The sequence below is a fragment of the Leucoraja erinacea genome, chromosome 14 (assembly GCF_028641065.1).
Source record: "Leucoraja erinacea ecotype New England chromosome 14, Leri_hhj_1, whole genome shotgun sequence".
NCBI classification, from domain to species: domain Eukaryota; kingdom Metazoa; phylum Chordata; class Chondrichthyes; order Rajiformes; family Rajidae; genus Leucoraja; species Leucoraja erinaceus.
In genome coordinates, this window is record NC_073390.1 from 54,594,305 (window position 1) to 54,666,393 (window position 72,089).

The 72,089-nt window shown below is 44.9% G+C and overlaps 4 protein-coding genes across 4 annotated transcripts; all 4 read right to left on the reverse strand.

Moving 5' to 3' along the window:
- Positions 1–8,355: 8,355 nt before the first annotated feature.
- LOC129703748 (G-protein coupled receptor 55-like) lies at positions 8,356–14,625 on the reverse strand. Its single transcript, XM_055646436.1, has one exon. The coding sequence runs from the start codon at positions 13,121–13,123 to the stop codon at positions 12,242–12,244; it is 882 nt and encodes a 293-aa protein (XP_055502411.1). The 5' UTR covers positions 13,124–14,625; the 3' UTR covers positions 8,356–12,241.
- Positions 14,626–25,674: 11,049 nt separating this feature from the next.
- Positions 25,675–27,035, reverse strand: LOC129703809 (lysophosphatidic acid receptor 5-like). Its single transcript, XM_055646513.1, has one exon. The coding sequence runs from the start codon at positions 26,997–26,999 to the stop codon at positions 26,034–26,036; it is 966 nt and encodes a 321-aa protein (XP_055502488.1). The 5' UTR covers positions 27,000–27,035; the 3' UTR covers positions 25,675–26,033.
- A 14,218-nt stretch (positions 27,036–41,253) lies between these two features.
- Positions 41,254–42,698, reverse strand: LOC129703810 (G-protein coupled receptor 55-like). Its single transcript, XM_055646514.1, has one exon. It carries the CDS (start codon positions 42,362–42,364, stop codon positions 41,459–41,461), a length of 906 nt encoding a protein of 301 aa, XP_055502489.1. The 5' UTR covers positions 42,365–42,698; the 3' UTR covers positions 41,254–41,458.
- Positions 42,699–47,412: 4,714 nt separating this feature from the next.
- LOC129703749 (G-protein coupled receptor 55-like) lies at positions 47,413–49,938 on the reverse strand. The gene has a single exon (XM_055646437.1). The coding sequence runs from the start codon at positions 49,006–49,008 to the stop codon at positions 48,139–48,141; it is 870 nt and encodes a 289-aa protein (XP_055502412.1). The 5' UTR covers positions 49,009–49,938; the 3' UTR covers positions 47,413–48,138.
- Between the last annotated feature and the right edge of the window lie 22,151 nt (positions 49,939–72,089).

Genomic DNA, 72,089 nt, shown 5'->3' on the forward strand with positions numbered 1-72,089 from the left:
TCTTTTCACATATCTATAAAAACTTTTGCAGTCAGTTTTTATGTTCCCTGCCAGTTTTCTTTCATAATCTATTTTTCCTTTCCTAATTAAGCCCTTTGTCCTCCTCTGCTGGTCTTTGAATTTCTCCCAGTCCTACGGTATGCTGCTTTTTCTGGCTAATTTGTACGCATCATCCTTCGCTTTGATACTATCCCTGATTTCCCTTGTTATCCATGGATGTACTACCTTCCCTGATTTATTCTTTTGCCAAACTGGGATGAACAATTTTTGTAGTTCATCCATGCAGTCTTTAAATGTCTTCCATTGCATATCCACCGTCAACCCTTTTAGAATTAATTGCCAGTCAATCTTGGCCAATTCACGTCTCATACCCTCAAAGTTACCTTTCTTTAAGTTCAGAACCATTGTTTCTGAATTAACAATGTCACTCTCCATCCTAATGAAGAACTCAACCATATTATGGTCACTCTTGCCCAAGGGGGCACGTACAACAAGATTGCTAACTAACCCTTCCTCATTACTCAATACCCAGTCTAAAATAGCCTGTTCTCTCGTTGGTTCCTCTACATGTTGATTTAGATAACTATCCCGTATACATTCCAAGAAATCCTCTTGCTCAGCACCCCTGCCAATTTGATTCACCCAATCTATATGTAGATTGAAGTCACCCATTATAACCGTTTAGCCTTTGTCGCACGCATTTCTAATTTCCTGTTTGATACCATCTCCAACTTCACTACTACTGTTAGGTGGCCTGTACACAACACCCACCAGCGTTTTCTGCCCCTTAGTGTTTTGCAGCTCTACCCATACCGATTCCACACCCTCCAAACTAATGTCCTTCCTTTCCATTGCATTAATCCCCTCTCTAATCAGTAACGCTACCCCACCTCCTTTTCCTTTCTGTCTATCCCTCCTGAATATTGAATATCCCTGGATGTTCAGCTCCCAGCCTTGGTCACCCTGGAGCCATGTCTCCGTGATCCCAACTATATCATAGTCATTAATAGCTATCTGCACATTCAACTCATCCACCTTATTACGAATGCTCCTTGCATTGAGACACAAAGCCTTCAGGCTTGTTTTTACAACACTCTTACCCCTTATACAATTATGTTGAAAAGTGGCCCTTTTTGATTTTTGCCCTGGTTTTGTCTGCCTGCCACTTTTACTTTTCACCTTGCTACCTATTTCTTCTACCCTCATTTTACACCCTTCGGTCTCTACGCTCACACATTTAAGAAACCCTTTCCCTTTAACTCCATCCTCCACTGTCCCATTCCTGAGAAGATTACGGAGAGTCGGTTTGTCAAGGAGGACTCTCTCTAACTTCTACAGGTGCACAGTAGAGAGCATGCTGACCGGTTGCATCGTGGCTTGGTTCGGCAACTTGAGCGCCCAGGAGCGGAAAAGACTACAAAAAGTAGTAAACACTGCCCAGTCCATCATCGGCTCTGACCTTCCTTCCATCGAGGGGATTTGTCGCAGTCGCTGCCTCAAAAAGGCTGGCAGTATCATCAAAGACCCACATCATCCTGGCCACACACTCATCTCCCTGCTACCTTCAGGGAGAAGGTACAGGAGCCTGAAGACTGCAACAACCAGGTTCAGGAATAGCTACTTCCCCACAGCCATCAGGCTATTAAACTCAACTCAAACAAAACTCTGAACATTAATAGCCCATTATCTGTTTATTTGCACTTTATCTGTTTATTTATCCATGTGTGTATTTACGTATATAATGGTATATGGACACACTGATCTGTTCTGTAGTCAATGCCTACTATGTTCTGTTGAGAAGGAGTTTCTTCCCAGAGGCAATTCGGACTGTAAACGCCTATCTCACCAGGGACTAACTCTACTGAACATTTTTCCTTCCATTATTTATTATGTAAAAGAATACGTGTGTTATGATTGTGTTTATAATTTGTTTGGTTGTTTTGTTGTTTGTCTTTTGCACAAAAGTCCGCGAACATTGCCACTTTCATTTCACTGCACATCTCGTATGTGTATGTGACAAATAAACTTGACTTGACGACTTGACTTGACATGACTTGACTTGTCCTGAAGCAAAGCAAGAATTTCACTGTCCTATCAGGGACACATGACAATAAACTCACTTGAATCTTGGTTCCTCGAATCTCTCTGTTCAGTCACTGAGCACGCACACCTCCCCCACATACACTGGGCACGCATACACTGGGCACGCACACCTCCCCCACATACACCCACATAGCTTTGCCCAAAACTCTGCAAAATTCTTCACGTTTTGCTTCCAACTTAGTTTTGAAATGTCAAGTCCAACCACAGACATGGCACAATGAACAGAATGAGAGGTGTGCTGGCATTTGCCTGTCATTTAATAATGGCTTGGTGATGTTACACCCACACATCAAGCCTCACGCACACAAGGTCTACTGTGCCAGTGCAGAAAAAGCTAATATCAATTTCAATGAGCAAACTGCACCAGCAATTCTGTTTTATTTTCATTCACAGATTGAGTCAGCGCTGTTGTACCAAAGCCGGAATACTTTTTTCTAAAACACTCCATGTGATATCAAGAAACAGATTAATTCACTGGACATGACAAAGGCTGTAGGCTATAACGTCTCACGGTGGTGCAGCGGTAGAGCTTCTGCCTTACCGTGCTGTCTGTACGGAGTTTGTACGTTCTCCCAGCGATCGTGTGGGATTATCCCAGGTGCTCCAGTTTCCTCCCACATTCCACGAAAGACATACAGGTTAATTGGCTTTGGTTAGAATTGTAAATTGTCCCCAGTGTGTAGGATAGTGTTGGTGTACAGGGATCGCTGGACGGCCTGGACTTGGTGGGCCCAAGGGCCTATTTCCACGCTGTATCTCGAAAGTAAATTAAAGGGGGACATATGCATCTCTTGCTTAAATGTTCATGTACACACCTACATTGACAATGTAGAGACTGCCCTAGCATAAGACAAGTTGATGGGTAGAAATAATCGAAGGCAGCGAAGGAGGAATCATTTCATTCAACCAGGCTTGACTGAACACCTCCACTCATCCTACCTGATCTCCCAGTTCCTCAACACTTTAACTCCCCCTCCCATTCACACACTGACCTTTCTGTCCTGGGCCTCCTCCATTGTCAGAGACAAGCCCAGCGCAAATTGGATGAACAGAACCTCATATTTTGCTTGGGTAGCTTACACCCCAGCGGTATGAACATTGACTTCTCTAACTTCAAGTAGCCCTTGCTTTCACTCTCTCTCTCTCCATCCCCTCCCCCTTCCCAGTTCTCCGACCAGTCTTACTGTCTCCGACTACATTCTATCTCTGTACCGCCCGCAGTCTGAAGAAGGGTCTCGACCCAAAACGTCACCCATTCCTTCTCTCCAGAAATGCTGCCCGTCCCGCTGAGTTACTCCAGCATTTTGTGTCTGCTCAACTAAAAGACTCTTCAATACCACTATTATATCTGATTCCACCACCACCCCTAACAGCATGTTCCAGGAACAACTCTCTGTGTAAAAACCTTGCCCTGCATGTCTCGTTTAAATTTTCCCCCTATGACCTTAATATTATGTCCTCAAGTCTTTGACATCTCTGCCTTGGGGAAAATGTTCTGATTGTCCACTCTATCTATGCCTCTCATAATGTTATATACTGTAGTTACATAGAAACATAGAAAATAGGTGCAGGAGTAGGCCATTTGGCCCTTCGAGCCTGCACCACCATTCAATATGATCATGGCTGATCATCCAACTCAGTATCCTGTACCTGCCTTCTCTCCATACCCCCTGATCCCTTTAGCCACAAGGGCCACATCTAACTCCCTCTTAAATATATCCAATGAACTGTGGCCTCAACTACCTTCTGTGGCAGAGAATTCCACAGATTCACCACTCTCTGTGTGAAAAATGATTTTCTCATCTCGGTCCTAAAAGACTTCCCCCTTATCATTAAACTGTGACCCCTTGTCCTGGACTTCCCCAACATCGGGAATAATCTTCCTGCATCTATCCTTAAGAATTTTGTAAGTTTTTATAAGATCCCCCTCAATCTTCTAAATTCTAGTGAGTACAAGCCGAGTCTATACACTACAACCTAGTTTTATCATGTCTCCCTTCTTTTTCTTGTGTATGGCGTGCACAGCCGAAAGTTGTAGCACAACTTGTTCTATTTGATCGTATTTGATTGTGCATGCCAGGTTGATTGCATTCGTTGAAACAGGGCGGACCACGTGAAGGTTGCAATCTCCCGCCCCATGTCTCCCTTCAACCTCCTATGCTCCAGAGAATAGACAATCCAAGTTTGTGCAATCTCTCCCTACAGCTAACACTCTTTGATACAGGCAGCATTCTGGTAAACCTGTTTTGCACCTTCTCCTAGGCATCCACATCCTTCCTGTAATCGGATGATCTGAATACAACCTAGTCAAAGCCTTATATCGCTACCACAGGACTTCCTGACTCTTGCACTCAATGCCCTGACTGATGAAACCAAACATACCAAATGCCTTCTTTACCTCTCCATCTACTCATGCTTCAGCTGCAAGATGAGGCGTTTTCTTAGGAGATTTGACACCCTCTTTTTAATTAAATGCACCATTTATGAATATTTGTTGGTAAATGGTAAACAATAGGATCCATACAACTGCTGATACTGGCCAAGCACATATTAACAGCAAGAACATGGAAACTTGCTGTCATTGAAAAATAATCAGCTTGATTTCAACGGATGATCTACAGTGAGATAGCACTCCGAACTTACTAACATCATCAGTAAAGGGCTTGTCAGAAAATTCAATGAAAATATTGTTTTAGATGCAGCGTAAACAAGAATCCCATAAATCCACCATGTCCTGTAGTTTCCAAGTAATAGAAACATAGAAAATAGGTGCAGGAGTAGGCCATTCGGTCCTTCGAGCCTGCACCGCCATTCAATATGATCATGGCTGATCATCCAACTCAGTATCCTGTACCTGCCTTCTCTCCATACCCCCTAATCCCTTTAGCCACAAGGGCCACATCTAACTCCCTCTCAAATATAGCCAATGAACTGTGGCCTCAACTACCTTCTGTGGCAGAGAATTCCAGAGATTCACCACTCTCTGTGTGGAAAATATATACTCTGAAAGGCAATAAGGGAATGAAGAGTCCTTAAATTGCCAGATTAGTCAAATAATTAACGGGAGCTGTTTGTAGCGTCAACTTTGAGCAGAATAGTCATTACAAAATGTTGTTCTGAGGTTTTCCCCTTTTTTCCACAAACTATTCTCAAATTGAACTGTTTTGATTGAATCTATGGAACCATTTTCCAATGTATTTCTTGCTGTTCATCAAGTAAAGAACTTTTTGATGAGCGTGAACCTTGAGCAGGCTCTCTTGTTTGATTTGTAACGGAGAAAGGAGGTATCAAATGTACGCCCTAGCATTAACCCACAGCTTCACTACAATGTGTGCGACAATAGTAAACAGTAACGCTCTCTGTTCTCTCATTGCCTTTCAGAGTAGATTACTGGGCAACTACATGGGGGGGTTTATGGAGATCTCATATACGCAGCTTCGGAAACAATATTTTAATTGAATTTTCTGACAGGCTCTTTCCTGATAATGTTAGCAAGTTTCACTGTAGATTATCCATTGAAATCAAGCAGATTATTTCTCAATGGCTGTAAATTGTAAATTACACAATGCTGGTAGATTTGGCGATGATAAAAATGATTACGTTTGATTATATAAGATGCATCGTTAATAATAAATTGTGCAGTATGTACCCAGTTCAGATACAGGCACATTGAATACCATCACTGGTATATTGTGGAATACATAGACAAAGGCCATCCAAAGATCAGATACACTATTCATGTACAATAGATAGGGCGATGATAGACTGCAGAATATAGGTCTCTGCATTGTAGCACAGTGTAGTGTATCATCACCATAAACAATGTATATCCAAGCTTATGAGACTATGTCTGAAAACATGATGTGAAATTGATCAAGGCTGCTTTTTATTATTAATAGAATTGTAGAACATACTTATTTATATAACCATACACATCTGACACGGGGAGCAAAGGAGTCTTACATTAATATTGCTGTCAAAAGACATCACTTTCTGCATGCATCGCATTACAACGGAGCGGTTCCCTAAATAATCTCCTCGCCTCTCTGCACGTCAGCACAAAAACCTCTGACTCTAATACAAAAATAATCAGCTAAGGGTTTGTTTGCTGACCTCTGCTCGAGTACTTCACAAAGCAACGTAACCACAAGTAATCAAACTAATCAAAGACTTGTCCCACCCTGGTCATTCCTTCCTTTCCCTGCTCCCATCCAGCAGAAGGCACAGAAGTTTGAAAGTGTGTGCCACCAGACTCAGGACCAGCTTCTTCCCCTCTATTATCAATAATACTATACAATAATACAATACAATACCATTTATTTGTCATTTGAACCTCACATCAGGTTCAAACGAAATGTGGTTTCTGCAGCCATACAAGAAAAGAACCAAAACACACACCAACACAATTTACACAAACAGCCATCACAGTGAATCTCGTCCTCACTGTGATGGAAGGCAAAGTCTTGTCTCTCCCCTGCTCCATTCCTCTCCCGATTTCAAAGTCAAAGCCCCCGGCGGGCGCTAGCAAGTCCCACGGCCATTTAAAGCCGCGCCGGGCGATGTGAGGCCCTGCCCCGGGTCTTGGTGTTGGAGCCCCCGGCGGGCACTAGCAAGTCCGCGGCAAATTAAAGCAGCACCGGGCATTGTAAGGCCCTGCTCCAGGTCATTCTCAACCCTGCAATTCGGGCGGGAGAAGTCACCATTGCCAGTGCTCCATGAAGCGGTCTCCCACCGGGGTCCCGCGGACTCCCGGTGTCACCATCCACCGGAGTTGGGTCGCAGCGGCGCGCCACCGCAGCTCTCCACGCTCCGAAGCCGGCCAGCTCCATGGAGGTAGCTCCGCAGCTCCGCAGGCTCCGTGACTCGAGCCCCCAGGTCGTTCCGGTTGGAGGCTGCTCCACGGTGCTAGGCCCCAACGGCAACGGAGACCCGACAGGGAAAAGGTCGGGTCCCTGTGCAGGGAAGAGATTTAAAAGTTTTCCCCCACCCACATATACACATTTAAAAGCCCACTACAAACTATACCCTCAACGGGACAAAAAAAAAAAGACAGACAGACTGCAGAGGCCGCTGCGAAGTCGCTCGCGCCGCCCAAGAATCGGAAGGGTCCTGAATGGTCCTTCCGTGAGCTAGGGTCCTGTCCAATTCGCCTTTACCCCACTGAGGACATTGGACTTTGTCTATGGAACTGAAGTGCTATAATGTGCGGCAATGCCGAGATCCATATTCTGCTCTGTATCTTCCTCATTTCTCTAACTATTGTACTAGAGCTTGACTTGAATGTATCAATGTGTTGTATATCGGATCTGTTTGGGATAGCATGCAATACGAAGCTTTTTGCTGTGGCCAGTACATGTGAGAGCTCGGAGGGCTCAAAGTGCTTCACTGACTCAAAACATTGCAGCATTTTTACCATTTGGTTGCTTGCAGATTTTACATTCTTCCAATAATTCACTAGACACCCGCTTTTCTTTATGGCCTTTGATACTAGTTTTCTCTCTCCTGGAGTTGTCTCTCTCTGACTGACAACTAGGACTTTTCTTGGTGTGCTTAGAAAACCATTCACCCATAAAGTGACATGATCAGTTTAACTGTTCTCAGCCCATGTTTATCTTTGGACCAGCTAGCTGTGCCTCTTAGTCTAAACACTTCCCTAATGTGGTTACCTCCCCTAACATGAACTTTGATATACATTCTCCATTTTGGTCTCATTCCCCATTCTGCTTTGCTGGTATGTAAGGTTCTGGGAATTACCCTTTTAACAAACAATGAATTTTCTTTGAATTTCCTGAACTTCCTACATCAGAGTTTAATTCAGGCAAGTATGAGGTTTTGTCCTTTGAGAGGTCAAATACAAGAGGAAAGTACATTGATAATCACAGGACCTTTAGCAACATGAATGTATAAAAGAGATCTTGTGGTCCAGGTCCATAGCTCCCTGAAAGCAGCACATGCACAGATAAACTGGTAAAGCTGGGGTAAGGTACACTTGCCTTCATCAATTGGGGTATAGAGTGTGGAATCAGGAAGTCAACTTGTAGCTTTATAGAGCTTTGGCTAAGCCCGTTTGGAGTATTGTGTGCAGCCCTGTTTACTCCAGCATAGGAAGGCTTTGGAGAGAGTGCAGAAGAGGTTTTGCAGGATGCTGCCTGAAGTAGTGGGCATTAGCCAGGTGACATTGAACAAACATGATTTGCTTTCTATGCAACGTCAGAGGTTGAGGGGAGACCTGATAGACATTTATAAGATTATTATGAGGGGCATAGATAGGGTAGACAGTCAGAACATCTTTCCCAAGGATGGAAATGTGAATAACCTCACATCCCCTCCTTTCAAATTTCCAGCATCATCAAAGATAAATGTGTACAAATTCTGTTAATTCCATGATATTACGAATTGCTGAATGCTTCAGACATTGCTACAGGTAGAGCCAAAACAGTATGCGGGGCACAGTGGCTCAATGGTAGAGTTGCTACCTTACAGTGCCACAAGCTTGTATGTTCACTCTGTGAGCATGTGGGTTTTCTCCGGGTGCTCCAGTTTCTGCCAATCCACTCCAAAGACAAAAAAGGTTTGTAGATCAATTCGTTTCTGTAAATTATAAATTGTCCTTAGTGTGTTGGATAATGCTGGTGTACGGGGCGATTGCTGGTGAAGGGCCTGTTTCCACGCTGTATCTCTAAAGACTAAAGTCTAACTGTTCTGGCTATAATTGGAAGACATGTACATTAGGGTAGACAAAAGTGCTGGAGAATCTCAGCGGGTGCAACAGCATCTATGGAGCAAAGGAAATGCAGGCAACGTTTCGGGCCGAAACCCTTCTTCAGACATTATGGTAATCCATTATTGTACATTAGGGTCATCCATTACTTGTGTAGGAAGGAACTGCAGAAGCTGGTTTATACCGAAGGTAGACACAAAATGCTAGGCTAACTTAGCGGGCCAGGCAGCATCTCTTTTTGCTTTCTCCAGAGATGTTGCCTGACCAATTGAGTTTAGTTCTTTAGTTTAGTTTAGAGATATAGTGCGGAAACAGGCTCTTCGGCTCGCCGAGTTCGCACTAACCAGAGATCTCCGCACGTTACTAGTTATGTGACAATAAATGCCCTTTGTCCTTTGTTATCCATTACTCGATTCCGTTGCCTCGACCAACTGTGAACAGCCTTAATGAGCACAAGTAACACATACATTAGAAAATGTACAAGAAACACAATCACTTTTAGCAGTTTGCCACTTTACAATTCTGTACACCATGCCTCCTTCTACAGAAGAGGAAGCAACTCTGTCAAAGAATATTTGAAGTTGGGGAACTATTAATTTTACAGATAGGAAACAGACCAGCCTCGGTTTAAAGTGAATCTCAAATACATTCTGAAATCGCACATTTATTTGCACTATCAGTTACAAACATTACATGACAGCATGCTGTTGGCGTAATTTTGTGACAATTCTTTGCTATAAATTCTTACATTCATTATTTACAATAGCTATATTGAAAATTGGCAGAAATGCACCAGTGGTGCACCAGACATTGCCATTGTCTCCACAAGTATTGTGCGAATGAATATCCCCTCAAGGAGGTTCAATCCAACCCACCTTTGTCAACAGTTATCATAGTTTATACAGGAACATGACACATATTTTGCAGTGCTTGTAAGAGCAAAGAACCAACAAGATAAGCACCATCATTCTGTGAATTTGCACTTGCTGTCTCATTTTATTTTGAATTATGGATTCTCAGAATTAAATAAAGCAGTAGAAAAAGATTGCCTTATCTCTGTGGTTTTTTTTTTAACTAATAAGTGGTTCCTCTGCAGTCCCATTGCACAATTTACATATTTAACAGTCCAAACACATGGACATACACTCAGCCATCTCTTTGACTTAATTCAACAGCCCAGCGTGTGTGCGTATCAATATAGCCCGGTAACTCAATAATTCCATTCCATTTCTACAGCTAGTCCTTCAGACCTCCATAATCTTTCATTGGAAGGCTATCTTATCAGTTTAAGCATCAGTTTTAGAATTGAAATCTCTATTAGACTTGCTTCTTATGATTGAGAAAACCATACCTAGCTTTAGCAATTCCTTTGAATGTTTTAAGTATCTACTGTTATATTATTTCCTTGTTTCATTTCATATTTTGCTTCATCCAATCTAGGTTGCCTTTTCTTCTGTTTAATATTCCTCGTGATTATTTGATGCACCGGCACACAAACTTTACCATTTGCCTCCCTCTTGACTTGAAATTTCTTTAGAAATTCCATTCAGGCTGGGAGCATTGCGGATTAAGAGCTCCATTGCCATGGAATATACCCGTGGCGAACAATACACTGAACAAAAGGATGTCTACTGATGTTCAGATGGATAGATACACCGAAAGGATTTGAGTATAGGAGCAGGGAGGTTCTGCTGCAGTTGTACAGGGTCTTGGTGAGACCACACTTGGAGTATTGCGTACAGTTTTGGTCTCCAAATCTGAGGAAGGACATTATTGCCATAGAGGGAGTGCAGAGAAGGTTCACCAGACTGATTCCTGGGATGTCAGGACTGTCTTATGAAGAAAGACTGCATAGACTTGGTTTATACTCTCTAGAATTTAGGAGATTGAGAGGGGATCTTATAGAAACTTACAAAATTCTTAAGGGTTTGGACAGGCTAGATGCAGGAAGATTGCTCCCGATGTTGGGGAAGTCCAGGACAAGGGGTCACAGCTTAAGGATAAGGGGGAAATCCTTTAAAACTGAGATGAGAAGAACGTTTTTCACACAGAGAGTGGTGAATCTCTGGAAATCTCTGCCACAGAGGGTAGTCGAGGCCAGTTCATTGGCTATATTTAAGAGGGAGTTAGATGTGGCCCTTGTGGCTAAGGGGATCAGAGGGTATGGAGAGAAGGCAGGTACGGGATACTGAGTTGGATGATCAGCCATGATCATATTGAATGGCGGTGCAGGCTCGAAGGGCCGAATGGCCTACTCCTGCGCCTAATTTCTATTTTTCTATGTTTCCAGACCACATTGCCTATCAATTGTATTATTGGTTAAACAAAACCAAATTTCTCACAAACAATTTGCAACTGCATCAATCGATTACAAATTTGTGAAGATATCAGGTGTGTAATGCAGGCTGTGACAGAAGAAAGTAGATTGTTTTAGGTGATAACTTATAGGAACAGATTTTACATGCATCATTATTAAGAAGTTGTTCACAAAAGACATTGATGAATGCAACTCCATTGCACCAATTGAACTAGATTTCTCATCATTGCTCAAGTGAGTCCCTCTGGATTTTGTGGGGGGTGAGTGCCTCTGATTGCTTGGATTCACTCTCCAGGTGTTATATTCTTCCCCAACCTCCAGTCCAGCATTGGGGCAGCACCCGTGTTCATGCCAGAACTCCCTGAACAGCTGACTCCAAACTCGGTGCCTCAATATCCCATCACTGGTCCATTGCATCCATTCCAGTCCGCTCTGTGCAGGTTTATTCACAAATCCTTAACTGATGCAAAGTCACCGTGCAAAGTAGCCATGTGAAAGAGAGCCATGAATCAAACTTAATCTGATGCAGTTATCAAACTAATTGAACCATGCTGAGCCTAATTTAGAGCACAATTTTCTGCAATGGTGGAAGCATGATGCTTCACTTTACTGAGTAAGACAGCAAGCTGCATCTTCCCGTTTGCTCCAAACCAATTTCCAACAGCACAAAGGAATCAGCGCAATCTGAAATTTCAAATATTGTTCTCTGAAACCAACTGGAAAGTCCCACAAGGATGTTGACCTGAAACATCACCTGTCCGTTCCTCCCACAGATGCTGCCTGACCCATTGAGTTCCTCCAACACTGCGTGGTTTGGAAAGACTGCTTTTCCAGCTGAGCTAGATTAAATATACAGAGGTGTAGAACTGGTCACAATACAGTCAAGCATTCGGGCCCTCTGTCTTTGGTCTGCCCTGTGGAACACAGTAACTTTTTTCAACAACAAAAGTATAGATGACAAAGCAATAGGGAGATACTTTGAATGTATGCGTTGGTACAGTTCCACCAGTCCACTCTCATCACAAATCATTTGATCCACTAACATGAGGGCTCGCTTCATTTTGGAAGTCATCTTATACTGATTGAAATAATGCAACAATTCACTGTATTATTCTGTGTTTTGATTTCCAGAATTCCTTAATGATTAAATAGTAATACATGGCATCCAGGCAACAGTTAGTGGTTGCCAGACACTGAGAAACCTGGAGAAACACACGCAGGGGCGCCTGGTATTCGACTGGCATGTAGCATTTCCTTGCCATAAAGTACAGTAACATGGCGACGTGATAGGGTGTGAAACAGAGAAGGAACATTACCAGATTGGAAGAAATTATTTTCATAGACGTGCTCATGTTTATTCCTTCTCTCTCCACGACCACCCGTCGTAATGTTCTTATAATCCGGACACTGCAGAATATCACAGCAGACGCAGCAATCGCAAACAGAACGAGCATGGCCAGGGGAATAACTCCGTTGTCCCAAAATTCACCAAAACCCATGAAACACTGGTGGGTAATGGGGCTTTCCTGCAAGTAATTGGGAATACTAGCAGACCAGACACAGAGCCACAGGACAGTGCAGGCAACGGCGGCTTTCTTTGGAGACCGGAGCGTCCTTGCCAGAATGGGATAGCCGATAGCGATGTAGCGATCCAGTGAGATCAGCATGATTAACAGGATGGTCCCGTAGGTGTTGACAAAGTACAGGGACTCCACAAACTCACAGAAGCGGGGACCCAGATGCCATTCTCCACTTTTCTGGAAGGCGTGCATTTTGAAAGGCAGCGAGAACAGCAGAAGCAGGTCGGAAAATATCAGGTTGGTCATGTAGATCATGGACTCTGTCCAATTCTTCAATCTGAAGCAGAGTATCCAGAGCGCTGTTGAGTTGATGACCAGTCCCAGGGCGAAGGTTGGGATGTGGACCACGTATTGGAAAGTCTTCACGAACTCGGAGTCGGTCGTGTTATTCCGGCTACACATGGTTGTGGAGAGAACAGCCGGAGTCAGTCTGATTTCACCAACTTCACCCGCGCTTCTAGCCTGTTGCTTTCACATTCAATTGCATCTCAAGCAGTAACGTTGGGCAGGTCCCGTTTGCCTAAGGCTGCGGTCACATCACTGTGATGATCTTTTGCGTGCTTATCAGCAATTAACCATTGCAGGCTGGCGACACGGCTCACTTGATCTTTATAAACGTTGCATGGAAGAGATACCAGGGGGACTTGAGGAAAAATAACACCGCACGGCTAAAGCACGGTTAAAAAACAAAATTGGCATTCGCAATCTCTCACGCAAGGGTTTTTGGAATAAGGCGGTGTATTGTGGAGCCTCTCAAACTGGCGACGCCAGTTTCAGTCTGCACCGCACAGGAGGAAGTAATTCGGCCCATTGGACACATGCCAGCTTCCTGCAGAACAATCAAACACATTCGCCCCATTTCCCTCCTGCACTTCACTCTCGGTCACATGCCCAAATGCCCAGAGGGTTATTTACAGGAGGCTAGCCATGTAGCAAGCAGCCAGACACGAAGAGACTGCAGATGCTGGATTCTTGAGCGAACAAGAAACAAAGTGCTGGAAGATCTCAAGGAGGGATGATCTCTCGGGTGGGGATCCTTCTTCAGACTAATGGACGGGGAGGAAGGGAGTGGAGAATCATTAGCGGATGGGTGGAGTAAATGACAAATGCTGGAGGTTTGGAGGATATAACAGGATGTCAGATAAGGAATGGAGCTGGGGAGTGAAATGCAAAGCCAGGGTTCATAAGTTCTCGAGCAGAATGGAGCCACACACACAAACTGAAACAAAGAGCATCTCACTTTCTGCTTGGGTAGCCTACAACCCAACAGTAGGAACATTGACTTCTCCAGTCCTCTTCCCTGATGTGCACACACACTGCCTCCACACATGCTGCCTGACCAGCTGAGTTCCTCCAGCACACTGTGTTTTGCTCAAGCTAACAGCCAGCAAGTCTTTGGTACATGTGGTCCCATGTGATCAACCCACAGAGGCCTCACAGAGAGCACCCAAGGCTAGTCATAGTCACACAGAGTGGAAACAGGCCCTTCAGCCCAACTTGCCCACACTGGCCAACATTTCCCATCTACATGTCCCACCTGCCTGCATTCGACTCGTATCTCTCTAAACTTGTCCTATCCATGTACCTGTCTAAATGTTTCTTCAACGTTACAATGGTACCTGCCTCAAACTATCTCCTCCGGCAGCTCGTTCCATACACCCGCCATCCTTTGTGTGAAAAAAGTACCCAGCAGGTTCCTATTAAATCTTTCCCTCCCCTCAGCTACAACCAGTGTCCTCTGGAGCATGATTACCCCTCTGCTGGGCAAGATTGGTTCTAACCAATCAATTCCTCTCATCATTTTGTGAGGATGAAATCCAGATCCTCAGAGCTGTAAGGCAGCAGCAGTGGTAAAGATCTGCCATTCTGTCCAACTTCCACCAGACTAGCTAATCACGCATGTGTTAAATACGACACTTTCAATCAGTGAGGTTCATAAACGGTGTAGACTTTGCCCTTTCTCTTCCAGTGAACTTCTGGGAAATATGTGTTCTCACGAAACACATCCCATGCCGACACTCGATTTAGAATTGTGGATGTGTGACATTTAACTTTTGGCAGTAATCCAGTTGACATCATTGCCTCCAGTCTGTTGTGTGCTGTCTCTGTGAATTGTAGATTGTTGATTCAGATCTTAGTCTGTGTTTGTCCCATTAAAGCAGGATGAAGGAGTGGGAGGTACCGACTTCCTGAAATTCATTAAGACCACACACTCCACCTATCCTGGGTCATCCGTGCCTGCTAGGATTTATTCAGTACCTTTTCATTACCTCTAGTTTCCCTCTCACATAATGCTCAGTCTGAAGAAGAGCTCTTGACCGAAACATCACCTATTCCTTTGCTCCAGAGATGCTGCCTGACCCGCTGAGTTACTCCAACATTCTGTGTCTATCTTCTGTGTAACCAGTCTCTGCAGTTCCTTCCTACACACAATCTACTATGGTAGGTGCATGCAACGGAAGCATGACACCTCCTGTGGTTTGAAGAATAGCAAATGGTTTCTTCTAAGTATTCAGCATTAAAAACATATACTCAGCTCAAAAAGGACACAGTTTAGTCCGAAATACACTTTGAAATTGAATTAAAGGAAGTTACATAGCGATGAGGAGCAACTTGCATTAATAGTTTAACAATGGGAACTAATATTGACTGGATGGCGGTATATCTATAATTGTGAGGTGATTAAGGATGATATTAGATTACAGGAAGCTTAAAACATTTACAGGAAAGGTGGAAAGTGCAAGGAATGGGACAGGTTTAGGAACCAGGGGCAGATGACTATGAAGTGAGAGGTCCTCCAATAAGATAGGGTGGTCCTCCAACCCAACTCATTGCCGACATTGGACTTTTTCTCTGAAACTCTGAAACTACAATGCTGCAAAACTATATTTTGCACACTGCTTTTGTTATCTTTGTTCTGCCTGTTCTACGCCTATGGTTCGATTGTACTAATGTAAGGTATTATCTGACTTAATTGGATAGCACACGAACAAAAGCTTTTCACTGGATCCCGGTAGACGTGACGATAATAAACCAATACCTTCTGCTACTGTGTAACTAGAGAGCAGAATATAAATAAACATGGGTCTCGTAGAGACGACAGCAAAACACATTATAACGGGGAACAAAGAAATGGCTAAAGTGTTGAGTAAATGTTTTCTACCTGTCTTACTGCAGGAGAAACAATAAACATGGCAGAACATGGAGGTTTCACTGACAAAAGGAAACTTAAACTTTTAATATAATTTATAAAACGAACAGGAAGATTTAACGGATCTTAAAATGAAGTGGATGGCCTGCAGTTGATAGATATCTCCAGAGATGTTCGACACATTATCGATGATCGTCCAAATATCACCATGTGGGGAAATCATCACATTGAACACCGACATTCACTAAAGGAACAAAGTGAAAGAAGGGAACTGGCCGTTTGTTAACCTGACATCATAAATGGCGGTTTTAAAATAAATCATGATATAAATCCTTTAATAAAATGGAAATAATCTCAGATTCGTGGACTGGAATTTCTTGAGTAAACTACCAGGCTACAGAAGAGGAAGTGGGTCATATAACAAATCTCCATTTCCAAAAGGCATTTTGACATGGCACCATGCATGGGTTGCTATGTGACACAGGATCACAGGGCTTGGGTTACATAGAAAATAGGTGCAGGAGTAGGCTATTTGGTCCTTCGAGCCAGCACCGCCATTCCATATCATTATGGCTGATCATCCAAAATCAGTACCATGTTCCTGCTTTCTCTCCATATCCCTTGATTCAGTTAGCCCTAAGAGCCATATCTAACTCTCTCTTGAAAACATCCAGTGAATTGGCCTCCACTGCCTTCAGTGGCAGAGAATTTCATAGATTTACAACTCTCTGGGTGAAAAAGTTTTTTCTCATCTCATCCCTAAATAGCCTACCGCTTATTCTTAAACTGTGACCCCTGGTTCTGGACTCCCCCAACATTGGGAACATCTTTCCTGTATCTAGCCTGTCCATTCCCTTCACAATCCCTGGTCCTGCATTAGCAGAATTCGGCCATTCAGGCCACTGCGAATGCTCCGCCATTCAATCATTTCTGATCTATTTTTCCATCTTCTCTATAATATATAACTCCCTCTTTATCATCTCTCTTAATTCATGCATTCATATTTTTTAGGCTGTCAAAATTCCTGACTGCCACTTTTTGTTATAGAGTTACACTGCATGGAAACAGGCCCTTCAGCCCAACGTGCCCACACCGGCCAACATGCCCCAGCTGCACTAGTCCCACCTGCCCAAGTCTGGTCCATATCCCTCGAAACCTGTTTTGGCCATGTACTTGTCTAACTGTTTCTTAAATGTTGGGATAGTCCCAGCCTCAACTACCTCCCCTGGCAGCTTGTTGCATACACCCTTTGTGTGAACAAGCTACCCCTTAGATTCCTATTAAATATTTTCCCCTTCACCTTAAACCTATGTCCTCTGGTCCTCGATTCACCAACTCTGGGCAAGAGACTCTGTGCATCTACTCAATCTATTCCTCTCATAATTTTATACACTCCTATAAGATCACCCCTCATCCTCCTGCGCTCCAAGGAATAGAGCCCCAGCCTGCTCAACGTCTCCCTATACGCAGACCCTCTAGTCCTGGCAACATCCTCGTGAATCTTTTCTGTACACTTTTCAGATTGACACCATATTTCTTATAACATAGTGCCCAGAACTGACCACAATACTCTAAATGCACCTTCACCAATGCCTTATACAACTGCAACATAACCTCCCAACTTCTAAATTATATTCTTCAATTAGTTAATACTTCTTCAATGTGTGCAAGACACGCTCTGATACAATTCAAGGTGGTTCAAAGAGCTCATATGTCAAAAGATAAGTTAGCTCGTTTCTATAGTCATATAAATCCTACCTGTGACAGATGTAATTCTGAAGTGGCCTCATTGACTCATATGTTTTGGTCCTGCCCACTTTTGGAAAAATATTGGAAATAAATTGTTGATACAATTTCTGTAGTTTTAGGTATTGGTTTACAACTTTACCCAATTACTGCAATTTTGGGGCTGCAAATGTTAGATTCTACTCATCTGTCCTGTTCTGCCCATCAGCTGATTGCTTTTACCACATTAATGGCCAGAAGATCTATTTGATTTAAATGCAAAGACTCTAATTCTCCAACCACACCCCATTGGTACTCTGAAACGATATCATGTTTAAATTCAGAAAAAATTAGGAGTGGCATTGTTGAACCCTTGGTTAAATTTGATAGGATTTGGGGAAGATTTATGCAACATTTTCACACGACATAAACTGTCCCCTCTACAACCGTTATAATAATTATTTTACCTTTATCCGGTGGAACGGACTTGACGACAAACAGGGTCTTAAATTGTTGAAATTCTTTGCAGCCCAGATTCTGTTTTGCTTTGTGTTTTCTGTAAGGTGTTTCTCTTTTTCTCTTTTTCTCTTTTCTCTTTTTCTTTTTCTTTTTTTGTTTTTATATATATGTTCTCTTTTAAACATTTAACGATATTTACATAGAGATCGGGAGGTCTATATTCATTGTGTATATTGACACTGGATTCATATTCAGGTTATACCTGTCATTAATGTAATATTGAGCCCTATGTATCAATATCATTGTTATGTTTATCATTATTTTTATTTTTTTGTTTTTGAAAAAAAAAATAATAAAAAGATTTTAAAAGAAAAAAAAAACTTCTATACTCAATACCTTGACTGATGAAGGAGAATGTGCCAAAAGCCTTTTTGATCACCCTAACTACCTGTGACTCCACCTTCAAGGAACTATGCACCTGTACTCCTAGATCTCCCAACACCTCACATTTCTCTGTATTAAATTCCATCAACCATTCCTCAGCCCACCTGGCCAATCAATCAGGTTCCTGCTGCAACTTTCACAACCATCTTCACTATCTACAAAACGACCCATTTTTGTGGCATCAGCAAACCTGCTCATCTTGCCATGCATGTTCTCATCCAAATCCTTGATTTAGTTGACAAACATTAGCAGACCCAGCATCAAACCCTGAGGCACACCATTAGTCACAGGCATACAGTCCAAGAAGCAACCTTTCACCTTCTGCTTCCTTCCATGAAGCTAATGTACTATTCATTCAGCTATCTCTCCTTGGACCCAATGCGATCTAACCTTCCAGAGCAGCCTACAATGCCGAACCATGTCTAATGCTTTACTGAAGTTCATATAAACAATATCTACAGCTCTGTTCTCATCAAACTTTTTGGTCACATCTTCAAAAACTCAGATTTGTGAGACATGACTTCCCACATACAAAACCATGCTGACTATCCCAATTCAGCCCTTGTCCACATAAATGCCTGTATATCCTATCCCTCAGAATACTCTAGTAACTTTCAGACTACAGACTGGCCTATAGTTTCCAGCATTTCCCCTGCAGCCCTTCTTGAATAGAGGCCCAACATTTGTCACCCTCCAGTCTACCCGAACCTCTCCCATGTTTAAAGTCAACTCAAATTTCAACTGGGCCCCCCGAAAATTCCTCTCTAGTTTCCCACAATGTCCTCGGAGATATCCGATCAGGCCATGGAGATTTGTCTACCTTCATTCACGATAGTACCTTACTCACCTTGTTTACATTTAAATTTCTACATTATTGAATATCAAGACAATTTGATGATGATAATGGCACATGGTAAATATATATATATAGCACCTGACCTCAATGTTCAATAACGCATTTCTTAATGCACTTAAAATGGACGCTAGGGGATACATCAGTATCAAATTAGATGCTCAGCAACGTGTGAACTGCTCATGCTTTGAAAAAATATAACTCGACTTTAATGTGTTTTTTTTGTTAATACATTTCCTGCCCAGTAAATCTTCCCACAAGTTTTAAGTCTTGAGATTTTAAGTTAATGTTTCCTTTTAATAATATGTTAAATGCCACTGACTGCCAATCTTTCTGGCCCAGCAAAGTATTTATTGTCAATGTCCCTTTGTCCCTGAATCCTTAAACAGACCATATTTTAAATTACTAATTTCTTTTTTTTTGGTTCTCCTGTCTTTCTTTTCTCTCTTATCCAATCTTTCTTTCCTTCTGTTTATTTCCCATACAGAATGAATCTACTGAAATTGCTGCATGTGACATGTTGACTGGGCAAAGTGCCTTGGGGCTAAAACTTCCCGAGCCAAATCTAAAGGCCGTACAAAGGTTCTTCATACATTGGGCACTTGGTCATTTGACCTTAACTTAAAGCGCATGGACCCAATTATCTCCTTAATAAATATTGATGAATTTATCTTAAAGAGTGCATTTCCTGTCAATTAGTTTTGGTTTGTTTATCTGATAATGGGCAATGGATGTTTCAGAGTCAGTGATGAAAACTGTTCACATGTGTTCAGGAAACAAGGTGAGTTATTGAAATCAACAGTTCCCTCTGTGTATAAATAGTGTGTGAGCGCGCACACTAGTGTGTATATGTACACAAAATATAAGTGTGTGTGTAGTGTATATTTTTAGTGTATATATTGTGTGTTTAGTTTAGAGAGACAGCACTGAATCAGGCCCTTCAGCCCACCGAGTCCATGCTGACAAACGATCACCCCATACACTAATTAACCCAATATAGCCAATTAACCCACAAACTTGCACGTCTTTGGAATGTGGGAGGAAACCAGAGCTCCCGGAGAAAACCCACGCATTCACAGGGAGAACGTACAAACTCTGTACCGGCAGCACCCGTAGTCAGGATTGAACTTGGGTGTCTAGTGCTGTAGGGCAGCAACTCTACTGCTGCGCTGCCCGTGTGTGTGTGTGTGTGTGTATATTGTATATACATAGAGCATGAGCATATGCGTATATTGCGTGTGCACATATACACATGCACATACACACATATATATATAATTGTGTATCTATGTTTGGATACTCAGATGATTTAATGCTATTTGAAGGCATTTAACATCCAAACATTCTGAATGATGTGAAGTAGTTTCACCAAACAATGTTTATTAAGTACGTAAGTAAGTTTATTGGCCAAGTATTCACATACAAGGAATTCTATCAGTCTTAAACACAAGAAGAATCATTCCATAGAAGGAACTGTATTGGGATTATTTGTTATAGTTCTCGTTGTTGGTCTGAATATTTTATTTCTGATCTACCGAACAGGAACTGGCACTTTTTGTATTGTCAATGAGGTTTCCTCTCAGCTTCTGACACTTTATTTTATTTCCATGTGTCCCAGATAGGACAATGAAATTCTTGCTTGCAGCAGCACCACAGAATATTGGAGGCATAAATACAGAACAGAGCAGTGTGTCCATATACCATATGTCTCTTTGAGGCAGCAACTGCGATAGATCCCCTCGATGGTAGGGAGGTCAGAGCCGATGATGGACTGGGCAGTGTTTACAACTTCTTGCAGCCTTTTCTGCTCCTGGACGCTCAAGTTGCTGAACCAAACCACGATGCAACCGGTCAGCATGCTTTCTACTCTGCACCTCTAGAAGTTCGAGAGAGTCCTCCTTGACATACCGACTCTCCGTAATCTTCTCAGGAAGTAGAGGCGCTGATGTGCTTTCTTTATAATTACATCAGTGTTCTGGGACCAGGAGATATGCATGCCCAGGAATTTGAAGCTCTTAACCTTTTCCACCGTCGACCCGTTGATATAAACAGGACTGTGGGTCCCCATCCTACCCCTTCCAAAGTCCACAATCAGTTCCTTGGTTTTGCTGGTGTGGAGAGCCAGGTTATTGTGCTGGCACCATTTGGTCAATCGGTCGATCTCACTTCTATTCTCTGACTCGTCCCCATCAGTGATACGTCCCACAACAGTGATGTCATCAGCGAACTTGATGATGGAGTTCACACTACGACCGGCTACGCAGAATATAGAGTGAGTACAGCAGGGGGCTGAGCACGCAGCCTTGAGGTGCTCCCGTGCTGATTGTTATCGAGGCTGACACATTTCCACTAATACGGACAGACTGTGGTCTGTGAATGAGGAAGTCGAGGATCCAATTGCAGAGGGATGCGCAGAGACCCAGATCTGAGAGCTTAGTAACCAGTTTGTAGAGGATGATGGTATTAAATGCCGAGCAGCTAAATGAAGAACAGCCTGACATATGAGTTTTTGTTGTCCAAGTGGTCCAGTGTGGAGTGGAGGGCCAGCGAGATCGCATCCACCGTTGATCTGTTGTGGCGGTTAGCAAACTGCAGTGGGTCCAGGTTTTTGTCGAGGTAGGAGTTGATTTGCGCCATGATCAACCTCTCAAAGCACTTCATCACCACCGGCGTTAGTGCCACTGGTCGATAGTCATTGAGGCACGTCACCTTACTCTTCTTGGGCACTGGTATAATTGATGCCCTTTTAAAGCAGGTGGGGACCTCAGCCCTCAGTAGCGACAGGTTGAAAATGTCCGTAAAAAATCCAGCCAGTTGGTCCGTACAGGTTTTTAGAACACGACCGGGTATACCATCAGGTCCAGGCGCTTTTCGGGGGTTCACCCCTCTGAAGGATCTTCTGACATCGGCCTCTGTGACTGTGACTGAAATGCCATCACAGCGAATGGGGGCTCGGGACGGCACATCAGTATTCTCCTTATCAAAGCGTGTGTAAAACGCATTGAGCTCGTCAGGGAGTGATGTTACACCAACATTCGAGCTGGCTCCTGACTTCGCCTTGTAGGAGGTGATGGCATTCAGGCCCCGCCACAGCTGCCGAACATCTGTCTCATCCTCCAGCTTGGAGCAGAAGTCCCTTTTGGCCATTTTGATGGCCTTACCAAGGTCGTATCTGGACTTCTCGTAGACCTCTGTATCTCCAGACCTGAATGTCCAGGATCTGGTCTTCAGAAGAATGTTGATCTCATGGTTCACCCAAGGCTTCTGGTGAGGAAGCACTCGGAAGGTTTTTAATGGGATGCAGTCCTCCACACATTTTTTTATGAAGTCTGTAACGACTGTGGTGTATCCATTCAGGTCCATTGCCGAGTCCCTGAACATTGCCCAGTCTACTCACTCCAAACAGTCCTGGAGTTGGTCCTCTGCCCCCCCTCCCCAACTCCCGACCAGCTCTGTACAGTCCTCACCTCTGGGGATGCGCTCTTCAATTGCTGCCTGTAGGCTGGAAGAGGCAGCACTGCAGTATGGTCGGATAGAACGATAGGCATTCTTGATGATGGTGTAGCAGCGGTCAAGGGTGTTTGATCCTCAATTTGGTTCATTCAATACAACAACTGCAGTAGGATTTGAGTTCATGTCTCCTGATCAGCAGGACCAAACTAGTACTGACAATCAACATGCCACCATATCTACATTGGTCCTCATATCTTGGGGTCTATAACATTTAACATAGTAATAGTGGTAGAGCTGCTGCCTTATAGCCCCAGAGATCTGGGTTTTGAACCTGATTATGGGTGCTGTCTATACAGAGTTTGCACGTTCTCCCTATGACCACGTGGGTTTTCTCCAGCTTCTCTGGTTTCCTCCCACAATCCAAAAACATGCAGGTTTGTAGGTTTATTGGCTTGAGTAAAGGAAAAAAATAATTAGTCCTTAATAATATATTAAAATAATTAGTACGATCGAGCTGGTGTACAGATGATTGCTGGTCGGCGGGGACTCGGTGAGCCGAAGTTCCCACTCTATATCCCTAAAAACTAAAACTAAAGCAACCATTTTAAAAATTAACAATATTCAGCCAAGCTGGAGGTGCTGGAGGAACTAAATGGGTTGGGCAGCGGTGGAGAAGGCACACGGGTCGATGAGAGTGTGGGGGAACGGCCATGAAGGGGTAGGGGGAAGAACAATGGAGGACCCGGCATGGGGAACCGCTGGGGTGGATGGCGGGGGGGGGGGGGGGGGGGGAGACCAAGAGGAGTTGCCGGCGTGCTTTGTAACTTTGTCAGTGGCGTAGGTAGCTGCTATTTGTATACATTGTGTGTGCAAGCTAAGAATCTCACTGCGCCTAGTCACACGTGTCAATAAAATAATCCACTCCACAATAAACTAAAGTGAACAAAGACAGTGATGTGGGTGGATAGGGACACGGGGAGGGGAGATGAATGTACAAATGGGAGAGAAACACAAGTGTGACTGAGCGTGGGAGATACAGGATAGAAGGAGGTGGTGGGGGGGATATTACTCAAAGTTGGAGTATTCACTGTTGGGCTATAAACTGTTTTAATGAGCTGTTCTTCCAGTTTGTGTGTGGCCTCAGTCTGACAATGTAGGAAGTCCAAGGCAGAAATTCAATATAGGAATGGGAAGGGAATGGTTCGCAACCAGGAGACCTAGCAGGTCTTAGCAGATTGCATGAAAGTGTTTGGTTAAACAGTCAACTAGTCTACACTTGGTGTTGCCGATGTAACAAATGACCCGCCCGAGACCTGGGTTTGATCCTGCCTACGGGTGCTGCCTGTACAAAGTTTGTACATTCTCCCTGTGACTGCGTGGGTTTTCTCCAGGTGCTCCGATTTCCTCCCACACTCCAAAGATGTACAGGTTTGTAGGTTAATTGGGCATGGTAAAAAATGATAAATAGTCCCTTGTGTTAGTGTATGGGGCTGGTATGGACTCAGTTGGCGAAGGGCCTGTTTCTGTGCTGTATCTCTAAAGACTAAAGTTTAATGGCATCTATCTGACAAAATGGAAAGTTCCCTGGCATAAGCAAAGTTAATGGGTAGAATTATTAGAATGCAGGTGACGAGAAATAAATCCATTCGGCAAGTGGCAAGGTTCTGAAACTCAGAATGCAAATGCGGACAGAATCCTTCATCATATTTAAAAATCAGTTGGACAATTATTTACTTGAAGCACTCTAATTTACAAGGCTACAAACCACACCTGGAGTATTGCGTACAGTTTTGGTCTCCAAATCTGAGGAAGGACATTATTGCCATAGAGGGAGTGCAGAGACGGTTCACCAGACTGATTCCTGGGATGTCAGGACTGTCTTATGAAGAAAGACTGGATAGACTTGGTTTATACTCTCTAGAATTTAGGAGATTGAGAGGGGATCTTATAGAAACTTACAAAATTCTTAAGGGGTTGGACAGGCTAGATGCAGGAAGATTGTTCCCGATGTTAGGGAAGTCCAGGACAAGGGGTCACAGCTTAAGGATAAGGGGGAAATCCTTTAAAACCGAGATGAGAAGAACTTTTTTCACACAGAGAGTGGTGAATCTCTGGAACTCTCTGCCACAGAGGGTAGTTGAGGCCAGTTCATTGGCTATATTTAAGAGGGAGTTAGATGTGGCCCTTGTGGCTAAGGGGATCAGGGGGTATGGAGAGAAGGCAGGTACGGGATACTGAGTTGGATGATCAGCCATGATCATATTAAATGGTGGTGCAGGCTCGAAGGACCGAATGGCCTACTCCTGCACCTAATTTCTATATTTCTATAAAATAGTTAAGAGGAATGCTAAGTAGATGAAAAAGAAGGTATCTGTATCAGTATTCCAGTATTTATTTTAATGCCATTTTCACTGAGTACTTACATACACAGAGGAAACGAACAATTGTTTCTCAATCAGTTCCTGTCGGTGCAGTTAATTAAAACAGAATAAATACATACAACTTTAAAATTAACTGATCTAAAATAGACTTAAAGATTGAACTAAAAACAGACATTCAGACCGGACAGTGGCTTTGCTTTGACAGGTGCCTCGCTGTCAAAGTATGGGCGAGGTTAGATGTGTTGGTGTATGATATATGGGGAGGGGACACAGTCCGTTAACCAGTCTTATTGCCTCGAAGGGCCGAATGGCCTACTCCTGCACCTGATTTCTATGTTTCTATGTTTATAAAAGCTGGAAGTAGGATAAACCAAATAAAAAATGGTGTTTACAATTAATAGGTTCTCAATGCTCCCCCCCCCCCCCCCCCCCCCTCCTCCACCTCTCCCCCCCCCCCCCCTCCTCTCTCTCTGTAGAAAATATTCATTCTAACACCCTCAAAAAGCAGGTAAAATGTATCTGGTCAATTTGCAGCTCATCAATCTAATTTCAAGGGGGAATCATGCAGCACTCTCTTATTAAAGGCCAACTCATTGAAGCTCATTTCAGTTCCAATCAGATCGAACTGCAGAACCATTTGCTTCACCACTGAACAAAGAAATTCACAAACCTAATAGCAGAAAAGCTATCTTACTATTTGCAGCATTGAAATGAACATGTTTCACTTGATCAAAACAGAATAGGTAAGGATTTAATTCAACATAATTGCCATACAACAGTTACATATTGCACAAATGCAAATCCATATTCAACTAATTCCAGCTCTTGTCCAAACCTGGAATTCACTCAGTTGCCAAGTGAGGAGTTTTCATTGGTAGTTTGACATCCTCTTTTTGGTAACTCCATTGCATTGCAAGTTTCCTTTGTATTCATTGCAATGTTTGTGAATGCTTGACTGGTAAAATAGTAAACAATAGGATCCATGAAGCTGCCGATACTGGCCAGGCACATGGTCACAGCTTGCACTGGGAAACTCCCTTGCATCGACAAGTATCCTGCTTGATGCAGTCCATAGAATGCCAAAGCAACATTGAAAGGTAAAAAACACACAATGAAGACCCCGATATTCAGTAGAAACAAAGGTATGATGTTGTATCTTTTAAAAGCTTGAGATTCCTTTCTGGTTCGAAACCAAAATCTGACAACAGCGAGGAAGCTACTGATAATGATTACAAAAGGCACACCAAATCCAAGGGTTGTTATCACTAAGATGAGTTTTACAGCAGATCGCCAAGTTTCCTTTGAATATCCTTCGTAACATTTTGTCTCGTTTTTTGGATCATTCCGATCATATACAAAAGCGATAGGGAAACTCATCAACGTGACAATCATCCAAACAGTAGCACAGGCGATGATGGCTGTTTTACGACTTCTAAGAAACCTCGACTTCAACGGATAAACCACAGCCAAATAACGATCAATACTGATCAATGCAATCAAGAAAGGACTTGTATAGAAATTCAATGAAAACACAGTTTCCGACACAACGCAAACAACCTTTCCAAATATCCACCGAGAGGTTGCAAAGTAATATATCCTGAGTGGCAATGAGAGAATGAAGAGTAGATCTGAAATTGCCAGGTTAGTCAAATAAATGATTGGAGCCGTTCGTAGTTTCAACTTTTTGCAGAACACCCACAAGGAAAAGGTGTTCAGAGGTAATCCGACTGCCACCGTCAATCCATACACAGCAACAAACAGTGTATTCTCAAAGAAGACTGTGTCATTTGAAACTATGGAACCATTTTCCATTCTATTTCTTGCCGTTGATCGGTGGAAGAGCTGTTACTAAGAACCAAACCAGAGCAGTGTAGCTAGGTTGAAGTGCAACGTAGATGTGTGCATAATCATAACCACAACTTAAACCACTTGTCTGGTACTTTTTGTTTGGTTGGATAGATACTATGACAGTGTAATGATGTACAAGTATTGACCAATGTATGCTGTTCCTCTAGTTTGGGTGCGGTCTCAAACTGGAGGAGCAGCACCTCATATTCCACTTTAGCTTACAGCCCAGAGGTATGAACAATGAATTCTCCAATTTTAGATAATATCCCCTCTTTAGCTCCCTTATTTCTCACGACCCTGCCCCCACCCTGATGCCCATCCATTTATCCCACTATCCTGCCCTTTCTATCCTCATCCCTTCAACCTATTTCCTTCCCTCGGGCTTTGTAAAGTTTACTTCTCTCCTTTTTTGTCTTCATTTCATTTCTAGCCTTTGTTCAATTAAACCATCCTCACCAGTCTCCACCTATCACTTGCCAGAATTTGTACTGCCCCCACCACTTTTGGAACTTTTCCCCCCAGGTCAGTCTGAAGAAAGGTCCAGACCTTTACCAGTTTATTTATTCATTTATATCTCTAGAATTTAGGAGATTGAGAGGGGATCTTATAGAAACTTACAAAATTCTTAAGGGGTTGGACAGGCTACATGCAGGAAGATTGCTCCCGATGTTGGGGAAGTCCAGAACAAGGGGTCACAGCTTAAGGATAAGGGGGAAATCCTTTAAAACCGAGATGAGAAGAACTTTTTTCACACAGAGAGTGGTGAATCTCTGGAACTCTCTGCTGCAGAGGGTAGTCGAGGCCACAGTTCATTGGCTATATTTAAGAGGGAGTTAGATGTGGCCCTTGTGGGTAAGGGGATCAGAGGGTATGGAGAGAAGGCAGGTACGGGATACTGGGTTGGATGATCAGCCATGATCATATTGAATGGCGGTGCAGGCTCGAAGGGCCGAATGGCCTACTCCTGCACCTAATTTCTATGTTTCTATGTTTCTATATCATGGTATATGGACACATTTATTTGTTTTGTAATAAATGCCTACTATTTATTCTGTGTGCTTAAGCAAAGCAAGAATTTCATTGTCCTATACAAGGACACATGACAATAAACTCACTTGAACTTGAACCTGGAACATCACTTATCCATGTCCTCCAGAGATGTTGCCTGACCTGCTGAGTTACTCCAGCACTCTTCTTCTGGCAGCTAGTGACATACATCCACCACCTTCAGTGTAGAAATACTTTCCCCTCATATCCCCTTTAATTCTTTTCACTCTCACTTTTTGTATTAAACTCATTTATTCAAGTAAAATCACTGACAATCTACTCTATAAATGCCCTTCCATATTTTATAAACCTCGATAAACTTGCCCCTGCACTCCTATCACCTCCAGTGTGTTCTAATGCCTGTCAAATGCCTGTTTAACATTGCTATCGTATCTGCTTCGACCACCGCTCCCAGCAATGCATTCCAGGTACACACCACTCTTGTTTTTGCACCGTTCTTTTTCCTGCAGATAGTTCTACACAAGAATATAAGGATCATTTTCCGCTAGGTGGGAGGAAACCCGAGCCCCAGAAGGAAACCCACGTGGTCACGTGCAGACTCCGCGCAGGCAGAACCCGTAGTCAGGATCGAACAATGGTGCAGCAGTAGAGTTGCTGCCTTGCTGTGCTAGAGGCCCGAGTATAATCCTGACTGCCGGTAGCTGACTACACGGAATTTGCATTCTGAGCGTGTCGTTTTTCTCCCGATGATCTATTTGCTCCCACATTCCAAAGACGTGCAGGTTTGTAGGTGAATTGGCTTCTCTATGTTTTCCAGTGTGTAGGATAGAACTAGGGTATACATGTATTGGTCGGCACTTTCTCAGTGGGATGAGTATTGTATTGTATTGTATTCAAATTTATTGTCATTGTCTCAATTTGAGACAACGAAATGAATTTCCCTTACAGGCAGTATCATAAAAAAAATCACAATAAATAAATAAATAATAAATAAATAATAAAACATATTAAAATAATGAGGGGCCTGTTTCCACGCTGTATCTCAGAACTAAAACTAAACTAAACTAAACGTGAGTCTCTGGAACTGTGAGGCAGTGGCTCCACCAGTTGTGCCGCCTTTTTGAGAGAGCGGTCAACATGAGGAAGTGACCAGTTCCACTTCAACCTGACGGTCAGCAGATGGACTTCACCTAGGACTGGGTGGGGACTCAAACCCTGGACCCTGCAGATTTAAAGCCTAATGCTCTACTACCTGAGCTACCCAGGATCCTTGTCTTACAGCAGGACATTTAAAATTACCAGCATACGTGCAGGTTCCTGAGTAATGAGGTCACGCTCTTCCCACGGGAGGGGGAGGGGCAGACGGTGATGGTCAACATGAGGATCAGGGGGTATGGAGAGAAGGCAGGTACAGGATACTGAGTTGGATGATCAGCCATGATCATATTGAATGGCGGTGCAGGCTCGAAGGGCCGAATGGCCGACTCCTGCACCTAATTTCTATGTTTCTATGTTTCTATGTTTCTCCATTCTGCCATCTGGGAAGAGGTACAGGAGCATCGGCTGCAAAACCAGCAGGATGCTACACAGCTTCTTCCCACAGGCAATAAGACTGGTTAACGGACTGTGTCCCCTCCCCATATATCATACACCAACACATCTAACCTCGCCCATACTTTGACAGCGAGGCACCTGTCAAAGCAAAGCCACTGTCCGGTCTGAATGTCTGTTTTTAGTTCAATTTTTAAGTCTATTTTAGATCAGTTAATTTTAAAGTTGTATGTATTTATTCTGTTTTAATTAACTGCACCGACAGGAACTGATTGAGAAACAATTTTTTGTTTCCTCTGTGTATGTAAGTACTCAGTGAAAATGGCATTAAAATAAATACTGGAATACTGAATACTGATACAGATACCTTCTTTTTCATCTACTTAGCATTCCTCTTAACTATTTTATGCACAGTTATCCCGAACCTCTCCCATAAGTTACAGTTGAAATTTCGCTTTAGAACTTTTTAATGGGCTGGGAGGAGTGCCGACCAAGAACTCACTATCATGAAGTCCATGACCATGGATTGGAGGTCAATGTATCAATGAAGACCAATGCATTGAGATAGATGATATCTGCTGACATCCACCTGTATGGACATGGGTCCCATTAGAACGGATTCCACGGTGCCTGCAAAGTTTTGATTGTCTTGCGAATGTTAGAATTCTCACAAACAGGTTTTTGATGCATCATTGGAACGTGTAATGAGAATATCACAGATGTAATGATAAGAAACGCAGGCTGCAATTGAACAAAGTGGCCCTCTAGTGGATGATTTACAGGAGCAGACTTGACGTGAACTCTCATTGAGAAGCCGTCAATAAGGACATGAAAAGATTCAGCTCTCATGTCGTAAATAGACCAGATTTCTCATCTATGTTCAGGCGAGCCCCTCTCTATTTTGTGTGAGGAGGGTGACTCTGATTCCTTGGATTCTCTCCCCCAGGTGCCTCCTTCTGCCATAATCTCCACTGGAGCAGCAGGTACCAACACCTGTGTCCATCACAGCACTCAAAGAACAGTGGTACCTCGGCATGTCCAATAGTGAGTCCAGTTGAGAATTGGCACTTTGCGATTGCCATCATGATGATAGAAATTAGGTGCAGGAGTAGGCCATTCGGCCCTTTGAGCCTGCACCGATGATACATTGTGTACATTTATTCACAGTTAATACATGTATGACCTTAACAATTACATGCACAATTGTCACCCCACCGAGTCACTAGATCCAACTAGTGCACGGATAACTTTTTAATGTTAAGAATTGAGGTCACAGAATTAAATATGTATACGAAGGAACTGCAGATGCTGGTTTAAACCGAAGATAGACACAAAAAGCTGGAGTAACTCAGCGGGACAGGCAGCATCTCTGGAGAGAAGGAATAGGTGATGTTTCGGGTCGAGACCCTTCTTCAGACTAGTCAAAGGAAAGGGAAACGAAAGATGTAGATGGTGAGGTAGAGAGATATAGTACAAATGAATGAAAGGTATGCAAAAAAGTAATGATGATGAAGGGGAAAAGGGCATTGTTAGCTGTTTGCTAGATGAGAACATGAAGCTGGTGTGACTTGTGTGGGGAAGGAATGTTGAGATAGGGAATGCTGGGGTTATGAATTTAGATAAATCTATATTGTTAGCACTGGGTAGTAAGCTGCCCAAGGGAAATATGAGGTGCTGTTCCTCCAATTTGCACTTAGTCTCACTCTGACAAGGGAGGAGGTCTAGGACAGAAAGGTCAGTGTGGGAATGGGAAGGGGAATGAAAGTGTTTGGCAATGGGAGATCAGATATATCAGGCGGACTGAGCGAAGGTGTTCAGCAAATCGATCGCCCAGTCTACATTTGGTTTCACCGATGTATACGAGTCCACATCTTGAACAACGGATACAGTAGATGAGGTTGGAGGAGGTGCAAGTGAACCTCTGCCTCACCTGAAAGGACTGTCATGATCCTAGGACACAGTTGAGGAAGGAGGTATTGAGGACAGGTGATGCATCTCCTGCAGTTACAGGAGAAAGTATCTGGGGTGGGGGTTGGTTTGAGTAGGAAGGGATGAATTAACCAGGGAGTTGTGGAGGGAATGGTCTCTGTGGAAGGTGGAAAGGGGTGGAGATGGGAAGATGTCTCTGTTGCATCTAGGGGGGAGGGGGAGCAAGGACGGGACACCGAGCTGACACTTGTGAGCTCCAAATATATTCATGTGTGATGGCTATTTAACCCATCGAGTCTATTCAATTCAATTCAATTCAACTTTAATGTCCCTCAACACCTCCAAGCTGATCAATAAGGCGCAGCAGCGCCTTTACTTCCTGAGGAGGCTCAAGAAAGCCCACCTGTCCCCCCAGATCCTGACCAACTTTTACCGCTGTACCATCGAAAGCATCCTGACCACCTGCTTCACGGTATGGTACAGCAGTTGCACCGTAGCGGACAGGAAGGCACTACAACGGGTGGTGAAAACCGCGCAGTACATCATCATTAAAGACCCCTCACACCCCAACCATGGACTGTTTGCCCTCCTCCCATCAGGGAGGCGGTACAGGAGCCTCAGGTCACATACTAGTAGGATGAGGAACAGCTTCTACAATAATACCATCACATTGCTGAACTCGGAGTCCCGCCGATAGATTTCTCCAGTCTCTCCGTCCACATTGTTTGATTATTCTGTATTTTTATTTCTATATTGCACAACTACTACGGACTGACGTTAAACTGCATTTCGTTGTACCCATACTCGTATTTGTGCAATGACATTAAAGTTGAAGTCTACTCCACCATTCAATCATAGCTGATCTATCTTTCCCTCTCAACCGCATTCTCCTGCCTTCTCCCCATAATACCCAACACCCTTAAGGGCCAGTCCCACGAGCGTGCAACTGCATGCGGCAAGCGCTAACTAACGTGGTCGCTTGAGCCGTACAGCCTCGCGGGGCCGGTACCACTTCGATCGCTGGAGCCGTATGGAGTTGTGCGGAGCTGGTCCCGACATCGCTAGGGGCTCAGAAAAACTGACAGTGTCCAAAACCTTTGCACGGCAACGGCCTGCTGGCCCGTAGCTGCCTCGACGCCGTGCGTCACGTGCAAACTTACCGTGGACTTCGCTCGCACTTCATGTCACTCACTCAACCTCCGCGCGGCCCCGCTTCTGGTTTGGTCGCGCTTGCCGCATGGAGTCGCTGCTGGTGGGACAGGCCCTTTAGATCGCGCTTGCCGCATGGAGTCGCTGCTGGTGGGACAGGCCCTTTAGATCGCGCTTGCCGCATGGAGTCGCTGCTGGTGGGACAGGCCCCTTTCTAATCAAGAACCTGTCAATCTTCGCCTTTAAACTATCCATTGATTTGGCCTCCATGGCATTCTGTAGCAATGAATCCCACAGATTCACCACCCTCTGACTAAAGAAATTCCTCCTCATCTCCTTTCTAAATATCTCCACACTTCTAATTAATCAGTTACTTGCTTGTGCAACCATGGAGAGAGCACTTGTGGTAGTGAAATGAAGGCCTTGCCCTCAAGATCAGCCCACAAGATAAGGATTAAAATCTTAAAAGGTGGTAGAAGCCTCAACTATTGCTGAAGTTTTCAAATTAGATATGAATGAATCCAAATTTGGAAGGTGCCTTTGAAAACAAAGTAGGCTCACTTTTTCAAATTGATTAGCAAACAAAAAATTATTTTGTTTCTCACTCCCTCATATTTCTCATCACTTTACATGTTCTGGTGTTCCATAGAAACATAGAAATTTAGGTGCAGGAGTAGGCCATTCGGCCCTTCGAGCCTGCACCGTCATTCAATATGATCATGGCTGATCATCCAACTCAGTATCCTGTACCTGCCTTCTCTCCATACCCCCTAATCCCTTTATCCACAAGGGCCACATCTAACTCCCTCTTAAATATAGCCAATGAACTGGCCTCAACTACCTTCTGTGGCAGAGAGTTCCACAGATTCACCACTGTGTGAAAAATGTTTTCCTCATCTTGGTCCTAAAGGATTTCCCCCTTATCCTTAAGCTGTGACCCCTTGTCCTGGACTTCCCCAACATCGGGAACAATCTTCCTGCATCTAGCCTGTCCAACCCCTTAAGAATGTTGTAAGTTTCTATAAGATCCCCTCTCAATCTCCTAAATTCTAGAGAGTATAAACCAAGTCTATCCAGTCTTTCTTCATAAGACAGTCCTGGCATCCCAGGAATCAGTCTGGTGAACCTTCTCTGCACTCCCTCTATGGCAATAATGTGCTTCCTCAGATTCGGAGACCAAAACTGTACGCAATACTCCAGGTGTGGTCTCACCAAGACCCTGTACACCAGTTCTATCCTACACACTAGGGATAATTTACAAATGCCAATCAACTTACAAACCTGCACGTCTTTGGAATGCGGGAGGAAACCAGAGCGCCCAGAGAAAACCCACGTGGTCACAGGGAAGACATACAAACTGTGCACAGACAGCACCCATAGTCAGGATCCAACCCAGGTGTCTGGTGCTGTATGACATTAACTGTACTGCTGTGCCACTGTGTCACCCCACATCTCTGACCTGATCCTCCCATTCTCTTTCTTTAGACAATCAGACAAGGTGCTGCACACCCTAGAACAGTGGTTCCCAACCTTTTTTTGGCCATGCTCCATCTAATCACCTCTAAAATCCTGATGCCCCCCCTTGCTTTCCCTTGAGAGAAAACGGAGGAAATAGATATTATAAGGGTAACTTAGCAAAAGCTCTTTGAATCGCATTTCTAAATCCAATTCAAGAAATAAGGTTCTCCCATGACCTTGCGCGCTTCGTGTGACGTGCATGAAGAGCGATGGCGCGGTGATTATGTAATAACTACACAATAAAGACCTTCTTTACCCCAAAAAAATTATTTACTCAAAATACCATCTGAAACATAAACTACATGTGTTTACCTGATGGAAAATCCAAAAAAATAAAAATCGAAAATTTGGACCCAGACCTCCTCAGTCGTGCTCAATTGCCCCCCTTAAAAATCAAATTGCCCCCCTGTGGGGCGTACGCCCCACGTTGGGAACCACTGCCCTAGAAGAAACATTATCCTTAGACCTACACAAACAACAACACAGCATTTTGAACGTTTCAATGCAAACATCTCTGATTCTTTGTCCTCTGTTTAATCTCCTATTTTAGGAGATATCTGCCATCCCAGAAACTAATTTGCAGTTGTTGTTGTACACCCTCTATCACAAGTATATACTTCCTTAGGTAGGATCCAGACACACATAGAATACTGCTGACTGACTCCTAGAGAATCAGTTATAAAAAGGCTCCAGAACCACGGCACTGAGTGCTTTAGAACAGTGGTTCCCGACCTTTTTTAGCTCATGGCCCCTTTGGGATTTTTTAATTTTTCTGTGGCCCCTCCCTGACATTATTAGCAGAAAAAAAAGTACCTCAATATTATACCTTCCATAAAAATATCAGTGTCTATTAATTGCACATATATTCTCTTTTATTCTATTCCACAAACATCAAAAATATTTCAACTACATAGATTTAAATTTATTAGAACTGAAATTTAGGAGGCAACAGGGTGGTAGCTCTGTGGCCCCCTTCATTGAACCTGTGGCCCCCTAAATCCCAACATTATTCTGTGGCCCCCCTGAAATTTGCCATGGCCCCAGGTTGGGGATCACTGCTTTAGAATACTTCAATGTTAGCTCACGAGGGGCGTATATAATTGAAGATTTTTTACTCATGCACTCAAATCCTCTTGCAGCTAAGGGTTATGTATCTCTTCTTAATTGTTTGCTTTCTCGGAATGTTAACTTTCAATGTACCAGGACATCAGGTGTCAGGAGTTATGGGGAGAGTGCAGTAGAATGGGGTTGAGAGGGAAAGGTAGATCAGACTTGATTGAATGGTGAAGTAGACTTGATGGGCCGAATGGCCTAATTCGGTGCCTAAATTACATATACTTATCTGGGTTCCTCCAAACCTTTCAGAACAGCATTTAGAGATAGGTAGACAAAAGTGCTGGAGAAACTCAGCGGGTGCAGCAGCATCTAGCGAAGGAAATAGGCTTTGGGTTTCGACCCGAAACATTGCCTATTTCCTTTCGGTTTCGGCCCGAAACGGTGCCCATTTCCTTCGCTCCTCAGATGCTGCTGCACCCGCTGCACAACGCATCACCGGTTCCTCGCTCCCCTTCATTGAGTCTGTCCAAAGCAAGCGTTGTCTGCGGAGGGCGCTCAGCATCGCCAAGGACTGCTCTCACCCCAACCATGGACTGTTTACCCTCCTACCATCCGGGAGGCACTACAGGTCTCTCCGTTGCCGGACCAGCAGGTCCAGGAACAGCTTCTTCCCGGCGGCTGTCACTCTACTCAACAACGTACCTCGGTGACTGCCAATCACCCCCCCCCCCCCCCCTTGGACCCTCCTCCCACAGGAAAAACACTATGACTGTATGCATGTAAATAGATTTATTTATTGAAATCATTTGCTATGTCGCTCTTCCAGGGAGTTGCTAACTGCATTTCGTTGCCTCTGAACTGTACACTGACAATGACAATTAAAGTTGAATCTGAATCTGAATCTGAGTTTCTCCAGCATTTTTGTCTACCTTCGATTTCCCAGCATCTGCAGTTCCTTCTTAAGCATTTGGAGATAGATGGGTGCTGGAAGAGGTGTACTGGGTCTGTAATGCTGATCAGCGTATCCATTTGATGCAGCGGAGGGTTGCACTCAAAATAAAAGCTGTGATTTCAGGATTTCATGAAGCAAACAGGACTAACTCTGCTGGTGGTGGCCTTGGTGTACAAGTCATCTGGGTCTTTTGTGTGGGTGACTCTAGCACGAGATGGCACTGAGCAAAACCAAGCCCGCATCTCTTAAAGGTTAATTCTACAAGCTTGGATATTGTTTGTGATGTACCACAGGGGTCAGTGCTGGGCCCAAAATTATTTATCATGTACATAAACGATATTTGTAATGTGTCCAATGCCTTGAGGCTGGTTTTGTTTGCAGATGATACAAATATTTTTTGTTCTGGGGAGAATTTAAAACAGCTATTGGATAAAATAATAAAATAAATGGGTAAATTGAAAATATGGTTTGATAGGAATAAAATGTCATTAAATTTGAGTAAAACTAAAATAATGTTATTTGGTAATTGCAGAATAAATAAACTAGTAAGTATAAACATAAATGGGGTGGAAGTTGAACGAGTTAAATAAACGTGTAATTAATAGCAATAAATAATAAATAACAAATAATCTTAATTTGCTGGTAAAAAAAAAAAAAAATATTTAAATAATTTAGGAAATTAAATTATATAAATTCTATAAAAAGGGGGGTAATAAAATAGGGGGTATATTATAAAAAATTTAGTAAATATCAATTAAATAAATTAATATAAGGACCGGGGGTAAATAAAAAAAATTAGTTAATTTTAAAGGGGGGGGTAAAAAATAATATTTATAAAAAAATATTAAAAAAATAGAATAAATAAAATAAAATAATCAGGGATCTCTGGAACTCTCTAAATTTTTACAAGAGGGATATTGAGGCGTTCATTGGTTTTATAATTACGAGGGAGTTAGTTAAGTTAGTGAGCCCTTGTGGCAAGGATGGATTCAGAGGGAAAAAAAAATATGGAGAATAAGGCATAATTAGGGACGGGATACTGAGTTGGATGATCAAAGCCATGATCATATTAATAATGCGGTGCAGGCTCGAAGGGCCGAATGAAATGGCCTACTCCTGAAAATAAATTTCTTGGGGTTATAATTGACGATAAAATAAGCTGGAAATCACATATTAAACATGTAAAATTAAAATTGTCCAAAAGTATCTCTGTATTATACAAAGCCAAGCAGGCTCTGGATTATAAATCGCTCCGCATTCTTTATTGTTCATTAATCCTACCCTACTTAAATTATTGTGCAGAAGTCTGGGGCAATAACTATAAAAATTCGATACACTCATTAACCATGATGCAAAAAAGAGCAATTCATATTATACATAATGCCAAGTATCTGGGTCATACGAATCCATTATTTTTAGAGTCAAAATTATTAAAATTAGAAGATGTGGTTACATTCAAAACAGCTCAGATAATGTCTAGGGCTAAAAATAAAAATTTACCTGGAAACATTCAAAAATTATTTAACGAGCGTGTGGGGGGTTACAATTTAAGAGGAATATTTAATTTTAAGAAACAAAGAGTCCGTACGACTATAAAAACCTTTTGTATGTCGGTTTGTGGAGTAGGAGTGTGGAACAAATTGAACGAGGAATTAAAGCAATGTACAAACATGAATCATTTTAAAATGATATATAAAAAAATAATTTTCAAGGGGTACCGGGATGGAGGGGATGGTTGACAAGTGGGGGTTAATGTTTGTCTATTGCTTTACAATTGTTTACTTATGTTTGGTTACTTCATATATGAAGTTTGTATGTGTATAATAGTTGTATGTATATATATGTCTGTAGGTATTATGGGAAATTGCCTGGGGTAGTATTATTATTATTAATTAATTGATTTTTAAATATGGTAGAAGTGTTGGGGAAAAGGGGTGAGATTTAATAAGTTATTCTTCTTCTCACTCCTTTTCGAGCTTGTACAGACACAGAGTTGGACATTGGAAATTTGCTTTTTTGTTCTTTTCATTGCTTGTAAATATTGATTGTAATGTCCAATTGTTTGATAATTTCGATGTTGTTACTATTAATGTCTTTAATGTCTTTACTTGTTCGGAATAAATAAAATAAATAAATAAATAATAAATTTGCGGCTACAATCAGCTGTGGAAGACTGTGTAGCTCATTCGGAATGGCAGCAGAGCATGGGGACGACCATACTCGTCGATTCTGTCGTTCTCTCGCAAGACCTTGGTGGAGAAATTGGAAACCCTCTCTGCACACGTTGACCTTTGCAATAGGGGAGGAATGACACTTTGCACCAGGCACAGTTGCAAAGGCAAGGTCATAGTTGCAGTTTCATAAGATGTTTCCTCTAATGTGGTTAAGATCAACAAAGAACATAGACCTTTAAACAATAGAGCACAGATACAGATCATTCAGTCCACTTGTCTGTATCGAACATGATGCCAAGATATACTGACCTTATCTGTCCATCTCATCTATATGCCTATCTAAAAGCTTCTTAAACACCACTATCATATCGGCGTCCACCATCAACCAGCTGGGAACGGCTCCATCCAAGACCGCAGGAAATTGCAGCAACTTGTGGACGCAGCCCAGACCATCACACAAACCAACCTCCCTTCTATCGACTCCATTTATACCTCACACTGTCTCGGCAAGGCCAGCAGCATCATCAAGGACAAATCGCACCCTGGCCACTCCCTCTTTACCACTCTCCCATCAGGCAAAAAGTATAAAAGTGTGAAAACGCACAACGCCAGAATCGCTGTTTCTTCCAAACGGAATCATCCCACCACAACCAGAGAGCAGTGCTGAACTACTATCTACCTTTTTGATGACCCTCAGACCACCCTTGATTGGATTTGCAGGCTCCACCTTGCACTAAACATCAGTCCCTTATCAAACATCTATACGCTTTAAATGGATTGATTGCAATCAGGTATTGTGTTTCTGCTGACTGGTTAGCACACAACAAAGAGCTTTTCACTGTACCTCGATACACATGACAATGAACTAAACTGAACTGAACATGATAATGCATTTCAGGCACCCACTACCCTCTGTAAAAAAAAACTTGCTCTGCACATCTCCTTTAAACCTTGTACCCTCTCACCTTAAAGCCATGCCCTCAAGCCTTTGACATTTCCACCCTGGGAAAATGGTTCGGTTCTTCTGCATTGCACCCAACGTACAGAAATGCTCACCCTTGAAGGACAATGACAGCACTTATTGATAAAAAAAACTGCACTCTAAGATTTCCACACAGATGGATAGACTGAGAAGTTCTTAATGGTCTAAGCAAAGCTATGAGTAAATGTAAGTAGTACATTTGGACCAGAGAGGGCCTGATTGTTTTACCTCTTTTGTATTGAGAGTGTTAATAATGCAACTGATGTAACATGACATTTGTATCTCTCACCCTTCAAAACGATTCCATTGTGTGAAAATATCAAACTCCACCTCCAAGCGACAAGAACCATCAAATAGAAGCAAGCCAAATACATGTGATATCATCAGCATCTTGACACATTGCTGCCAAGTTGATGTCCATTTAAAGCATACAGAACGTTAGCACTATAAATAGATATAAAGTTCACATAACATCACACTAGGGGCAATTTACAGAGACCAATTAACATTCAAATCCACACGTCTTTGGTTTGTGGGGAAGCAGCCCACGACATCACAGGGAGAACATGCAAACTCCACACAGACAGAACCCCAATGTTGGGATCAAATCCGGGTCTCTGGTGCTGGGAGGCAGCAACTCTACCATCTGTGCAAATGTGTCAATATTAATCATTAAGACTAATAACACAAACAAACCTCTCCCCACTTCTCTTCATTCTCTACACTGATGACTGCAGATCCACCCAGCCAAACTGCCACTTTGTAAAATTTGCTGATGACACAGTTCTCCTGTCTCTTCTTCCCAGCCACACACAACATCACAGCTCAGCCCTGCAGGACTTTATAGTATGGTGTGAAAAGTCTTGTCTTGAGCTAAATATAAGCAAAACCAAGGACATGATTGTGACTTTTTCCCCCCAACAGAGACAGATGGCTGAGGCAGCCACCACTATCATCCAGCAGGAGCCAGTGGAGATAGTGGAGGTATACAAATACCTGGGAACAGCCTTCGACAACCTGCTGAGGTTTTCCTCTAACATAGAGGAAATCCTTAAAAAGTGCCATCAGAGACAGTACCTACTCAGGAAGCTGAAGTCATTTGGGATTAACAAAGACATTCTCACTACATTCTACTACGCATTCATTGAAAATGTAATAACCTTCTCTTTCACTAGCTGGTTCCACTCCATCACCCTGCAAAACAGAAACCGCCTGTTGAATGTGGTCAAGGTCTGCTCAAAAATCATTGAGCAGCCCGTCCGAACTCTCACTGCCCCATGCGGCCAACAGTCTGTAAAGTTAACACGCAGGATTCTTCAGGACCCCTCTCACATCCTGTTTCCTGAGTTTGAGTGGCTCCCCTCAGGACGCAGACTCCGCTGTCCGGGTTGCCGGACACAGAGGAGGAAGGCAACCTTCATCCCCAGGGCTGTCCAGCTTTTTAATGCTGATCACTGACTCATGAACATATGAAATGAAATAACCTTCTATATGCACTTTTTAATTGAAGCACTTAGGAAGCACTTTAAAAATTATTACTATGTGTTGAATGTGGATGTGCGGTGTGTGTTGTGTGATTGTGCAGTGTGTCTGTGAAATGCGTGTGCTGGTTGATTGTGCAGTATGTGTGCTGCTTATGTTTGTTGATTGTGTCCCTTTTTAAAAAGCTACTGTAATGCGCCCTTTTAAATTGCCCCTCGGGGACGAATAAAGTGCTTTGAATTGAATTGAATTGAAATTGAAACAAAAATGGATTTTAATTTAAATGATTACACATTATTATTTTATGATTTTTTTATTTTTTATTTTTTTATTTTTTTATGATACTGTAAGGGTAGCTGTAAGGGAAATTCATTTTGTTGTCTCAAATTGAGACAATGACAATAAATTTGAATACAATGCAATACAATGCAATACAAAGTATATAATTCTGTCTAGGCGTTTTGTCTAGCAGTCTTGTGGGCATGGCTTCAGTTTTATGTACACCAGGTAATTAGTATACAGTACAGTATATCCAAACAAGTACAATGAGTATTCTTCACTGTCCATTAAATGTGCCATGGAAAATATACTCAGGCTAAGACAACAAGTTCAACTCTGCCAGTTAGCCGGTATTGGTTGACAAAGTTTCCAAGGTGCTCATAATTTTTGATTTCCAGAATTCCTTAATGATCAAATAGTAATACATGGCATCCAGGCAACAGTTAGTGGTTGCCAGACACTGAGAGACCTGGAGAAACACACGCAGGGGCGCCTGGTATTCGACTGGCATGTAGCATTTCCTTGCCAAGAGATACAGTAACATGGCGACGTGATAGGGTGTGAAACAGAGAAGGAACGTTACCAGATTGCAGGATATTGTGTGCATGGATGCTCTGGTGTTTATGTCTTCTCTCTCGTCATCCACTCTTCGCAATGTTTTTAGAATCCGGACACTGCAGAATATCACAGCAGACGCAGCAATCGCAAACAGAGCGAGCATGGCCAGGGGAATAGCTCCGTTGTCCCAAAATTCACCAAAACGCATGAAACACTGGTGGGTAATGGGGCTTTCCTGCAAGTAATTGGGAATACTAGCAGACCAGACACAGAGCCACAGGACAGTGCAGGCAACGGCGGCTTTCTTTGGAGACCGGAGCGTCCTTGCCAGAATGGGATAGCCGATAGCGATGTAGCGATCCAGTGAGATCAGCATGATTAACAGGATGGTCCCGTAGGTGTTGACAAAGTACAGGGACTCCACAAACTCACAGAAGCGGGGACCCAGATGCCATTCTCCACTTTTCTGGAAGGCGTGCATTTTGAAAGGCAGCGAGAACAGCAGAAGCAGGTCGGAAAATATCAGGTTGGTCATGTAGATCATGGACTCTGTCCAATTCTTCAATCTGAAGCAGAGTATCCAGAGCGCTGTGGAGTTGATGACCAGTCCCAGGGCGAAGGTTGGGATGTGGACCACGTATTGGAAAGTCTTCACAAACTCGGAGTCGGTCGTGTTATTCCGGCTACACATGGTTGTGGAGAGAACAGCCGGAGTCAGTCTGATTCCACCAACTTCACTCGCTCTTCTATTCTGTTCCAACCCAATTGCATCAGAAGTAGGAACGTCGAGCAGGTCTGTTTTTCTCACCTCAGCAGCCACACACACACACACAACTATTGGTGATTTCCTGTGTGATTATTTAAGCACCGTTTCACTAGCATGCTGCACACTAGCCACAGTCGGCCTGGCGACATCAACTTGACTCTCAGCCCCGGACATGTGCAGAAACTAACGTCATTTTAGTATATTTGTGGGAGAGGTAGAAGGGGGGATGAAACTTTATTTTACACTTGGATAAGAACATTAACGATTCACAAAAATAGCATGTACGGCTTTAGAGTGGTCCAGTGTACTGTAGAGGTGATAGATATTCACAAGAAGGGAAGTCCCCGTTTCCATCGTATGTAGAAACGGAGCTGCAATGAATCATATAACGTTATCTCCCTACTTACTAACCAACATATCTACTTTTACACCCAAGTCATATATAATCTTGTGGTGTTTTCTGTAGACCTACTAACAAACATGTCACCTTTAGACCCAAGTTATATTTTATACTAGAACAAGTGCAGACCCGTTGGGTCTGTTCCCCCAACGCGCGTTTGCGGGGGGGGGGGGGGGGGGGGGTGGTATTAGTGTGTGTGTGTGTGTGTGTGTGCTAAAGCACACTAACCCCACACACACACACACACACAAACCACCCCTTCTCACACACAGATACTGACCCCCCCCCCCCCCCCACCACCACCCCCCCCCTGATATTACATTACTATTATTCATTGACTCCTTTTACCCCCATCCCCACCCCATCGCGAGGGGCAAAGAGAGTGGGGAAAAAAAAGAGAGAGGGGGGGGGGGGGGGGGGGGGGGAGATGGGGTGGAGAGAAGGGGAGGGGGTATGGAGAGAGGGGAAGGGGGGACAGGAGGGAGGAGAGAGGGAGGAGGGGGAGAGGGGGGGGGGGGGGGGAGGGTGGGGGGGGGGGGGGTGGGGGAGGGGGGGGGGGGGGGGGGAGGGGGGAGGGGGTGGGCGGGGGCGGGGGGGGGAGTGGAGGGTGGATGGGAGAAAGGGGGAGGGGGAGGGGGAGGAGGGGGGGGGGGAGGGGGGGGAGGGGGAAATGAGGGGGGTGGACCGGTTGGCTGGAGGGGGGGGGGAGAGGGGGGGGGAGAGTGGGGGGGAGGGGGAGGGGGGAGGAGGGGAGGGAGGAGGAGGAGGGGACAGGGGAGGGGGGAGAAGGAGGGGGACACCCCATTCCCCCAAACACACACCACTAACCACCATGAGGGGGAGGGGGGGGGGGGGGGGGAGGAGGGACAGGGAGGAGGGGGGGAAAGGGGGGGGGGGGGGGGGGGGAAGGAGGGGGGGGGGGGGGGGTAAGGGGGGGGGGGGGGGGGGGGGGGGGGAGGGGGGGGAGAGAGGGGCAGGGAGGGGGGGAGGGGAGAGGGGCAGGGGGAGGGAGGAGAGGAGGGGGAGGGGGTTGGAGAGAGGGGGAATAGTGGGGAGCAGAGGAGCAAGATAGACGCGTAGTATGACGTGTGTGATCGCCGACGCCATTTTACTGAGCATTTTATCGGGCTTCCCCACACTGTCATGACGTGCTTATCTAAATCTTCATCTCACTGCTCTGCTATCAATTGTTCTAATCGTAAATCTAAACGACCCGACCTGTCATTCTTTAGGTTCCCCAATAAAAAAGAAAGGTGAGAAAATATTTTTATTATTTTCAGTCGATATTCTGTGGTGAAAATGTTATTTTCTGTTCTCCCATCAACGGCCATTGGGAAACTGGGTTTGTCGGTACATTAGAAAGTTATTAGACTTATTTTTAATAGTTCTTTACTCACCACAATAATAAAGACAATTTTAACACTTCTGTACGTTTTTTGTTTTGTTCTTGTAAGGGATTGGTCTCCACAATATGGCCCGCGGACACATCAGGTCCAGTGACCAGGAGATTTCTCGAGCTCAGATTCAAGTCCGAGAATGGGCGGCTGTTACCCATTATATCCCTCGAATTGTCAAGACATCACAAGCAAAGATCACAAGCCCGCCGTGAAGAAGGGTGCAATCAAATATTATACAACTCTGCTCTATCATCTTTGGGTGCAATGGTGGGTCGGGGGGTTCGGTGGCGGCGGCCGCAATCAAAGATACTAGTGGAGCTTTGCTCTATAATCTTTGGTCGGAATGGGACGGCTGCGCGTTATAATGTGCTATCGTTCCACTTTCCCTCTCCCCCCTTCTCCCCCTGTCCCCCTTCTCCCTCCCTCCTCTTCTCCCCCTGTCCCTCTTCTACCCCGTCCCCCTTCTCCCTGGCCCTCTTCTCCCTGTCTTCTCCCCCCCTTCTCCCTCTCTTCTCTCGATCTCTCTCTCTTCTCCTCTAGAGCTCTCTCCCCCTCTCTTCTCTCGATCTCCCTCCCTTCCCTCTCTCCCTCCCTTACCTCTTCGTGAGAGTTGGCAGCTCTGCTATGCCTTGGGTCCAAAAGAGGATAGAAAGAAAATACTTAATGGTCTTTGTAAGAAGATTTTAATAAGCTCTTCTACATTTAAGGTAAATTGACATATTAGAGGCAAAAAGCATCTTCAATATACAGGTCTCTCCACACAACTGAAAACAATTGCATTTAAGTGATATATCATCCATTGTTCAGGCAAGTAGCACTAGGTTACAATAAACTTCCTACATATTCCAGGAATGCATCTCATAAAAATGGAAGAGGCTTAAATGCATTGTAAAATCATAAATCCATGTTGACTTGGACTAATCCTTTTACTGCTATCCAAATGCCCCATTATTACATCTTTAATAATTGACTCCAGCATCTTTCACACCACCAAAGTCAGGCTAACTGGTCTGTAATTCCCCGTTTTCTCTATCGCTCCTTTCTTGAAAAGCGGGATAGCATTAGCTATCCTCCAATCCACAGGAACTGATCATAAATCTATTGATCGTTGGAAAATGATCATATGTATAAATATGCATGTATGTGTATATATGCATGTATGGATATGTGTGTATATATGTATGTATATATATGTTTATATGTGTGTATGTATGCATATAAATGTATCCATATGTATGCGTGTATTTGTATGTGTGTATGTGTATACGTATGTATGTGTATATATGTATGTGTGTATATATATGTGTGTATATGCATATATATATTATTACTATATAATTATATATATAATTGCCTTTTTGGTTCATGCACATCATCTTACAAGACAAATAAATTAATAGTGATTATTTAAATCAAAGTTGCTTCTGATCCATGAGAATAAACTTAATTATCTCTAACTTGCCTCTCACACACATACACACATTCATATAAATATATAAAATATGTATACGTTAAATTTAATTTTGTGCAGTGTGTGTTAAAGCAATACAATGCAAGGGAAACTACGCAAAGGAGGGGGCTGTTCCCGCTACAAGATACTCGAGGATCTTTGCTTTGGATCAAAGATTATAGCGGAGCTCTATAATCTTTGCTTTGGATCACAGCGGGTGACATACTAGTCGCGTGTCGCATTAAGAAATGGCGGCCGTGACGTTCCGTCACGTACTACACGTCAGTCCATTGGATTTTGGAGGAGTGGTCTATCTTGCTCCTCTAGGATCTTTGGGGGGAGGGAGAGGGGTACGGGGAAAAAAGTGGGGGGAGGGGGGGGAGGGAGGGGGGGGGGAGGGGAGGGGGGGGGGAGGGAGGGGGGGAGGGGAGGGGGGGAAGAGGGAAGGGGGGAGGGGGGGGGGGAAGAGGGAGGGGGGGGAGAGGGGAGGGGGGGAGGGGGGGGAGGGGGGAAGAGGGAAGGGAAAGGGAGGGGGAGAGGGAGGGGGGAGGGGGAGGGGGGAGGGGGGGGGAGATGGCTTATTCTGCCTACTTGTGAGTTAAACTATACAGTTGTCACTAACCTTCACGATGCAGACTGTGCAAAACATCAGGCCAAATAGGAAACAGTGTTGAAATGACAAATGACTCAAGATTGTGGTCAATATTTTTATTTACTTCCTTCTTCACATGCACCAGTACTTGAACGCGATTGCCTAGATCAGTGATCTAGATCATTGTTTTGTCTAGATCATTGTTTTGATCGATCTCTGACTCTTGGGGAAACAACAGACAAGTTTTCCCGCTTCTATTGAAACTGTGGATAAACTGGATCATTTATTCATAACTTAACAGAAATGTTTAATGTAGATAAAAGATAAATGTAATTTCAGAAGTTATCACCAAAGCTATTTCATTTAACATGGAACGTCATCTTTGCTTTTCTCACAAACTCATTGGTGATAATCTGAAAGTTCAAGATATTTCTTCATCATGGTGGTCATATCGTGAACCCTCAAATAGACTTTAAATTGACATTACATTGCAATTTCACACTACCATTTGTTATAATATCCATGACTCTCTAGCAAACATGTCTCTCATACTTCTTCATTTGGCCACATTAAAACATACACAAGTACGACTGTATTGAAAGTCATCTTCAGTAAAGGCAGATACATTTAGACAGTACACAAAAATGCTGGAGAAACTCAGCGGGTGCAGCAGCATCTATGGAGTGAAGAAAATATTTCCTTTGCTCCATAGATGCTGCTGCACCCGCTGAGTTTCTCCAGCATTTTTGTCTACCTTCGATTTTCCAGCATCTGCAGTTCCTTCTTAAATACATTTGGATCAATGATTATTGATGCAGCTTAATCAGCTTTGGCTAGATTGACTTAAAGGAACAATTTGATACAAGTTTACACTTTATACAGAGTCAAGGGACAATTAGGAACAAGCTTCTCCGGATATGTGGTAAATGCACAACATTGCTCCAGTTTCATATTTGGCACATTTCACAATAAATTCTGATACAGATTTCCTGCTCTCAGGTTAATAACCTTCCGTGCTCCCATTTTGTATTAATATTTCAAAGTTGAGCCCAATGAATTGTGAATGTTAACATTTTTGACCAATAACACTACAGACAGCACGGTGGCACAGCAGAGTTCAATCCCCAACTATGGGGGCTGTCTAAATGGAGTTTGTATATGTTCCCTGTGACTGCATTGGTTTTCCTCTAACATTCTAAAGATGTGCAGGTTTGTAAGTGTGTAGGATAGTGTCGAAGGGCCGAATGGCCTACTCCTGCACCTAATTTCTATGTTTCTATGATAGAGCTAGTGTATGGGTGATCGCTGGTCAGCACGGACTCTGTGGGCCGAATGGCCTGTTTCTGTGCTGTATTTATAAACTAAACTAACAAACCAAATAAACACCTAGATAATTAGTGAATGCTGACATTTTCTAACAAGAACAACTTTCTTTGACAAGATCACTCAACACCAGCATATTAATTTACAATCACATAACTGCTACCAATCTAACCAAGCAGGCCAAGCACACACAACTGCATTGAAGTTAATTTTAAAAATGTATTCATGATACTACCAGTTTGTGTGTTGGAAATATACAAGCTAATAAGATGGACTTTGATTTTACAAATATCACACAATGTAATTCCCTCCCCATTTCAGCCTGTCAGCGTTGTCGAAATGGTGACAGGAGACCGCATGTCAAAATAAAATCGGAAGAGAACTTTCCGTATCCATTGAAGATAGACACAAAAAGCTGGAGTAACTCAACGTGTCAGGCAGCATCTCTGGAGAAAAGGAAACAGTGACACTTTGGGTCAGCACCCATCTTCAGACTGATGGTCCGTTATTGCTCAAGTAATGAAGGCAAGCAGGCAATCAAGCGTTTGTAATTTTTGATTCCCAGTACTCCTTAATGATCAAATAGTAATACATGGCATCCAGACAACAGTTAGTTGTTGCCAGAATCTGGGAGGTCTGGAGAAACACACGCAGCGGTGCATGGTAATCGTCCGGTATGTAATTATTCCTGACCATAAGGTACAGTAACATGGCCACGTGACATGGGGTAAAGCAGAGAAGAAAAGTTACCAGGTTACAAGAGATTATTTTCATAGATGTGCTCATGTCTATTTCTGTCTCTTCAACCACTCTTTGCAACGTTCTTATTATCGTAATACTGCAGAAAATCATAGCAAAGGCAGCAATCAAAAATATAGCAAGCATGATCAAGGGGATTATACCACGGTCCCAAAATGTAGTGAAATTCGAAAAGCACTGCTGAGTATTTGTCTGGGAGTAATTGGGAATACTTGCAGACCAGACACAGAGCCACACAATGATGCAGGCGACGGTGGCTTTCTTCGGTGAGCGGAGGGTTCTTGCCAGAATGGGATGCCTGATAGCGATGTAACGATCCAGAGAGATCAGCATGATTACCAGGATGGTCGCGTAGGTGTTGACGAAATACAGGGACTCCACGAAGTCACAGAAGCTGGGATCGAGATGCCAACCTTCCCCTTTCTGGAAGGCGTGCATTTTGAAAGGCAGCGAGCAAAGCAGAAGCAGGTCGGACAATATCAGGTTGGTCATGTAGATCGTAGACTCTGTCCAATTCTTCAATCTGAAGCAAAGTATCGAAAGCGCCACTGAATTGATGGCCAGGCCCAGGATGAATGTTGGGATGTGGATGACATACTGGAATGTCTTCACAAAGTCATGTTCCATCGTGCCATTCAAACGAGGCATCTTCGTGAGGAGCCAAAGAAACACTGTACCCGACTTAGTAAATCTGTTCTTATTGCTGCCACAAAGTCAATTGCTCACAGTTTAAGAAACAAAAAAAAACCTATCATTGGATCACTTAGGTATTATAAATGCACCTATAAAATTACCAAGATCTACCAATGGATTTCTTCGGCAAGTCATTACCCTCTTGCTTGTCAAACTAGTTTATAGCAGCGCCCACATCCTGTGTGTTTATGTCCCAATATTTCAAAATATTTCATAACAAAATCTAACGATAGGTTGTGAGATGGAAGAACACTGTTCGCTTTGGTTAGGGAATATTTCAATATCTCTAAAATAAACTAAAAAAAACATAACAAAACCCCACTATGATTAAGGGGTGACTCCTGGGCTACTGGGGGTGCTCATATATCCCAGAGACATGTTATGGGCCTTTATTGCTGTGGGGTAGTGTAGTGTAAGGGTTGAACTGACAATTTCAGCTACATTGTGAAATGGAGTTGTCAGCAAAATTAGCAGCCATACGTTCCAAAGTCTACGAAAACAAGTTGATCTCATCGCACCTGTGATCAGTGCATGGGAAAGGCAGCGTTGGTGAACAGACCACTGCAATGTTTGAGTAGATGTTCCCAAACAATGTCTTGGTGAGCTGAGCAAAACATAGAAACATAGAAACATAGAAATAGGTGCAGGAGTAGGCCATTCGGCCCTTCGAGCCTGCACCGCCATTCAATATGATCATGGCTGATCATCCAACTCAGTATCCCGTACCTGCCTTCTCTCCATACCCCCTGATCCCCTTAGCCACAAGGGCCACATCTAACTCCCTCTTAAATATAGCCAATGAACTGGCCTCAACTACCCTCTGTGGCAGAGAGTTCCAGAGATTCACCACTCTCTGTGTGAAAAAAGTTCTTCTCATCTCGGTTTTAAAGGATTTCCCCCTTATCCTTAAGCTGTGACCCCTTGTCCTGGACTTCCCTAACATCGGGAACAATCTTCCTGCATCTAGCCTGTCCAACCCCTTAAGAATTTTGTAAGTTTCTATAAGATCCCCTCTCAATCTTCTAAATTCTAGAGAGTATAAACCAAGTCTATACAGTCTTTCTTCATAAGACAGTCCTGACATCCCAGGAATCAGTCTGGTGAACCGTCTCTGCACTCCCTCTATGGCAATAATGTCCTTCTCAGATTTGGAGACCAAAACTGTACGCAATACTCCAGGTGTGGTCTCACCAAGACCCTGTACAACTGCAGTAGAACCTCCCTGCTCCTATACTCAAATCCTTTTGCAATGAAAGCTAACATACCATTCGCTTTCTTTACTGCCTGCTGCACCTGCATGCCTACCTTCAATGACTGGTATACCATGACACCCAGGTCTCGCTGCATCTCCCCCTTTCCCAATCGGCCACCATTTAGATAATAGTCTGCTTTCCCGTTTTTGCCACCAAAATGGATAACCTCACATTTATCTACATTATACTGCATCTGCCAAACATTTGCCCACTCACCCAGCCTATCCAAGTCACCTTGCAGTCTCCTAGCATCCTCCTCACAGCTAACACTGCCCCCCAGCTTAGTGTCATCCGCAAACTTGGAGATGTTGCCTTCAATCCCCTCATCCAGATCATTAAAACGACAGCAATAGTTGGGGTAGACAACATTGTGTCCCGGGTGGTAGCAAGGTAATTGGTGAGACAGTCCAAGGTCTTCCCCGGTCAGGAGTTATCCATCACTCAGTTTCCTCCTGTAACCGCCCGGTTCGGCTCGTGCGGAAGTCTGACGGATCCCAGCGCATGATAATCGATTACCGTCAGTTGAATAAAGATACCCCTCCCCTGACTCCCGCTGTGTCGGGTAGCCACCATTGTTGAGGATATCAGGAGCAGGGAGGAGAATAGAAGGGAATAGGGAGAGTACAGAAGAGAGATCGAGCAACTGTTCATATGGTGCCAGCACAATAACCTGGCCCTCAACACCAGCAAAACCAAGGAACTGATTGTGGACTTTGGAAGGAGTAGGATGGGGACCCACAGCCCCATTTATATCAACGGGTCGATGGTTGAAAGGGTCAAGAGCTTCAAATTCCTGGGTGTGCACATCTCTGAAGATCTTTCCTGGTCCCAGAACACTAACGCAATTATCAAAAAAGCTCATCAGCGCCTCTACTTCCTGAGAAGATTACGGAGAGTCAGATTGTCAAGGAGGACTCTCTCTAACTTCTACAGGTGCACAGTAGAGAGCATGCTGACAGGTTGCATCGTGGCTTGGTGCCCTGGAGAGGAAAGGACTACAAAAAGTAGTAAACACTGCCCAGTTCAAAGACATTGCCAGATCCCGGTGTGAAATATACGCCCTTTAATTACATGTTACTTGGCCCTCCTTGCTACCGAATAACTTACGGCGGGAACGATATTGGTTTTGCGTCCTCATTTACCTATTATGACCTGGGTTAAGTCCACCGACATTTCCCATAAGGAGTGAAGTGCACAGCACTCCTCTATTGTGAAATGGTACATCTATGATAGGGCTGAGAGAAGCCCCACCGACAGTGTTAGCCATCTGCATGAGGAAGTCATGGCCTTCCTCTTAGGAGGTCACCTGATATTGTCCCACCCCCTGCCTCCCCCATTTTCCGACCTCTCCCCTGACGAACAACAACAAGCAAGGTACACTGATGGCTCTAGTTGTTGAATTACAGGCAAGGCTGTCAGGCAGGTGTCCATCTTCCAGCCTACCTCTGGTGAGGTCCCACAATCCTCTGGCACAGGCGGCTCGAGCCAACTGGCCAAGCCTGTGGCGGCCACTCTTCCCTTGTCCCACGATGATTATCCAGTCCGATTGTACACGGACTCCTGGGCAGTTGCCCACGGCATGGCTGTACAGGTGACACAGTGGCAGTCCCAGGGGTGGGAGATACATGGTTGCCCGTTGTGGGGACAGTCACTGAGGATCAGGATATGGGAAGAGGCACACCGTAGAATCACACACACTGGTGGTGGAGGTGCCGAGACCTTGTTTAATGCTGCAGTAGATGAGGTGGGTGGATGGACACGTGGCTGCCTGTGGCCACCTGGGCACAGCGGGGACAGGTAAGTGGGCTGAGGGACAGTGGGGTGGGGCTTTCCCAGGACGAGGTACGAACAGCCCTCCAGACGTGTGTAGTTTGTCAGGAAGTGAAGTCCCAGAGATGCCCGGCTGGGGCAGTGGGACAGATTAAGCAGGAAACTGGGGCAGGAAGAATTTGGCAAAGTAACTATATCGGCATGATGCCCATGTGTGAGAAAAGGAGATATGCGCTGACCCCACTGGACACCTACACTGGGGTCCTCATGGCTGACCCAGCCAAAGATCTTTGGTCCCACCTAGAATGGCCAACCAGGACTACACGTCGTGTGGCCTTACAAGATCAAGATACAAGATACAATTTATTTGTCATTTAGACCCCTTGAGGTCCAAACGAAATGCCGTTTCTGCAGCCATACATTACAAACAAATAGACCCAAGACACAACATAATTTACATAAACATCCATCACATCGCTGTGATGGAAGGCCAAAAAAACTTATCTCTCCACTGCACTCTCCCCCCCCCGATGTCAGAGTCAAAGTCAAAGCCCCCGGCTGGCGATGGCGATTGTCCCGCGGCCATTAAAGCCACGCCGGGTGGTGCGAGGTCGCACACTGGGCCTTGGTGTTAGAGCCCCCGGCGGGCGCTCGCAGAGTCCCGCGGCCATTCCAAGCCGCGCGGGGCAGTGATGTAGGCCCCGCTCCAGGAGCTCTTCGACCCCGCAACTCGGGCGGGAGAAGTCGCCGTTGCGGGAGCCCTGAAAAGCGATCTCCCTCCAGGGACCCGCGGGCTCCCAGTGCCGCCGTCCGCCAGACCCACAGTTGCAGCCACCGAATCTCCGGAGGTCGGGCCGCAGCAGCAGCAGCGCTCCACCACCACTCCACCCGTTCTGGACTCGGCCAGCTCCGCGACGGTGAGGTGAGTCGTCGGCACCAGAGTCCCTGGTCTTCTCCTGTTGGAGGCCGCTCCTCGTTGCAGCCCCAATGGCAACGGAGACCCGACAAAGAAAAGGTCGGGTCTCCCGTGCAGGGAGAGATTTAAAAGGTACCTGACATTGACCCACCCCCTGCCTCCCCCATTTTCCGACCTCTCCCCTGGATCATTGGATCACTTAGGTATTATAAGTGCACCTTTAAAATTACCAAGATCTACCAATGGATTTCTTCGGCAAGTCATTACCTCCTTGCTTGTCAAACTAGTTTATAGCAGCGCCCACATCCTGTGTGTTTATGTCCCAATATTTCAAAATATTTCATAACAAAATCTAACAATAGGTTGTGGGATGGAAGAACACTGTTCACTTTGGTTAGGGAATATTTCAATATCTCTAAAATAAACTAAAAAAAACAAAACAAAACCCCACTATGATTAAGGGGTGACTCCTGGGCTACTGGGGGTGCTCATATATCCCAGAGACATGTAATGGGCCTTAATTGCTGTGGGGTAGTGTAGTGTAAGGGTTGAACTGACAATTTCAGCTACATTGTGAAATGGAGTTGTCAGCGAAATTAGCAGCCATACATTCCAAGGTCTACGAAAACAAGTTGATCTCATCGCACCTGTGATCAGTGCATGGGAAAGGCAGCGTTGGTGAACAGACCACTGCAATGTTTGAGTAGATGTTGATGTTTGAGTATAGAAGCTGGGATGTAATGTTAAAATTGTACAAGGCATTGGTGAGACCAAATCTGGAGTATGGTGTACAATTTTGGTCGCCCAATTATAGGAAGGATGTCAACAAAATAGAGAGAGTACAGAGGAGATTTACTAGAATGTTGCCTGGGTTTCAGCAACTAAGTTACAGAGAAAGGTTGAATAAGTTAGGTCTTTATTCTCTGGAGTGCAGAAGGTTAAGGGGGGACCTGATAGAGGTCTTTAAAATGATGAGAGGGATAGACAGAGTTGATGTGGACAAGCTTTTCCCTTTGAGAATAGGGAAGATTCAAACAAGAGGACATGACTTCAGAATTAAGGGACAGAAGTTTAGGGGTAATATGAGGGGGAACTTCTTTATGCAGAGAGTGGTAGCGGTGTGGAATGAGCTCCCAGTGGAAGTGGTGGAGGCAGGTTCATTGGTATCATTTAAAAATAAATTGGATAGGCATATGGATGAGAAGGGAATGGAGGGTTATGGTACGAGTGCAGGCAGGTGGGACTAAGGGGAAAAAAATTTGTTCGGCACGGACTTGTAGGGCCGAGATGGCCTGTTTCCGTGCTGTAATTGTTATATGGTTATATGTTCCCAAACAATGTCTTGGTGAGCTGAGCAAAACGACAGCAATAGTTGGGGTAGACAACATTGTGTCCCGGGTGGTACCAAGGTAATTGGTGAGACAGTCCAAGGTCTTCTCCGGTCAGGAGTTATCCATCACTGCGGAAGTTTGACGGATCCCGGCGCATGATAATCAATTACCATCAGTAAAATAAAAATACCCCTCCCCTGACTCCTGCTGTGTCGGGTAGCTGCCATTGTCGAGGATATCAGGAGCAGGGAGGGGAATAAAAGGGAATAGGGAGACTATAGAAGAGAGATCGAGCAACTGTCCATATGGTGCCAGCACAATAACCTGGCCCTCAACACCAGCAAAACCAAGGAACTGATTGTGGACTTTGGAAGGAGTAGGATGGGGACCCACAGCCCCGTTTATATCAACGGGTCGATGGTTGAAAGGGTCAAGAGCTTCAAATTCCTGGGTGTGCACATCTCTGAAGATCTTTCCTGGTCCGAGAACACTGATGCAATTATTAAGAAAGCTCATCAGCGCCTCTACTTCCTGAGAAGATTACGGAGAGTCAGATTGTCAAGGAAGACTCTCTCTAACTTCTACAGGTGCACAGTAGAGAGCATGCTGACCGGTTGCATCGTGGCTTGGTGCCCTGGAGAGGAAAAGACTACAAAAAGTAGTAAACACTGCCCAGTTCGAAGACATTGCTAGATCCCGGTGTGCAATATACGCCCTTTAATTACATGTTACTTGGCCCTCCTTGCTACTGAACAACTTACGGCGGGAACGATATTGGTTTTGCGTCCTCATTTACCTATTATGACCTGGGTTAAGTCCACCGACATCTCCCATAAGGAGTGAAGTGCACTGCACTCCTCTATTGTGAAATGGTACATCTATGATAGGGCTGAGAGAAGCCCCACCGACAGTGTTAGCCGTCTGCATGAGGAGGTCATGGCCCTCCTCTTAGGAGGTCACCCAGTACCTGATATTGTCCCACCCCCTGCCTCCCCCATTTTCCGACCTCTCCCCTGACGAACAACAACAAGCATGGTTCACCGATGGCTCTAGTCGTTGAGTAACAGGCAAGGCTGTCAGGCAGGTGTCCATCTTCCAGCCTACCTCTGGTGAGGTCCCACAATCCTCTGGCACAGGCGGCTCGAGCCAACTGGCCAAGCCTGTGGCGGCCACTCTTCCCTTGTCCCACGACGATTCTCCAGTCCGACTGTACACGGACTCCTGGGCAGTTGCCCACGGCATGGCTGTACAGGTGACACAGTGGCAGTCCCAGGGGTGGGAGATACATGGTTGCCCGTTGTGGGGACAGTCACTGAGGATCAGGATATGGGAAGAGGCACACCGTAGAATCACACACACTGGTGGTGGAGGTGCCGAGACCTTGTTTAATGCTGCAGTAGGTGAGGTGGGTGGATGGGCATGTGGCTGCCTGTGGCCACCTGGGCACAGCGGGGACAGGTAAGTGGGCTGAGGGGACAGTGGGGGGGGGGGGGGGGGGGGGGGGGGGGGGGGGGGACTTTCCCAGGACGAGGTACGAACAGCCCTCCAGACGTGTGTAGTTTGTCAGGAAGTGAAGTCCCGGAGATGCCCGGCTGGGACAGTGGGACAGATTAAGCAGGAAACTGGGGCAGGAAGAATTTGGCAAAGTAACTATATCGGCATGATGTATCTCTAAAGGCATATTCATTTACATAATCAATTAAAACACAGTTCACATCAACACGAGGGTTTGGCACACTGACTATTTAGTTCATGTTATATGTGAATTGATCACACTTTCTGTGTAGTTGCGTTTAGAGATACAGTATGTTGTGCCCTTTGGTGTAAGGCAGCATCTGCAGCTCCTTAATTCTACATTGAAAAAGGCCCTTCGGACCACCGATTTCATGCAGACCACCAATCACTCATTCACACTAGTTCAATATTATCTCTTCTTTCCCCCTACTATTCCTGGACACTAGGGCCAATTTACAGAGACAAATAACATCCACACATCTTTGTGATGTGGGTGGGGGGGGCTGGAGAACTGGAGGAAACTCACGCAGTCACAGGGAGAACATACAAACTCCACACAACCAGCACCCAATGTCAGGGTCAAACCCAGATCTCTGGAGCTGTGAGGCAGCAGCTCTACCAACTTGAGAAAAGAAGCCAAATTAAAATGTTCTTTCCAAACATTTGCAATATCCTTGTAAAAGATCGTGCCTGTGGTTTATGACACTAATAAACTTCATAACATTTCACAAGTTTCCAGTCCTCTTACGAGCAGAGTTTCCTTCCTATTTTCTCAGAATATCACGATGAGATCCAGTTTAATGGATAAAAGCTGTTTAAGAAGGAACTGCAGATGCTGGAAGATCGAAGGTAGACAAAAATGCTGGAGAAACTCAGCGGGTGAGGCAGCATCTATGGAGCGAAGGAAATAGGCAACGTTTCGGGCCGAAACCCTGAAGGAAATAGGCGACGTTTCGGAATTGAAATCCTGAAGGAAAGAGGCAACGTTTCGGGATTGAAACCCTGAAGGAAATAGGCAACGTTTCGGGGCGAAACCCTTCCGGGTTTCGGCCAGAAACGTTGCCTATTTCCTTCACTCCATAGATGCTGCTGCACCCGCTGAGTTTCTCCAGCATTTTTGTCTACCTAATGGATAAAAGAGTCCATTCATTCTCTCACGGAATTACAACAATTGCATCTCCTCTCAAAAACATCTCCACCCTCTTCACAGAAGCAAATGGTTGTAATCTCTCAAATTGCCAACTTGCCAGCATATCCACTACACTCACTGCCCTAACTGGAGAACTGCATTCCCTCTTCTCTAGTGTTTGGCTATTGCCATATATCTCACTGCAAAATACATCCCAAACTCATTGCAATAAGACATTTGCTACTTCAAATTGTAATTTGAGAAGGCAAAGTAACCAGGTTGGAGCCTCTAACCAAACATATTATGTCAATCATGAACACTTAACTTACCGCAGTGGTCAGTACAAGTTTATCAAAAATCATATTGCATAGTAGATAGAGATAGATAGATAGATAGATAGATAGATAGATAGATAGATAGCCTTTATTGTCATTCAGACCGAAGTCTGAACGAAATTGCAGCAGTCATACATATAATACAATAAAAACAACAATAAACACAAATTGGTCACAGAGATATATATATATATATATATATATATATATATATATATATATATATATATATATAAACAGAGACTGTGCATTGTACTTTCATGCACAAATATAGCATCCCTGGCAAATTGTTGTAACAGTGGAACAAAGGAATTTGCGGGGAAATTTGATGGAAGTGTACAAGATCAAGATGAGTTCAGTTTCATTTTTAGCTTAGACATACATCGTGGAAACTGGCCCTTCGGCTCAACGGGTCCACGCCAATCAATGATCACCAGTATACTAGTTGCACCCTATACACACCAGGGACAACTTATGCCCCTGTCCCACTTAGGAAACCTGAACGGACACCTCTGGAGACTTTGCGCCCCACCCAAGGTTTCCGTGCGGTTCTCGGAGGTTTTTGTCAGTCTCCCTACCTGCTTCCACTACCTGCAACCTCTGGCAACCACCTGCAACCTCCGGGAACCGCACGGAGTGGTTGGGTGGGGCGCAAAGCCTCCACGGATTTCCGTTCAGGTTTCCTAAGTGGGACAGGGGCATTACAAACCTGCGCGTCTTTCAACTGTGGGAGGAAACAGAAGCACCCGTAGTCGGGATCAAACCCGGGTCTCTGTCACGGTGAGGCAGCAACTTTACCACTAGTTTAGAAAGGACAACCAGAAGAAAGACATTTCCATCAGCAGAAACCTCAAGGATAGGGAGATAGAAATTTAACAATTTGACCAAAAGATACAAAAGGAATGCGGAGCAAAGGTTGTCGTCAGATAATTATGACTTCAGGAATTCAATACTTGTAATAAGACCAAAGACAAATAGAAGGAGTAGGCCATTTGACCCTCTAATCTGGTCTGCTGTTCAATGCAATCATAGCTGATCTGAATTTAGACTCTGGGGCCAGAAACAGGCCCCTTCACCCTATCACTTCCACGATGACAATTCTACCCACTACACAAATCCCATTTACCAGCATTACATCTGTAGATTGATGCATCTAGACCATTCAAGCTTTCATGCAGATGCTTCTTGAGTGTTGTGTGAGCATAAACTCTATCATTTCTTCAGGGAGCACAATCCAAACTCCAACCACCTTCTGAAACAACATATTCCCTCAGATCCCCTTCAAATCTCCTACTTTACAGCTTAACCCTATACACTAATATTGTCATTTCCACAAGTACAGTGACCAACAGTTACAATGCCAATCAAACTCAGACAGCACACGGAAAATTATACATTCATTCTACAAGACAGTGAGAATAACAAAACTGCAAATGCACACATTATTAGTGCAAAATAAACAACTCCATGCTAGTGCAAGATGTGATTAGTAGTGTTCCATTCTTGAGATACACAATAGACAATAGGTGCAGGAGTAGGCCATTCGGCCCTTCGAGCCAGCACCGCCATTCACTGTGATCATGGCTGATCATCCCCAATCAGTACTCCGTTCCTGCCTTCTCCCCTAGGATTAGGATCATGCAGGTTTGGTACTTCAGGTTTCTGGATCTCCAGCCCACAAATAGCAACACAAAAACAGCATGGTATACCTCTCAAATCTCCACTTGGCTTCCTCCGCTCCATGGAAACCAGAACCTTGTCTATCCAGTCTCCCCCCTCTTCTCCGTTTTATTTCCAGTTTCCTGTCCAATACGCAATACCTTCGACTCGCCAAAAGCTCAAAAATGCAATCTCAGCCTCCACAGCTTTCTGAAAGCGAATATTCCAGCCACTCCTGTACCAAGTGTAGAAATTCCTTCATGTATCATGTAGGGAATTAAATTCAAAAAATGCAAAGTGCTGAAGTAAGTCAGCAGGTCAGCCAGCATCTCTGAAGAACATGGATAAGTGATGGTCTAGGTCAGGTCATCATCTATTCATCTTAACCATATAACAATTACAGCATGGAAACAGGCCATCTCGGCCCTTCTAGTCCATGCCGAACACTAATTTTCCCCTAGTCCCATCTACCTGCACTCAGACCATAACCCTCCATTCCTTTCCCATCCATGTACCTATCCAATTTATTTTTAAATGATAAAATTGAACCTGCCTCCATCACTTCCACTGGAAGCTCATTCCACACCGCCACCACTCTCTGAGTAAAGAAGTTCCCCCTCATGTTACCCCTAAACTTCTGTCCCTTAATTCTCAAGTCAAAGTCATCTTCTGCAAAGATGCCGCCAGACCTGCTGAGTTACTCCAGCACTTTGTGTCTTTTTTTGTAAGCCAGTATCTACAGTTCATTGTTTCTACACAGGGAGTTAAATTAGCTAGTGGAGAATGGAGAATGTTTGAGAGAATTAGATCAACAGGATTACTCAGCTCAGTTCCAGCATACATGCTGATGGGCTGATGGGCCTCTGTCTCTGAGTGAAAGATTATGAAGTACAAGGGAGAGATGTTGTACAGGAGCAGTGTTTGAGTTACATTTAGTTTATTATCACATGTACCAAGTTTTTGTTGTGGCTAACCAGTCAGCGGAAATACAATAGAGGATTACAACACACACACACACACACACACACACACACACACACACACACACACACACACACACACACACACACACACACACACACACACACACACACACACACACACACACACACACACACACACACACACACACACACACACACACACACACTAAAGGGAATAACGTTTAGTGCAAGATAAACTCCAGTAAACTCTGATCAATAATAGTCTGAGGTAGATAGTAGCTCAGGACTGCTCTCCAGTTGTTGGTAGGATGGTTCAGTTGCCAGATAACAGCTGGGAAGAAACTGTCCTTGAATCTGGAGGTGTGCGTTTTCACACTTCTATACCTTTGACCAACGAGAGAGGGCAACCTGAATGTTTTTGAGGAGTGACTGCAAGTGGTTCTTTACAAGACATTTGGTTTACGTTTTCACAATGTAAGATCCCAATCTACATGTGTAGGAAAGAACTGCAGATGCAGACACAAAAGTGCTGGAGTAACTCAGCGTGTCAGGCAGCATCTCTGGAGAAATGGAACAGGTGATGTCCCGGTTTTAGACCCTTCTTCAGACCCCCGATATTCTGAAGAAGGATCCCGACCCCTTTAATATGAAGGTGGGAAGTCTCAAAAAGTAATCATTTGGTTAGATAGGACTTAAATAACCTGCTCCTGGTGCCAGATAAATGCTGGAAGGGATGTTGATTTTGTAGAAAGACTGCAGACATGAATGATTCAGGGCAGTATAAGGCTCCCAGAACATACACCACTGCTTCACTGGTAAACATAGAAATAAAAAGCAATGACTTTTATAAAGATTGTAACCAACTGCAGTGTTCAGCCATTGAGAGAACCACCACCTCTGCTGTTAATTTGATTCTACAATTAACACAATTACTTAAAATTACCAACGGACAATTTTGAATGTGTGAAATAAAAAACAGAAACTCAAAAGTTTGTCAACTCCACCTTGGAATAGCTAGTTGAGCAAACAACAACTAATTCTAGGTACAGAAGAGGATTTCCATGATGCATTGAGCTATTTGACATTTACATTTGTAGGAAGTGGTTTTTGGCATACATTCTGTATTACAAATGGCCATTTCTAGAAGCAGAGACCCATTTACAGGTACGATTAGCAGAATAACCATTGTAAGTGCACTTCTGAGTAATAGCAGCATCGGTCTACATTGTGGGTTATTGGTGAGTCGATTCCAAATGGCTCCCAGCAAATGTTTGACCACATATTATGCAAATGGTTTTGCAGAACTAACACGAGCTTTCTACAGTGCTTATGGCATTCATTTGATCTGCAGGCTTTTCTGAAACGTTACCAAGTAAAGTGAACACAGCGTTATGTTTCACAGCGTGGGCTTTTTGTAATTGAGTACGTGAGCAATAGAACGATGTAACAGTAACACCGTTCTCACAGTGAAGCTTCTTATTCTGTATAGTCAACATTAAAAAAAAAAGAAAAACGAAATGAGGTCAAAGTCATCTAAACCAGAAATGTCTTGGGTCAAAGAGAAACACAAAATGCTGGAGTAACTCAACGGGATGGTCAGCATCTCTAGAGAGAAGGAATGGGTGACAATTCCAGTCAAGACCCTTCTTCAGGGTCATTTGGCCAATTTCTTAATCTTATTCACAGGACATAGAACAGTACAGCAGGGGTGGAAGATTGCAACCTTCACGTGGTCCGCCCTGTTTCAACTAATGCAATCAACTCGACGTGCACAAACGGAAGACCAAATAGAACAAGTTGTCCAACAACTTTAGGCTGTGCACGCCACATGAAAGAAGAAGAAGAACAGGACAGCACAGGAACTGGCTCTTTGGCCCACAATATCTGGACTGGACATAATGCTGCGACAAGCTCATCTGACCGCACTTGATGTACATCTTTCCATTTCCTGCATGTCCGCGTGCCCATCGGAGAGGCTCATAAATCCCATCCCCATGGAAGGATGCATCCCCATGCATGCGTGATTGCATTTGAAAGTAAGGGAGCATGCGTGTGATAGGGGTGGTGTGGGGGGGGGTGGTGGTGGTGGGGGGGGGGGGGGGGGGGGGGGGGGGGGGGGGGGGGGGGGGGGGGGGTGGGGTGGGGGGGGGGGGGGGTGGGGGGTGGGGTGGGGGGGGGGGGGGGGTGGGGGGGGGGGGGGGGGGGGGGGGAGGGTGGGGGGGGGGGGGGGGGGGAGGGGGGGGGGGGGGGGGGGGGGGGGGGGGGGTGGGGGGGGGTGGGGGGGGGGGGGGGGGGGTGGTGGGGGGGGTGGTGGGGGGGGGGGGGGGGGGGTGGGTGTAGTGTGGAGTAATAACAATAGCATTTATGGCCATCTCCTTGCCTGGAGTTAGTTTTTCTTTGAGTGCAACATATTGGATATTTCAACCTCCAGCTTTGACAACCAACCTGCAGTTCTTTTAAAAATATTTGTAATGCTAGATGACAAAACTGATTCCAGAAAGTTAGATGGCAGTGTGTTTAACAAGTATATAGAAAGACTTCAGGGGATAAAGAGGGGGCAAGTGTATGGATTTTTTTTTTAAATATATATATATTTTATTAGAAGCAATTGTACAAAAAAACCTTGACAATTTTACAACTCTGACACAGCTTCAGTTTTAACATTTTTCAAACAGAACTTTAAATTAGAAAGAGAAGAAGAGAAAGGAAAAAACGAATAAAAAAGAGATATGTCTGTTGACCCAGCCCCGCGCCCACTCACCCAGCCCCACGCCCACTCACCCAGCCCCACGCCCACTCACCCAGCCCCACCCCCACTCACCCACCCCCCCCCACCCACCCCCAGCCCCACCCCCACTCACCCAGCCCCACCCCCACTCACCCCCAGCCCCACTCACCCAGCCCCACCCCCACTCACCCAGCCCACTCACTCACCCAGCCCCCACCCCACCCACCCACCACCAGCCCCACCCCACGCACCCACCCAGCCCCCACCCCCACAGCCACCCACCCCCACCACCCCACCCCACTCACCCAGCCCCGCTCACACTCACCCAGCCCCACCCCCCACGCACCCAGCCCCACCCCCACTCACCCAGCCCCGCTCCCACCCACTCACCCAGCCCCCCCACTCACCCAGCCCCACCCCCACCCACCCAGCCCCCACCACCCCCCCCCACGCACCCAGCCCCACCCCCCACTCACCCAGCCCCACTCACCCAGCCCCACTCCCCCTCACCCAGCCCCACCCCCCCAGCCCCCCCACTCACCCAGCCCCACTCCCCCCACCCCCACTCACCCAGCCCCACTCACCCCCCCACTCACCCAGCCCCACTCCCCCAGCCCCCACCACCCACCCCACTCACCCAGCCCCGCTCCCACTCACCCAGCCCCCACTCACCCAGCCCCACTCGCCCCACCCCCACTCACCCAGCCCCGCTCCCACTCACCCAGCCCCACTCGCCCCACCCCCACTCACCCAGCCCCACCCACTCCCACTCCCACCACCCAGCCCCGCTCACCCAGCCCCTCACTCAGCCCCACCCCCACTCACCCAGCCCCACCCCCACTCACCCAGCCCCACTCACCCAGCCCCACCCCCCACCCACCCACCCCACTCACCCAGCCCCCCACCACAACCCAGCCCCACTCACCCAGCCCCACTCACCCAGCCCCCACTCACCCAGCCCCGCGCCCCACTCACCCACCCCCACTCACCCAGCCCCGCTCCCACTCACCCCAGCCCCACTCGCCCCACCCCCACTCACCCCAGCCCCCCCGCCCACTCACCCAGCCCCACTCACCCAGCCCCACTCACCCAGCCCCACTCACCACTCAGCCCCGCGCCCCCACTCACCCCAGCCCCACTCACCCAGCCCCGCGCCCACTCACCCAGCCCCACTCACCCAGCCCCACCCCCATTCACCCAGCCCCACTCACCCAGCCCCACGCCCACTCACCCATCTAACTGCCCTTGTGCTGCACGCCCCACTGGTACCTGTGTTTTCAGCCTTTAATCAGTTTAGCGCCCAAGTATCACCCAGCAAACCAAGTTGTACCCAGCCCCACTCACCCAGCCCCGCGCCCACCAGAAGTCTTTTATGACAGCCCCACTCACCCAGCCCCACTCACCCAGCCCCACGCCCACTCACCCAAATGCCCCCTTAAAACTCACCCATCCCCCAAGATCACCCAGCCCCACCCCCACTCACCAACAGCCCCACCCCCACTCACCCAATTTGAAAACTGTCTAGACCAGTGATAAAATCCACTCACCCTAGGTAGACTCACCCAATGCCCCACTCACTGCCAGCCCCACATCACGCCAGCCCCTGGACCCCCCTCACCCAGCCCCGCGCCCAATCATCACCAACAGCCCACAAAGGCAGCACTGGCCACAACCTACATTAACCTGGTGACCACTACGACAACACACCTATGTCAGGAGAGGTCAAGCTACGCTCATTGGCATCAAACCCACTGTCGCTGACTGTCTCCGAATACGTTTCAACATGTTGAAAACCCAGTTGTGACCAGAGAGACGCTACGAGTCTTTGGGCGACGGAAGAGACGACGGGCAACCACGTGGCAACAGCCTAGTCGCCTAAAAAATCACCCAAGTGGGACATGCCCATCACTCACCAAATGCCTTTACCATCTCAGCTCTAAATCCCATTCCACTTTACCAGAACCCACTATAATTGATACCCCCATGTTCTGCTCAGGTGATTGTGCTTTCAGTTAATAAGGGCTAATTGGCTGAGGTGAATCAAACAGTCACCCAGTTCATGGAAGGATTGTTCAGAACCTGATAACAGAGGGGAAAGTGACTGCTCCTGAGTCTGGTAGTGCACACTTCCAACTTGTTAGTTTGTTTTCACAACTCTACAAATGTTTCATCATTTTGTTTTTACAACTCTGTAGGTTTAGCAGTTGGAAGGTCCACACAATCACAAATTGTTTGTCGTGGTCAGCTGTTTATAAGTGCTTGCATTTGAATGGTGCAAGTTGATGTGTGTGTGGGAATGGGTGTGTAGTGCAATATAAACATAAATGCTACAAACCAAAATAATTGACCACACATTGCAACAGTCCCTGTGCTCTGATTACCTCAAACAACTTTTAATTTTCAACCGATAACTGACCTTCAATTTCTAACTCTGATTGTGGGGTCCAAAGTCACACTGGTGGTCAGATGAAGAAATTGCCCCATCTGTAAATGTTGAACTAAGCAGTCTGCAATTTATTTGCAAATTGCCGAAGTTAACATCCCAACGATGTAAACTGGATCCTTGGGTTAACTTTGTTAGTGAAAGTAAACAACTTTTCTTGGACAGTTAATTTAAATGATGCTTTGAAAAGGTTAAGTAGTTTCTCACAGCATGTTGCAATAGGAATTTCCTTTAATGTTGGTCATTTATTGGTTTATCAGAGTGAAATGCACTTTTGTTTGTTTTATCCACCCTTCCTCTGTGGTGGCTGAGAGAAGATAGATAACTTGCCACAAAATCTGGCGTAGTCTCTGGTTGCAATATGCAATGACTGGAATTTATTGCCTGTAGTTAGATACAGCTCTTCGGGCTAATGGAATTAAGGGATACGGGGAGAAATCAGGAACGGGCTACTGATTTTGGATGATCAGCTATGATCATATTGAATGGCACTGCTGGCTCGAAGGGCCGAATGGCCTACTCCTGTACCTAATATCTATCTTTCTTTGTTTCTAATATTTGCACACTCAGGGATTGATAGTATTACCTAGTTAATGCCATGAACTCTACACGAACATCTGGGAATCCTATCATATTGTGAATGGCTGCAAACTGTGATTGGTGGCATTTAATACTCAGTCTGTCTGAATGATCCAGGAGCTACGTGGTATAGAAGCACTGACCTCTTTATTTCTAAGGGCTGTATTGGTCAGAAATGTCTCTGGGTCTGGGACTGTAGGCAGCAACACTTCACTTCCTGACATGTCTAGTATGCGAAAGATATTTAGAGGCTCAGTCCTCCTTTGCTTCCCCCATCAGCCAGCCGCCATTGAATAGACACGGTGCCCGCTTCGCTGAACACTTATGCTTGGTCCGCCTGGGTCTACGGGATCTCCCAGTTGCTAACCATTTGAACTGCCCTCCCTATTCCCACACTGACCTTTCTGTCCTGGGCCTCCTCCATTGACAGAGTGAGGTCCCACTCAAACAGCACCTCATATTTCACTTGCGTAGTATGAACATTGAATTCTCTCATTTTAAGTAACTTCTACTTACACACTCCTCCCATTCATCCCCCTTCCTCCCATCCCACTTCCCCCATCCCCCTCCCATCCCCTTCCCCCCCCCCCCACTCCCCCCCCCACTCCTTCATCCCCCCCCACTCTTTCCCCCCATCCCTCCTTCCAGGTCATTTTACCAGTTCCACAGTTCTCCACATTGTTCCTCGCTTGAGATCACACCTTCCCTAGACCCAATGGACCCACCAGGCATCGCCCTGCCCGAGATCATTTGTGGGTGGTCTGGGTTGACCCACCTCCAGCTCTTCACCTTGGCGAACACAGAACAGGGTTGTTTACTGGTTTCGGAACTGATTCCCTGTTTGAGTAAACCTCCATTGCCTCAAACACTCACTCACTTTGATGCACATATGCAAGTCTTGTGCCAAATGAGTGTTCCATGCATGTTGATATCAACTCTCTGTATTCTCCATACTTCAGATCGAGAGTGATTCCCCACTTTAAGAAAGGGACACACATTTAGGGAAGAAAAGTTACAAAACGTGAAAAGATTATTCAAATGCAATATGGATATTTTGGTACAATATATCCCTATTTGTCCATTAATCGAAGTTTGGTCAAGTAAACGTTCTGGAATTGATGAATTTATGATTCTATTCAAAATACATTGCATTGGCCCGTGTTGCATAATACCACATTTTGCTGATCCTTAGAAAGTGTCGCCAATACATTTAAGTTGGGGATGTGTGTTTTTTTATATCCTTTCAATGTACTTCTCCATGTCCCTTCAAGATGGCGGCAGAGGAGGGGAACGGTGGCAGTGAGCAGCCTGAGCACTCACCTCCCACACACGCTGGAGATACTCTGGGTGTTTGGAGCCTGGCTGTGGGAGTGCTCCAGCACAAAGAGGCTGTTCGGTGTTTGCAGGAGGCGAGGGAACGGCATGTGTGTGGGTTAAGGTGTCAGGGGTGTGGGCTGCAACAGCCAAGGGTTTGCATAGATTGGTCACCGCTGGACGTCCCACAGAGGCCAAGCACATTGATTAGATACAGCCTGCAGCAGCATGGAGTGGCAGTGGAGGACATTGGCAGCATTACTAGGCCAGGTTGACCATTGCAACACATACCAAGTGCTGCTGCTGCCGCCAGGACAGGACAGGACAATGGGCATTTAAGGCCAAGATAAGCCTCTATTTTGAGAACTTGAAACTTGAAATGCACAAAGTAGTGCTAAAAACCTGGAGACTTTTCCGGCACTATCTCGATTAAGTCAACTGTCATTAAACTACAAATTGTTGTTGCATTCTTGTATATTTATTATTGTACTAAGGTATGGTCGGATTTTACTGAACTGTTTGCAAAACAATTAATTTCACTGTATCTCAACACACGTGACAATGAAACACAATTGAAACATTGAACCTTAATCGAATTCTGAAAGTTGCACATTGTGTCACGTAGTTTGCGGTATTTCATGAAAATGAGCATCTGTATGTATTCTGGTTATCATGTAGATTATGAACTTTTGTTTTATATATGCTTTCCGTACAATAAGAGCAATGGAAATTTTAAAAAGTGGTTTACAGAATCTACTTACATGCCTGTGATTCTCGAAGAATATTAAGACATCTTATCAAATTGCATTTTAATCGTTCAACGTGTTGCTAAAATTGTGTTGTTTGGCACTGTGGTTAGATGAAGGTGTGATAAAGAATATATATGTGAATTTCTCATTAACTTAGTCCAATGGTACAGATATTTACAAACAGAATACAATGTTCAATTGTGGAAAAAAATGCTTCTCAAATGTTATTGAAAAAAAAATCAAAGGTAATAATAATAATAATAAAACATTTATTTATGGGCGCCTTTCAAGAGTCTCAAGGACACCGTACAAAAATTTAGCAGGTGGAGGAAAAACATGTAAGGGGAATGAAATAAATAGTAGAGACATGACTAGTACACAAAGTAAATACAGAATTCAATACAAAACACAATATGAGGCAATTAATGCACAGATGAAAAGGGAGGGGGACGTGGAGCTAAGGATAGGCAGAGGTGAAGAGATGGGTCTTGAGGCGGGACTGGAAGATGATGAGGGACATGGAATTGCGGATCAGTTGGGGGAGGGAGTTCCAGAGCCTGGGAGCTGCCCTGGAGAAGGCTCTGTCCCCAAAACTGTGGAGGTTGGACTTGTGGATGGAGAGGAGACCGGCTGATGTGGATCTGAGGGACCGTGAGGGTTGGTAGGGGGAGAGGAGGTCAGTGAGATATGGGGGGGCCAGATGGTGGAGGGCTTTGTAGGTGAGGACCAGGATTTTGTAGGTGATCCGGTGGGAGATGGGAAGCCAGTGAAGTTGTTTGAGGACTGGAGTGATATGATGCCAGGATTTGGTGTGGGTGATGAGTCGGGCGGCTGCGTTCTGGACCAGTTGGAGTCGGTTGATGTAGGTGGAGCTGATGCCAAGGAGAAGTGAGTTGCAATAGTCCAGTCGGGAGGAGATGAAGGCATGGATGAGTCTTTCAGCAGCGGGAGGTATGAGAGAGGGTCTGAGTTTGGCGATGTTGCGGAGATGAAAGAAGGAGGTTTTAATGACATGGCGGATGTGAGGCTCAAGGGAGAGGGTGGAATCAAAGATCACGCCAAGGTTGCGGGCCTGGGGAGATGGGGAGACAGTGGTGCCGTCGATGGTGAGAGTGGGGTTATTGATTTTGCTGAGTGTGTATTTGGAGCCTATGAGGAGGAATTCTGTCTTATCGCTGTTGAGTTTGAGGAAGTTATGTTGCATCCAGGTTTTTATAGCTGACAAACAGGAGTTGATATGGGAGAGAGGGGGGTTGTGGGGGGATTTGGTGCCAAGGTAGATCTGGGTGTCATCGGCGTAACAGTGGAAGTCCAGGTTGAAGTGGCGGAGTATCTGACCAAGGGGGAGGATGTAGATGATGAAGAGGAGGGGGCCGAGTACGGAGCCTTGGGGAACGCCTTGAGTGACTGTGGCTGTAGCAGAGGTGTGGTTATGGAGAGAGATGAAGTGGGATCTGTTGGAAAGATAGGAACGGAGCGAGCTGAGTGCAGAGCCTTCAATGCCAAGGTCCCCAAGTCTGGTGAGCAGGATGTTATGGTTCACTGTATCGAAGGCTGCACTCAGGTCGAGGAGGATGAGGGAACCAGTGTCAGCAGAGGTGAGGAGGTCGTTGAGGACTTTGAGGAGAGCAGTTTCTGGTAGACAGAAATGCTGGAGAAACTGCAAAAATCCTGGTGAGGCAGCATCTATGGAGGGAAGGAACAGGCAACAACAAAAATTAATGTACTTCCATGTTATTCTGCATCATTGGTGGTAAATGTTGGAGAGGTTGAATTACGGAGGTGTGATCAATATTTTGCCGACTCTGTCTACCTAGACCTGCTGGATTAGTCGCCTGTTATTCCCAGCTAAAATATCTGCATGCATGCATCTATATATAACAGTTACAGCACGTAAACAGGCCATCTCGGCCCTACAAGTCCGTGCCGAACAACTTTTTCCCCTTAGCCCCACCTGCCTGCACTCATACCATAACCCTCCATTCCCTTCTCATCCATATGCCTATCCAATTTATTTTTAAATTACACCAATGAACCTGCCTCCACCACTTCCACTGGAAGCTCATTCCACACCGCTACCTCTCCGAGTAAAGAAGTTCCCCCTCATATTACCCCTAAACGTCTGTCCCTTAATTCTGAAGTCATGTCCTCTTGTTTGAATCTTCCCTATTCTCAAAGGGAAAAGCTTGTCCACATCAACTCTGTCTATCCCTCTCATATATTTTAAAGACCTCTATCAGGTCCCCCCTTAACCTTCTGCGCTCCAGAGAATAAAGACCTAACATTCAACCTATCTCCGTAACTTTCATGATTACACCAGCCAGCCAGTACTGTTTGCTCTGCTTTTGTGTCTAGTGCTGCACAGTCATTGTGAGTTTACTTTTTACACATTTTTGGGATATTAGACATGCTGGCAAGGACAGTATTTACTACTCATCTCCAGTTGATCTGGACTATGTGATCTTGAACTGTAATCGTACACCAAAGTGGTATTTCTCCATCCAGACTTCACGGTTATATTTAAGGCATTAAGACACATGGGCTGAATTAGGCCATTCAGTCCATCAAGTCTACTCCTCCATCCAATCATGGCTGGTCTATTTATTAATCTGTAAATTAATAGACAATAGGTGCAGGAGTAGGCCATTTGGCCCTTCGAGCCAGCACCGCCATTCAATGTGATCATGGCAGATCATCCCCAATCAGTACCCCGTTCCTGCCTTCTCCTCATATCCCCTGACTCCGCTATCTTTAAGAGCCCTATCTAGCTCTCTCTTGAAAGCATCCAGAGAACCGGCCTCCACCACCCTCTGAGGCAGAGAATTCCACAGACTCACAGCTATCTGTGAGAAAAAGTGTTTCCTCGTCTCCATCTAAATGGCTTAATAGGCTTAGCCCTCACAACCATTCCCCTCCGATGAAATGTGTTCCCTAAAAATGAGTCATAACTGAAGCTGGGTTTATTGTTGAAAAATGAGTACAAGCAGCTGTCCTCAGGCTTTCCGATTCATACACAATTCCCAAAGTGGCTGACAGATCAGTGAGGAAGTAATGACAGGTACAAGGGGAACTGCTGACATTTTCCCCACACAAGTCAGGCCAGTCTTATTTTGTCTCTTTATCACAAGTTTCATGGAATAGATTGCTTCTGCATTTTCCCTTCAAACTCGATCATGTCAGAAACACCAATTAGTTCTTCCTTTACCCTTCTAAATCAACAGGAATACATACCCGGCTGATAAACTATGTATTGCATATTCAAATCGACATTACTGTTTGAGGATCTAAAGTATATTTCACCTAGATCAAAATTAATTTCTATAGATATCACATATACTAAGACTGTGTGCATTACAAAAATAACATTATAAATAGTAGATTGTCATTCAACTTGTGCCTTTCCAGCTGGTCAATAAAATCATGCCAGATTGTTTACCTCAGCATTAGTTTAAAAATACAGAGCAAAGGCAGACGCTTCAGTCCACCGGGACTGCGCTCCACATATTAGACAGGGTGGTAAAGAAAGCTTTTGGTATGCTGGCCTTTATAAATCAGAGCATTGAGTATAGAGTACAGAGGAGATTTACTAGAATGTTGCCTGGGTTTCAACAACTAAGTTACAGAGAAAGGTTGAATAAGTTAGGCCTTTATTCTCTGGAGCACAGAAGGTTAAGGGGGGACTTGATAGAGGTCTTTAAAATGATGAGAGGGATAGACAGAGTTGATGTGGACCAGCTTTTCCCTTTGAGAATAGGGAAGATTCAAACAAGAGGACATGACTTCAGAATTAAGGGACAGAAGTTTAGGGGTAACACGAGGGGGAACTTCTTTACTCAGAGGGTGGTAGCGGTGTGGAATGAGCTTCCAGTGGAAGTGGTGGAGGCAGGTTCGTTGGTATCATTTAAAAATAAATTGGATAGTTATATGGATGAGAAGGGAATGGAGGGTTATGGTATGAGTGCAGGCAGGTGGGACTAAGGGAAAAAAAGTTGTTCGGCACGGACTTGTAGGGCCGAGATGGCCTGTTTCCGTGCTGTAATTGTTATATGGTTATTAGCATCAGCGATCCCCACATATTATCCCCACTATCCTACACAGACAATGCCTACATTTACCAAGCCAATTAACCTACAAACCTGTGTTTAAGAAGGAAATGCAGATGCTGGAGAATCGAAGGTACACAAAAATACTGGAGAAACTCAGCGGGTGCAGCAGCATCTATGGAGTGAAGGAAATATGCAACATTTCGGGCCGAAACCCTTCTTCAGACTGATCGGGGGCGGGGGTGGGCGGGGACAAGAAAGGAAAAAGGAGGAGGAGCCCGAAGGCTGGGGGATGGGAGGAGACAGCAGGGGGACTGAGGAAGGGGAG

Bases quoted from the DNA above. Each gene is read 5' to 3' on its own strand.
- LOC129703810 (XM_055646514.1), bottom strand. From the start codon at position 42,364: ATGTGTAGCCGGAATAACACGACCGACTCCGAGTTTGTGAAGACTTTC.
- LOC129703748 (XM_055646436.1), bottom strand. From the start codon at position 13,123: ATGTGTAGCCGGAATAACACGACCGACTCCGAGTTCGTGAAGACTTTC.
- LOC129703749 (XM_055646437.1), bottom strand. From the start codon at position 49,008: ATGCCTCGTTTGAATGGCACGATGGAACATGACTTTGTGAAGACATTC.
- LOC129703809 (XM_055646513.1), bottom strand. From the start codon at position 26,999: ATGGAAAATGGTTCCATAGTTTCAAATGACACAGTCTTCTTTGAGAAT.